Source organism: Pyrus communis, chromosome 9, assembly GCF_041283825.1.
Source record: "Pyrus communis isolate YQ-2024b chromosome 9, ASM4128382v1, whole genome shotgun sequence".
Lineage (NCBI taxonomy): Eukaryota > Viridiplantae > Streptophyta > Magnoliopsida > Rosales > Rosaceae > Pyrus > Pyrus communis.
Genome location: NC_142573.1, coordinates 21,538,697 through 21,610,785, shown reverse-complemented (window position 1 = coordinate 21,610,785; position 72,089 = coordinate 21,538,697). Strand labels below are relative to the sequence as shown.

The window sequence follows — 72,089 nt, the reverse complement described above, 5'->3', positions numbered from 1 at the left end:
CGAATAGTTATTTGCAAGCACATGCAAACTTCTATTCTCGTACTTAAGCAGTTTGATCTCTTGCTTAAGACTTTCCACCTCTGCCATCAATGATTCCACCTGACGGGAGCGAGCAAGCAGACGTTGACCCATGTTGGACACAGAGCTCGCACACTGAACACTAAGTGCGAGGGACTCTTGAACGGCCAACTCATCGGACCGTCCTGACAGCAGCCTACTATCTTTCGGAGTGTGGAGGTTCCTAGCTACTATTGTAGCTGTTGTGGCGTCCTGCATCACGGAGTCTTCACCTGTAAGAGGACCGTTAGAAGATAAGAAAGAAGGGCGCCATACGTTACGTTGACGCGGCGCGCCCGTATCACTGCTGAGACTCAATTCTAAGCTAAGGTTCGATGAGTTTGCCATTTTTCAAAAGTGTTCAAAGAGAAGGGGTGGATGGAGTTAAATTTCAAAGGATCGGAGTCGATTTTCAAGAATGGGAAATCTTCAGAGTGTGTATGTTGGGTGATCGATACCGCTATAAAAAGCCAAGGCGACACGACCACCAATTCAAAAATCCGGATTTTCCTGCGTGAAGTTCGGCGACGCGTTCGCGGCTTTTCAGAAAACGCGTTCAACTTTGTCAAAAGATATCTGACAAAGTCGAAAACACGTGGAGGCCATCATCGCAACTACACATCTTTAGCCGACAAGCGTAAAGTTCGGCGACGCTTTCTCTGCTTTTCAGAAAACGCGTGGTAACAGAGCCGCACTCGTGACTACTTTTGCCATTCAGAAATCGAAGAGGCGTCGTTCAGATATCGAATAGACGTTTGTGGACAAGGGTAAAAGAATAGTACCACCACTTGCTATTGAGGAATCCCTATATATGTCGACCTTCATCTCTTATGGCAAGGCAGACACGAAGAAAATGCCCAACTCTTCCTCACCTCTGAGGGCGCACTCCCAGCGAAGCCTCTTGAAATACTCAATTTTTTCTCCCCCAAAGAAGATACCAGAAACCTGGAGTACAGATGAGGCAGATGGAAACGGTGATCGAAGCATGTAGAGACAGCCACAACAAATACATGTGCTGATTCATTCGCCGTTTCTTCAAAAGCAAAGGTATCTCATATCATCAAGTTCAAAAGCAAGAGTATCTCATATCATGCTCTTTCCCTGTCTTTTCCTTTGTCCTTGTTATTACTCGCATGGCAAAGTGAAAGAGAGCAATCAGAGGCACTTGAAGTCAGCCTTCCGATCTGCAACCGACTACCTGGAATCTATTCCTGGTTGCTTACCTAGTATTGCTCTCGAGTAGTCATCTTCAACGATTGATACACTGCCAGAGAAGGGACTGCTAAGACAGGTGACAATGAAACATCAATCTTTCCAACCCTCTTCAATACGAATTGGAAAGATTGAACAAAGACCTTCGGGGGAGATCAAAAGAATCCTGCTGCCCAGTTCAAGAGTAGCACAAAGGAAAATCAACGATGGAAGGAACCCAGTTCAAGAGTAAGCCTATGGAATCACCAACATCAAGCCTCAATGCAATCAACAAGGAGAAGATAGAATTTACACTCCATAACCAGATTTGCGTCCCTAAACTCTTCTCTTTGTTAGTTACATTATGCCATGTTTAGTATGTATAAATGCTGTTTGTGTGTTTACTTATGTTTTGTGTGAATCTATGCTTAAAACATTGAGGACAATGTTTGATTTAAGTGTGGGGGGGGTAACTAAGTATATTTAATGCAAATTCGTGGGATTTTATCACCCATTACTTCAAATGTTGTTCCTTGCTGTTTTAAGATGTTTTTAAGTTGTTTTAGAGTGTTTTAGTATGTTTTGATTTAATAACTCCGAAAATCACATAAAAATTTTGAAAAAAACATGTTTTGAAAAGCCTAAAAAGAGTGTTTTGAGTCGTTTTTGTGTGTTTGTGTCTTAGGATACCTTCCAACACAATAATAAGGATTTGGTTTGTAATTGCATGACTGTTAAAAAGAGTTATAAACATAGATGAAAGTTTGATTTACTCTTGGTATATGCTTGGTTATGGTTATAATGTATGACTTCACATGCAATCATAAAAGAAAAATTCGTTTTTGTAACATGCTTGAAGGAAGGAACTCAAACAAACGCTACGACCCTGTGAGACTCGAGCCATTACCTTCTTTGGAGAGTTATTTTCTGTGATTCTTTGTTTTCTAAAGTTGTTGCATGATCTCATTATTCCTTGCTTGGTTGCTACTTAGAATGCAATTGTATCATGATAGAACTAAATGCTAGAACTTATATCCGTTTCATTCAAAGCATGATATTGATTGCATAACATACAATAAGATGAAGTTGTTAGTCAAGCCAAAGCCAAAAAGCCTATCCCTTTTCACATGTATTGTAGGATTACCCCTTTTGAGCCTTTTCAAGCTTATTTTCTTTGTTAACCCCTTGTTCTTAAAGGATAGTGAAGCATGACTTAGAATGAACTCCTTTTGATCAATATACTGCAGAAAATAAGTGTGGGGGAAGATAATAGGGCACGGCCAAAGAATGAAATAAAAAAAAAAAAAAAAAAAAAAAAAAAAAGTTGAATATGGCCCTAAGTTTTGTGTGACTTCCCCTTGGGTGTTCAAAGTTGATTTTTGCATTCTAAAGGAAATTCTAAGTGCCTAATTCAATACTTTGCTCACTATTGCTTTAAGAACCTTTGTTTTACTTTACCTTTCTTTGTTAAACCACTACCCTTATCCCCGTTACAACCCTCAACTTCTATCTTGATGTTATGTATTCAATATGTGGAGTTTGAATTTGGTATGAGCTTATGGAATCACTGGTTCTCGTTCTAAGTAGTAGCTTTCCATTCATGAGATCATATTCATGTCATTATCGTAAATCCAGAAAATGCTTTCTTTGTTATAACATATGTGAGATACTAGTCTTTCATGTTTACATCAATCTCTCACATATAACTAGTGTAGGGTGTGTAGTCAGAAAATCTGTGTGAAAATAGAGTGCATTCTAGTAAGGAATTGAGTAAATTCTCTAAAGCATGTTACTACATTTGAAATGTGTTTTAATTGCTTAATTGTGAACTAGTATGTGGTGACTATGATTAAGAATGTACTTAAGTGTAAAGATGGCTAAAATCTGTGAGAATAATGATTTTTAACTTGTCATGTGCATTGGAAATCCCTAAGACGGTTGTTGGAAGGTTTAGGTTGTGTTTTACTTGTTTAGTGTCGTTTTGTTTATTTGTTATTATTTTGTTTTGCTCGAGGACTAGCAAAAGCTAAGTGTGGGGGAATTTGATAGGAGCATATTTAGGCGACTTACTTAGCTTGTTTTCGTGCATCTATGTTGTTAATTCATAGTTGTTTTAGTAGTTTAAGCCATTTTCGTGTGTTTTTAGGTTCATATGGCTAAGGAAGCAAAAAGATGCATTTTGGAGCAAAATTGGGCTTGGAATGGATAGCATATGCTTGGAGCCAAAGTGTTGGACGAATTTGAAAGCCTTGTATGCACTTTGGACATAAAACAAAGGGCCTAGCCCAATCAAACAATCCTTTGAGCCATGCAAAACCTCTAGCCCAATCAACAACCCTTAGCCACATGCATTCACATGCATCACAACCCCAAAACCATCAAGAAACACCCATTGCCGTGCCTTGCACTCCCCCTTGCATTTTCAGCCATTCCACTTCATCATTACACCACCTTCTCCATCTTTATTCCACATGCATTCATCATAATTCACCCTAGCTACCACCATTCACACACACATGCACTTACTCTTTCATCATTGCACCACCAATTCAACACATGCATTCACACACCAACAACAACACCTTGCCGTGTATTCCCTTGCCTTTCCACCAACAACCTAGCTGTTTTTCCATCATTATTTCATCCACATGCACTCTCAATCATAACAGCCACATTCATTCTTAAACAATCATCCACATATTCTCCCATTCCCCCTATAAAAACCCATGCATTCATACACAAAAATGATTCATTCCATTCACAACACAACACACAACACAAAATCCTCCATTCTTGCCGTGCATATCCCTTCATTTTCTGCATATTTTCTCTTCATTCCAACCATTCCAACCATTCCTCATCCCCCCCAAAACTCACCTTAGACCTTGTGCTACAACAACGAGGAAGAGAAGAGTGCCTAAACGTTCATACAATTCAAGTTTGAGTTGTTGGAATGTTTAGGTGTTTCTTTGATTTCAATGTTTAAATTCAATTCTCTTTGGTTTGTAATGGAAGAGAAGAGTGCCTAAACGTTCATACAATTCAAGTTTGAGTTGTTGGAATGTTTAGGTGTTTCTTTGATTTCAAAGTTATGAGGAACTAAACCCCCCTTTAGCTAGGGGGTGATTCGAAACTATGTTTATACTTGCAATATGAATTGATTACTTTCGTTGGAATTTCATAAGTTGTGGATTCAATTCGTTTAACCGTTTGATTGATAACTTATTTATGTATGTTTATTGAGAGTGTACGCTTAATTTTCATGCATGAATATGACGCTAGAATATAAGTGAGTTTCACCTACTAGTTACGAACTTATATTCACAAGTAGTGGAGGTTGCTTATAAACAATCGCGTTAAACGAATTTTTGGCATAAGTTTCATGCGTATTCCATAGTAACGAATGCCTCGTCAACACTTATAATTTTCATTGAACTTAATGATCTTGGTTGAATGTCTCTATCATGCGTATTCCATAGTTAGGGACTTTGATTAAGAATAATTTGGTTGTAATGCGTATTCCATTCAATCCAATGAATCTAGGGAAATCTGAAAGTTAATTTAAGCGGACCTAATTAACTTGGAGCATTGAGTTTCATAATTTATCAAAAGACCAACTGAGAATCAATCTTGTATGCAAGTGTAACATGTGTGGAGAAGAACCCCTTGGCTATTCCATCATCCATATTTTCATCACTTTCATATTTACGTTTATTCGTTTTACAATTTGCTTAGTTTATTAACTTGTTTTGTTATTTCAATTTTCGTCAAATCAAACTCCCCCCTCCTTATTTTGTTAAGTCTTAATCATTTGATTGTCTTATTTTATGTTTTTAAGTATTTGGAGTCTTTTGAACTTGTTTTGAGTCTTTTAGTTTGTCTTAGTGTTTTAAAAGTTAGTTTTATTTATTTGAGTCAAGTGTTTAGCATCCCTAGTTAATCCCCGGTTAGAACGATCCCTACTTACATCATTACTACAATTGTCACAAATAGGGTTTAGTTTCTGTGCGTATAATTATCGCATCAGGACACTTCAACATGCATGAAGATAAGCTCATCATCCTTGGCAAAGCAAGCAGATCCTAGCTCCGAATTGACATGCTTAAGGTCTTTGACCATCAAAGAAACACGACTGACTTCCTTCTCTGCAGCTTCCAACATCACCTAAGCCGCACTAAGCCTAGCATTCAAATGGGTGACCTTTTGATGAGTGGTCTCCAGCTGCAAAGAAGTGGGGAAAGAGACATCAGACCCTTTCAAAACAGCAAGTTCAGATTTGAGCTTCTCGATTTTGTCAACAACTGAGCGAAGCTGAGCCACCAATGCCATTTTGGCCTACTTAGCACACTTGAGAGCATCCTGATCAATGCACATAGACTCAGTTGCCATTATCAAAGTCTTATGCATTGTAGAAATCAGGGAAGACCCCATCGAGTAGGTAGGACATTTCGCAAAGGAGTTTAAGCGGATGACAACTTTCCCAACACTATCAACAAACTTGGCACATGCATCGACATCTTCAAGCAGGTCAGCCTTCAGCAGCGCATAAACCTTGGGAAACTCACCAGCCTCAGATTTGATGGATCTCTCACAACTGCTTATGCGAGCAAAATTCCCCTTCTCAGCAGACGAGTCAGTCACGACAGAATGAGGAACAGGCCTAGGCGCTACCTTAGCAGCATAATCCATTTTCCTGCTCTTCATAGCGGCGAGCTTATTAGAAGCGAAACCAGACTTAGCTCCTGACGGACGCTTCGATACAAACCCAGACACTAGAGGCATCACTGAGCCCTTCTGCTGCGCAAGTCTCTCATCAATGGATGCGGTCACCTTCGGAGCAGTAGGTTTCACAGGCTTAGACTCAATGGCCTTCTTACCCCCTTGGGGGAAGTTAGATCAATAACAAGTTTTTCGATCATCCATGTTTACAACTCTCTTTAATAGTCATGCAATTACAAACCGAATCCTCATCATTGTGTTGGAAGGTACCCTAAGACACAAAAACAACTCTTTTTGGGTTTTTTGAAAAAAAATTTCAAATTTTTATGGGATTTTTGATTTTTTTAAGTCAAAACACACTAATACAGTTTAAAAACACTTAAAAACAGCAAGAAACAACATTAGAAGTTATGGTGGATAAAACCCTACGAATTTGCATCAAAACACTTTAGTTACCCCCCCACACATAAATCAAACATTGTCATCAATGTTTCAAGCATAGACTCACACAATTAACAAACAAACAAACAAAACAACAACTAAACAACCTAACATGGCAGAAACGAAATAGCAACAAAGAGAAGAGTTTAGGAACGCAAATATGGAATTGGAGTGCTTTCTAGGTCTTCCTTTGTTGAATGCATGGGTTGCCTCCCAAGTAGCGCTTGCTTTAACGTCGTACAGCCGGACGAAGAACCCAATCACTCCAGATTGGAGCCCACGGCATCCAAGGGGGTGTCATCCACGGTGTGCTCCATAAAGTTCTCATAATAGGGCTTCAAACGATGCCCATTCACCTTAAATTCATGTCCCATTTTCAAGCTTTGGATTTGGACTGCACCATGAACAAAAACATTAGTAATAACAAACGGTCCAATCCACTTGGAACGTAACTTACCGGGAAACAAACGTAAACGAGAATTGAACAATAGCACTTTCTGCCCAATGGAGAAGGATTTCCCACGGATCATGTTGTCATGGAAAGCTTTGGTCTTTTGCTTGTAAATGCTTGCATTCTCGTACGCCTCGTGCCGTATTTCATCAAGCTCATTCAATTGGAATTTCCTATGACTGCCCGCTTCATCTAAGTGCATGTTGAACTTCTTGACGGCCCAAAGAGCTTTATGCTCCAACTCCACGGGAAGATGGCACACCTTGTGATAGGAGCATATTCATGCGACTTAAATGGCTTGTTCTCGTACATTTACGTTATGTTTCTTTAGTTATTTTAGTTCTTTATGCTTCTTTTGTGTGTTTTCAGGTTCTAAGGGCTTAGGGAGCAAGAAAGTGCATTTTGAGGCTATTTAGAGCATTTTTGGGCATGGATTGGATAGCTTATCCATGGAGCCAAAAGGATGGACGAAATTGAAGGCCATTTATGCAATTTAGGACATACAACAAAGGGCCTAGCCCATTCTCTCTTATTCTCTCCCTTATAGCCATGCAAAGAACCATCCATTCCATAAAAAACAACCCTATTTTAAGCCCATTCTAAAACCTTGCCATGCATCACATGCATTCCCCTCATAACCTAGTTGTCATTCCACTTCATCAACACATGCATTCCTTTCATAAATCAGCCACATATTCACCCACATGCACTTTAATCATTCAAACATGCACTCCCATTAATTAAACCATTCAAACCAACACAAAAACACCAACATTCCCTCTTTGCCGTGCAAACACATGCATTTCCCTTGCCATTTTCAGCCATCACACTTCATCATTACACTACCATTCATTCTTTAATCCACATCCATTCATCATCATTCACCCTAACTTCAATTCACATACAAACAACACCCATTTCTGCACCAAAGAAGTCTATGCCGTGACCTTCCTAGCCATTTCCAGCTTTTCCCTTTACATTTCACATGCATTCCATACTTCTCCTAGCTGTTTTCCATCATTATTTCAGCCACCATTCACTCTTTAATCCACATGCATTCACACACACTTCACACAAACAACATTCACATGCAAACACAAGCTTTAACCAACAAACAAAACAGCCAACACATGCACCAAAACACCCATGCCGTGCACTTCACATTGAAATTCCAGCATCTTCACATGCAATTCCAGCTTTCACATGTTGTCCTAGCTGTTTTTCCATCATTCCTCCACACAAACACCTTAAACAAACAGCCATATACACCTCCACTTCTCCTATAAATACCCTTGCATTCCCATTACCTAAACACATCTCATTTTCATACACAAGATACCACAAACACATCCCCTTTGCCGCAAATCCCCTTCCATTTCTACACAACTTCTTCTCGGCTTCATTCCATCCACTCTCCCATTCGCAGAAACCATTCAACCTTAGCCGCTCCACCTTCCTTTACAACACACTTGGAGCACCACACCGAAGGCAACTCTTAAGGGATTTCGACATCAGTTTTGCTTCAAGGGTTCTTTCTCCTTAATTCTATGTTCATTCATGTTGTATATTTTTATATCAAACATTCTGTAAACATGAAGTGTAACTAATCTCTGTCTAGGGATTCGATGTAGCCTTGCAAGATTGCCATGTAGTTATTTCAGAATGCTCAGTTGATCCATCTATTTCTTGTTTCATTCTCTGATTTAATTGTGACTTTGTGTGTTGATTTTATTGTTTGATCACCATTTGATTTAACCACAGGTTGTTTAGTCAAGAGTAAAGCACACATCATGCATACTCTTGGTGGATATGTGAATGAATGAAGGGAATGCTTTGCAAACAACCTGCCGAGTGTTTCCTTTGGTTTTATGAAAGTTTCTTGTGCGTGTCATGTTCTTGATTAGGGACCAAAGTTGCACATCACACTTAGGTTCATGATTAGGAACATTTGATCAAATCCACACATCATATGGTTGACCATATCTAAGTGAAACAAACCCAAGAAATAGGTAGATGGATGAGTATAATCTGACTTAACAAGCATGGACTTGGCTTAGCAATGGTGAAACCGAATCCCTAGCTTCATCTCCATTTGTGCTATCTCATTTTATTAATTGTTGATTCATTTATTTGTGTCTACTTCATTTTCTTGTGCTTTCAAGTTACAACAACAAATCTGCCTAAGTTGATTAGTTTTATTTCTCTTATAGAGTTCTTGCAAAACAAGTAGTTGTAAAGGTCCAATTAGTCCCTGTGGATTCGACACCCTTACTTGTGCCATTATACTAAACATATTCTAGCACGAAGAAGGAAAACATCAATCAAAATGGCGCCGTTGCCGGGGACTGATTTCAGTCCCTTATAATTGCTTGTTTTGATATTAAACCTTGTTCTTTTCATTTTAAGTAGATTTCTGATTTTTATTCAAACTTGTTTTATCTTGTTTCAGGTAGTATATGTCAATTAGACTTACTGAATTAGGCCAAAGAATTGAACGGTTAAAGGGCAACACTTTGGAAAGCTTTGTGCCAACAAGTTCCTCCATTGTCCGCGAAGAAGAGGAAGGGAAACCGTCTAGTCCAACAAGTGAAGGATCTGAGCACTTTAATTGGGAAAGAGAAGAAGAGATGGCGGGCAACCAAGATGATCTTCGAGCTTTGGAGGATTTTGCTCAACCAATCATACCAAATTCACCTTCATGCATCTTGCTGCCCACAGAAGCTAGAAACTATGATCTTAAATCTTCACATTTCCATATGTTTCCTTCTTTTTATGGCTTACCTAATGAAGATCCTTTAGCTCATATTAAAGAATTTTACAATGTTGTGAGTGGTTTACCTTTACAGGGAGTAAGTGAAGCAAATCTGAGGATGAGAGTGTTCCCTTACACCTTGAAAGATAGGGCCAAGGGTTGGTTGATGACTCTAGTACCTGGTTCACTCACCACATGGGATGCCGTGGCTAAGAAGTTTTTGGAAAAGTTCTTTTCCACTCAAAAGACAGCCACATTAAGGGGACAAATCTTCAACTTCAAACAAGATGATGGAGAACCTTTCAATGAGTGTTGGGAGCACTTTAAAGGCCTTTTGTTGCAATGTCCACACCATAGGTTACCTCTTCATTTACAAATGCAAATTTTCTATGATGGACTAACCCAAACATGTCAATCAACTGTTGATAATGCAGCAGGTGGAGCGTTGAAGAAAAAGAATGCTCAAGAGTCATATAACATTTATGAGATGTTGGGATCTAATGCTCAACACAAAGATGTAAGGGGTAAGAGAGTTGGAGTATATGAAACAAGCTCTAATCATGATCTTTCTTTGCAGGTAGCTAACCTAGAAAAGAAGCTTGAATCCGTGCTCAACAGGGTGCCAAAAGCAAGTGAAGTGTGTGCCATTTGCAATATACCAAGCCACCTTACTCATCAATGTCCATCTAGGGAGGCTTACCCCGAGTATGTCCAAGAGCAAGTGAACCTCATGAATTCTTACAATCAAAGGCCAAGGAATGATGTGTATTCCAATACATATAACCCAAGTTGGAGAGATCATCCCAATCTTTCGTGGAATAACAACAATCAATTCCAAAACTTCCAACCAAAACCTACACTTAAGGATACGGTTAAATTGTTAGCCCAAAATACCTTGCAATTCCAACAAACCACCAATAGCACTCTCCAACAACATTCGGCGGCTCTAACCAAAATGGAGACACAATTGGGGCAGATTGCAGATGCCTTGAGCCAAAGAGAGGTTGGAAAGTTTCCAAGCCAACCCGTGATACTCCAAAGGAACCAAGAGCAAGCCAAAGCAATCACTACACTTAAAAGTGGTAAGGTTATCAATAATAGAGTTGGCAATGAAGTTACTAATGAATCTGATCATGTGAATGCAGGGGTTACTCAAGGAGAAAATGAGAAACCAAATGAGGAACCAAGCCATGCTACTCCTTCGTTTGAAGCACCAAATCTTCACAAGGCCGAGAAACCTTACACTCCACCAATACCATTCCCTGGAAGACTTGCCAAGAGCAAGCAGGATAAGTCATTTAAGGAGATTTTTGATATTCTAAGTAAGGTGAATGTTAACTTACCTTTGCTTGATGTCATTAGGAACATGTCAGCTTATGGGAAGTTCTTCAAAGAGTTAAACAACTACAAAAGGAAGTATGGACCACATGAGAAAGTAGTGGTGTCCGAGAATGTAAGTGCCGTGTTACAAAGAAAACTTCCACCAAAACTCAAGGATCCAGGAAGTTTTTCTATCATCATCACCATCGGGGACAAGAAGGTAGAGAAGGCGATGCTTGACTTGGGTGCTAGCATCAACTTAATGCCTTATTCCGTGTACCTTCAACTAGGTTTGGGGGAATTGAAGGCCACCACCATCTCATTACAACTTGCGGACAGATCCGTGAAATATCCAAGAGGTATAGTAGAGGATATTCTAGTTCAAATTGATAAACTAATCTTGCCTGCGGATTTTGTAGTGTTGGACATGGAGGAAGCACCTATACATGACCGAGAGTTGCCTATTTTGCTTGGGAGACCGTTTATGGCCACGGCCAAGACCATCATTGATGTGCAAAATGGACTCCTCACTATGACAGTGCTAGGAGAGACCGTTCAATTCAAAGTGTTTGAGTCTCTTTCACATCCTTCTTCATCTCTTGATTGTTATGCCATTGATGTGCTTGATTCGCTTGTTTTCTCTAAGTTCTTGCAGGCACAATCTAATGAACCATTACAAACTGTTTTGAGTCAATCTCAAGATGAGTTTGATGAAGAAGATGCACTTATGGAAGAGGTAGCTGCCTTGGAAGCATTGGCACCGTATCCTTTGAATATTTTACCTCTTTTAGAGCCTTTAGAACCATCGAGGTCACATTTAACCCCTTCCACTGTTAAGGCACCAAAACTTGAACTTAAACCACTTCCACCACATCTAAAGTATGCATATCTAGCTGAATTTGAAACACTTCCAGTTATCATAACTTCTGACCTCACCCCAAATGAAGAAGATAAACTAATTAGGGTGTTAAAAGAGTTCAAATCAGTTATTGGTTGGTCTATTGCAGATATCAAGGGAATAAGCCCTACCATGTGCATGCATAGGATTCTTTTGGAAGAAGGAGCAAAGTCAACCCGTGAACCACAAAGGAGGCTCAATCCACACATGAAGGAAGTTGTGAGGAATGAAGTGTTGAAGTTGTTAGATGTAGGGATCATATATCCCATTTCTGATAGCAAATGGGTGAGTGCTATTCAGGTGGTACCTAAGAAGGTGGGAATCACGGTGATGAAGAATGAAAACAAAGAGCTTGTGCCCACAAAGCCCACGGCTAGTTGGCGTGTTTGCACCGATTACAGGAAGTTGAATTCTAGCACTAGAAAAGATTACTTTCCTATGCCTTTCATAGATCAAATGCTTGAGAGATTGGCAGGTTACTCACACTATTGTTTTCTTGATGGTTACTCAGGTTACAATCAAATTGCAATTGCTCCGGAGGATCAAGAGAAAACTACCTTTACTTGCCTGTTTGGCACATTTGCATATAGAAGAATGCCTTTTGGACTTTGCAATGCTCCAACAACATTCCAAAGATGCATGTTGGCAATCTTTTCTGACATGGTAGAAAGATTCATTGAGGTATTTATGGATGACTTTTCAGTGTTTGGTTCCTCTTTTGATGAATGTCTTAACCATCTCTCTTTAGTACTTCAAAGATGTCAGGAAACAAATTTGGTTCTCAATTGGGAAAAGTGCCAATTTATGGTGAAACAAGGAATTGTGTTGGGGCATGTAATCTCTAGCCAAGGAATGGAGGTGGACAAAGCCAAAATTGACATCATCACCAATATGGCAGCTCCCACAACCGTGAAGGGAGTAAGAAGTTTTTTGGGACATGCGGGTTTTTATCGTCGTTTCATTAAGAACTTTTCAATGATCACTCATCCATTATGCAATCTGTTAGCTAAAGATGTTGTATTTCATTTTGATAAAGCTTGTATGGATGCATTCAATACTTTGAAACATGAATTAACCTCGGCCCCTATTATTATGGCACCAGATTGGTCTTTACCTTTTGAATTAATGTGTGATGCTTCTGACTATGCTATTGGTGCAGTTTTAGGGCAAAGGGTGAACAAGCTCCCACACGTGATCTACTATGCAAGCCGGACTCTAAATGATGCTCAACTTAACTATTCCACAACTGAAAAGGAGTTGCTTGCTATTGTTTTTGCCTTAGAGAAGTTTCGGTCATATCTTGTTGGATCTAAAGTTATTGTGTTTTCTGATCATGCAGCCCTTAGGTACTTGATGACAAAAAAGGATGCTAAGCCACGCTTAATTAGATGGATACTCTTACTACAAGAGTTTGACTTGGAAATTCGAGATAAGAAGGGAAGTGATAATGTTGTGGCTGACCATTTGTCACGGCTCAATGAAAACCATGGAGTTGGACAACCTTTGCCTCTAAATGAATCATTTCCAGATGAACGACTCCTTGTTATTCAAGAAAAAGAACCATGGTATGCTGATTTTGTTAATTATCTTGTTTGTGGTATAATTAGAAATGACCTTTCTTTTCAGGAAAGAAAGAAGTTCCTTGCCATGGTAAAGCACTACGTTTGGGACGAACCATATTTGTTTAAATATTGCCCTGACCAAATCATTAGGAGGTGTGTCCCAGAGAGTGAGCAACAAAGCATTCTAACGTTCAGCCATACATTGGCATGTGGAGGACATTTTGGTGCCAAAAAGACATCTCTAAAGGTTTTACAATCTGGTTTCTTTTGGCCTACTTTATTCAAAGATGCTTTTGATTTTTGTTCTAAGTGTGATAGGTGCCAGAAAATGGGGAACATTAGCCGAAGAAATGAGATGCCATTGAACAACATTTTGGTGGTGGAGCTCTTTGATGTTTGGGGAATCGATTTCATGGGACCATTTCCATCCTCTTTTGGTTACTTATACATATTAGTGGCAGTAGATTATGTATCCAAATGGGTTGAAGCCATTGCTACAATAACTAATGATCATAAGGTTGTTTTGAATTTTCTTAAAGATGTGATTTTTTGTAGGTTTGGAACCCCAAGAGCTATTATTAGTGATGGTGGCAGCCATTTCTGCAACAAACCCTTTGAATCCTTGATGAAGAAGTACAACATCAACCACAAAGTGGCAACCCCGTACCATCCTCAAACCTCAGGACAAGTGGAGATTAGCAATAGGGAGATCAGGAACATTTTGATGAAAACCGTAAGCCCTACAAGGAAGGATTGGTCACTGAGGTTGAATGATGCACTATGGGCATATAGAACAGCATATAAGACCCCCATTGGCATGAGTCCTTATCGCCTTATGTTTGGGAAAGCTTGTCATTTGCCAATGGAGCTTGAACACCGTGCATATTGGGCCATCAAGAAGTTCAACTTTGATTACAAGGATGCTGGAATTGCAAGGAAGCTCCAACTTAATGAGTTGGAAAAACTCAGAAATGAAGCATATGAGAATGCCAAAATCTACAAGGAACGGACTAAGCTCTATCATGACAAGGCCATCCTACGGAAGGAGTTTCACCAAGGTATGAAAGTACTGTTGTATGACTCACGTTTGAGACTTTTTCCAGGTAAATTGAAGTCTAGGTGGGTGGGACCATTTAAGGTGCTGCAAACATTTCCCCACGGAGCTGTGGAGATAGAGAACATGAAGAATGGCACCTCTTTTAAAGTCAATGGGCAGCGATTGAAACCATATGTGGAGAAAGTGGAGGAAGAGCAAGTTTATCAAGTTGTAGATTTTCTTGAGTTTACAACACCGTGAACAAGCCACCATGTCTTGCCTAGACATTAAATAAAGCGCTTACTAGGAGGCAACCTAGTGTGGTTTGTGTTCTTTCCTCATTTTGTGTTTATGTTGTCACCATTCCATATGCTTTGCCTACTTGCATTACATACAATTTTAAGCATCGAGGACAATGCGTTGGTTAGGTTTGGGTGTGGGATGGAAGGTTTGTGTTTTTGCTTACTAATACGAATGTATATGAGGGCTATGTTTGTAGACAAACTATTGGGTTGCTATAAAAAAGGGTTTTATGACACGGGACATGTCATAACTTTCGAAGGGGTGTTTATTTTTAAGTTCATGTCGGAGCACAAAGGTAAGCCGCCTCCCCGAATTTCAATTTTCTTTTATACTAATATGTTGTTAATGATTCAGGCATCCATTCTAGAATTTAAACCATTACCGGATCATTTCAAGTATCACCCTCCATTCAAAGATCAATTCCATACCGTTTGATTTGATTAAAAAAAAAAAAAAAAAAAAAAAAAAAAAACATGGCAGAAAGATGGAGCCTTCACAAAGGATGTTTACGTGAAGCCCCACTACGAGGTGTCGGAGCGGAAGGCGTCGGAGCGGAAGGCATCGAAGCAGGAGGCATCGGAGCTAGAGCATTCCAGGCCTCAATACTTGGCCAAACGCTGGATGACCCAGGAAAAAGGTGCCTCTGGAGATAAGCCGCAAGCCTTTGACGGTCACTGTGAATTCGACCCTCAGATTCTTGCAGCTCATCAAGCTTCCTCTTCATGCCCGACGAATAGTTATTTGCAAGCACATGCAAACTTCTATTCTCGTACTTAAGCTGTTTGATCTCCTGCTTAAGACTTTCCACCTCTGCCATCAACGATTCCACTTGGCGGGACCGAGCAAGCAGGCGTTGGCCCATGTTGGACACAGAGCCTGCACATTGAACGCTGAGAGCGAGGGACTCTTGAACGGCCAACTCATCGGACCGTCCTGAAAGGAGCCTACTGTCCTTAGGAGTAAGGAGGTTCCTAGCTACTATCGTAGTTGTTGTTGCATCTGTCATCATGGAGTCTTCACCTGAAAGAGGACCATTAGAAGATAAAAAAGAAGGGCGCCATACATTACCTTGACGGGGCGCAACCGGATCGCTGCTGAGACTCAAATCTAAGCTAAGGTTCGATGAGTTAGTCATTTTTCAAAGGTGTTCAATGAGAAGGGGTGGATGGAGTTAAATCTCAAAGGGCCGGAGTCGATTTTCAAGAATGGGAACTCTTCAGAGTGTGTATGTTGGGGTGATTGATACCTCTATAAAAAGCCAAGGCGACGCGTCCATCGATTCAAAAAGCCGAAATCTCCGGCGTAAGTTAGGCGACGCTTTCTCGGCTTTTCTGAAGACGCGTTCAACTTTGTCAAAAGATTTCTTCTTTTCAGAAAACACGTGGAGGCCATCATCGCAACTACACATCTTTAGCCGACAAGCGCAAAGTTCGGCGACGCTTTCTCTGCTTTTCAGAAAACGCGTGCAGCTTTGTCAAAAGGAGCCGCATCCGCACTACTACGTGTCGTTCAGAAAGCGAAGGGGCGTCGTTCAGAAAGCGAAGGGGCGCCTGCTCGGAAATCGAAGAGGCGTATTCAGAAATCAAAGAGGCGCTCACTATCTCAAAAAGCCGGATTTGCGAGATCAAAACGTTTGTCGACAAGGGTAAAAGAACAGTACCACCACTTGATATTATCTCTATATATGTCGACCTTCGTCTTTTATGGCAAGGCAAACCTGAAGAAAATGCCCAACTCTCCCTCACCTCTGAGGGCGCACTCCCAGCAAAGCCTTTCGAAATACTCAATTCTTTCTTCTTCCCCAAAGATGATACGAGATGCCTAGAGTACAGATGACCCAGGAGGAAACGGCGGATTGAAATATGCTGATTCATTCACCGCTTCTTCAAAAGCAAAGGTATCTCATATCATCAAGGTCAAAAGCAAAAGTATCTCATATCATGCTTTTTCCCTGTCTTTTTCTTTGTCTTTGTTCTTACTCGCATGGCAAAGTAAGAGAAGCAATCAGCCGGCACTTGGAGTCAGTCTTCCGATCTGGAGCCAACTGCCTGGAATCTATTCCTGATTGCTTACCTAGCGTTGCTCTCGAGTAGTCATCTTCAACGGTTGATACACTTCCAGAGAAGGGACCACTCCTGCAAAGATTGAACAAAGAAACAGATAAAAGGGATAAGCTCAGACCTTCGGGGGAGAACAAAAGAATCCTGCTGCGCAGTTCAAGAGTAGCACAAAGGAAAATCAACGATGGGCGGAAACCAGTTCAAGAGTAAGTCTGTGGAATCACCAAGATCAAGCCTCAATACAATCACCAAAGAGAAGAGGGAATTTACACTCCATAACCAGATTTGCGTCCCTAAACTCTTCTCTTTGTTAGTTACATTCTGCCATGTTTAGTATGTTTAGTTGCTTTTTGTGTGTTTACTTATGTTTTGTGTGAATCTATGCTTAAAACATTGAGGACAATGTTTGATTTAAGTGTGGGGGGGGGGGGGGGTAACTAATGTTGTTAATGCAAATTCGTGGGATTTTATCACCCATAACTTCAAATGTTGTTCCTTGCTGTTTTTAAGGTGTTTTTAAATTGTTTTAGAGTGTTTTAGTGTGTTTTGTTTTATAACTCCGAAAATCACATAAAAATTTGAAAAAAATGTTTTGAAAAGCCTAAAAAAAGTGTTTTGAGTCGTTTTTGTGTGTTTGTGTCTTAGGGTACCTTCCAACATAATGATAAGGATTTGGTTTGTAATTGCATGACGGTTAAAAAGAGTTATAAACATGGATGAAAGTTTGATTTACTCTTGGTATATGCTTGGTTATGGTTATAATGTATGACTTCACATGCAATCATAAAAGAAAAATTCGTTTTTGTAACATGCTTGAAGGAAGGAACTCAAACAAACGCTACAACCTTGTGAGACTTGAGCCTAAACATTCTTTGGAGAGTTATTTTATGTGATTCTTTGCTTTCTAAAGTTGTTGCATGATCTCATTATTCCTTGCTTGGTTGCTACTTAGAATGCAATTGTATCATGCTAGAACTAAATGCTAGAACTTATATCCATTTCATTCAAAGCATTGAATTGCATAACATATATCAAGATAAAGTTGTGTAGTTGCCACCATAGCCAAATAGCCTTACTTCCCATATTTCGTATTTGTTGTAAGTTTTAACCCCTTTGAGCCTTGTTTAGCCTATGTTCTTTGTTTATCCTTACCTAGCCTAGAATAGGACCATCCATGCCTTTGTTCTTAAAGCATAGTAAGCATGACGGAAAATGAATTCCTTTTGATTAATATGTTGCAGAAAATAAGTGTGGGGGAAGGATTATTGATGAGAGTTGTTGTGCCATAGGCACGGCTAAAAAAAAAAAAAAAAAAAAAAATTTGAAAAATATGAAAAAGAAAAGAAAAATAAGAGTTGTTTGAATCTCCCCTATTAGTCTAAAAGTTGTTTTCCGCGCTCTAAGGGAATTCTAAGTGCCTAATTCAATACTTTGCTCACTATTGCTTTAAGAATGTTTGTTTATCCTTCACCTTTCATTGTTAGCCAATACCCTAGCCCGTTACACCCCTTTGACTTCTATCTTGATCATTATTTGTTCAATAATGTGGAGTTTGGATTTGATATGAGCTTATGGAATCACTGGTTCTCATTCTAAGTAGTAGCATTCCATTCATGAGATCATATTCATGTCATTATCGTAAATCCAGAAAATGCTTTCTTTGTTATAACATATGTGAGATACTAGTCTTTCATGTTTACATCAATCTCTCACATATAACTAGTGTAGGGTGTGTAGTCAGAAAATCTGTGTGAAAATAGAGTGCATTCTAGTAAGGAATTGAGTAAATTCTCTAAAGCATGTTACTACATTCAAATCATGGTTTTAAATGCTTAATTGTGAACTAGTATGTGGTGACTATGATTAAGAATGTACTTAAGTGTAAAGATGGCCAAAATCTGTGGGAATAATGATTTTTAACTTGTCATGTGCATTGGAAATCCGTGAGACGATTGTTGGAAGGTGTAGGTGGTGTTTTGTTCGTTTTGTCTAGTTTCGTGTTCTTTTGTTGTTTTGTTTTGTTTTTCTGTTTTGCTCGAGGACTAGCAAAAGCTAAGTGTGGGGGTATTTGATAGGAGCATATTCATGCGACTTAAATGGCTTGTTCTCGTACATTTACGTTATGTTTCTTTAGTTATTTTAGTTCTTTATGCTTCTTTTGTGTGTTTTCAGGTTCTAAGGGCTTAGGGAGCAAGAAAGTGCATTTTGAGGCTATTTGGAGCATTTTTGGGCATGGATTGGATAGCTTATCCATGGAGCCAAAAGGATGGACGAAATTGAAGGCCATTTATGCAATTTAGGACATACAACAAAGGGCCTAGCCCATTCTCTCTTATTCTCTCCCTTATAGCCATGCAAAGAACCATCCATTCCATAAAAAACAACCCTATTTTAAGCCCATTCTAAAACCTTGCCATGCATCACATGCATTCCCCTCATAACCTAGTTGTCATTCCACTTCATCAACACATGCATTCCTTTCATAAATCAGCCACATATTCACCCACATGCACTTTAATCATTCAAACATGCACTCCCATTAATTAAACCATTCAAACCAACACAAAAACACCAACATTCCCTCTTTGCCGTGCAAACACATGCATTTCCCTTGCCATTTTCAGCCATCACACTTCATCATTACACCACCATTCATTCTTTAATCCACATCCATTCATCATCATTCACCCTAACTTCAATTCACATGCAAACAACACCCATTTCTGCACCAAAGAAGTCTATGTCGTGACCTTCCTAGCCATTTCCAGCTTTTCCCTTTACATTTCACATGCATTCCATACTTCTCCTAGCTGTTTTCCATCATTATTTCAGCCACCATTCACTCTTTAATCCACATGCATTCACACACACTTCACACAAACAACATTCACATGCAAACACAAGCTTTAACCAACAAACAAAACAGCCAACACATGCACCAAAACACCCATGCCGTGCACTTCACATTGAAATTCCAGCATCTTCACATGCAATTCCAGCTTTCACATGTTGTCCTAGCTGTTTTTCCATCATTCCTCCACACAAACACCTTAAACAAACAGCCATATACACCTCCACTTCTCCTATAAATACCCTTGCATTCCCATTACCTAAACACATCTCATTTTCATACACAAGATACCACAAACACATCCCCTTTGCCGCAAATCCCCTTCCATTTCTACACAACTTCTTCTCGGCTTCATTCCATCCACTCTCCCATTCGCAGAAACCATTCAACCTTAGCCGCTCCACCTTCCTTTACAACACACTTGGAGCACCACACCGAAGGCAACTCTTAAGGGATTTCGACATCAGTTTTGCTTCAAGGGTTCTTTCTCCTTAATTCTATGTTCATTCATGTTGTATATTTTTATATCAAACATTCTGTAAACATGAAGTGTAACTAATCTCTGTCTAGGGATTCGATGTAGCCTTGCAAGATTGCCATGTAGTTATTTCAGAATGCTCAGTTGATCCATCTATTTCTTGTTTCATTCTCTGATTTAATTGTGACTTTGTGTGTTGATTTTAATTTTGATCACCATTTGATTTAACCACAGGTTGTTTAGTCAAGAGTAAAGCACACATCATGCATACTCTTGGTGGATATGTGAATGAATGAAGGGAATGCTTTGCAAACAACCTGCCGAGTGTTTCCTTTGGTTTTATGAAAGTTTCTTGTGCGTGTCATGTTCTTGATTAGGGACCAAAGTTGCACATCACACTTAGGTTCATGATTAGGAACATTTGATCAAATCCACACATCATATGGTTGATCATATCTAAGTGAAACAAACCCAAGAAATAGGTAGATGGATGAGTATAATCTGACTTAACAAGCATGGACTTGGCTTAGCAATGGTGAAACCGAATCCCTAGCTTCATCTCCATTTGTGCTATCTCATTTTATTAATTGTTGATTCATTTATTTGTGTCTACTTCATTTTCTTGTGCTTTCAAGTTACAACAACAAATCTGCCTAAGTTGATTAGTTTTATTTCTCTTATAGAGTTCTTGCAAAACAAGTAGTTGTAAAGGTCCAATTAGTCCCTGTGGATTCGACACCCTTACTTGTGCCATTATACTAAACATATTCTAGCACGAAGAAGGAAAACATCAATCACCTTGCCATAGACAAGTCGAAAAGGGGACATCCCAATGGGGGTTTTGTATGCCGTACGATACGCCCAAAGTGCATCATCTAACCGTAAACTCCAATCCTTTCTTGTTGGCCCAACGGTCTTTTCTAGGATTTGCTTGATCTCTCGGTTGGAAACCTCGGCTTGGCCATTTGTTTGAGGATGGTAAGGTGTAGAAACCTTATGGTTGACACTGTATTTCCTCAATAATGCCTCAATGGTCCGGTTGCAAAAATGGGACCCTCCATCACTAATGATCACTCGTGGCATGCCAAACCTTGCAAAAATGTTAGTTCTAATAAAATCTGCAACCACTTTAGAATCATTAGTCCGGGTGGCTTTTGCTTCCACCCACTTCGACACATAATCAACCGCAAGCAAAATATACATAAAACCATATGATGACGGAAAGGGACCCATAAAGTCAATACCCCAAACATCAAAAATTTCAACATTTAGGATAGAAACCTGCGACATTTGGTCCTTTGCACTAATACCACCCATTCTTTGGCATTTATCACATGTTAAGCAAAACGTTCTAGCATCCTTAAAAATACTAGGCCAATAAAATCCACATTGTAACACTTTGAGGGCCGTGCGTTGTGTGCCAAAGTGCCCTCCACATGCATATGTATGACAAAAACTCAAAATTGAATGACATTCAGAATCATGCACACAACGACGTATAATCTGATCGGGACAAAATTTCCATAAGTATGGATCATCCCACACATAAAACCGTGCATCATGCCTAAGTTTGTCACGTTGGTGCCTATTGAACTCACTTGGAATACGTTTTGACACCAAAAAATTAACTATATCGGCATACCAAGGTGTACTAACCTTTATGGACAGTAATTGTTCATCGGGGAATGTCTCTGCAATGGGTAGGGACTCCTCATTATGCACCATTCGGCTTAGGTGGTCAGCCACCACGTTTTCACTTCCCTTCTTGTCACGAATCTCGATGTCGAACTCTTGAAGTAACAACATCCACCGAATTAGCCGGGGCTTGGCCTCCTTTTTGGTGAGCAAGTACTTTAGAGCTGCATGATCAGTGAAAACAATTACTTTAGTACCAATTAGATATGATCGAAATTTATCTAAAGCAAAGACAACGGCAAGAAGTTCTTTTTCCGTAGTGGAGTAGTTCAACTGGGCGTCGTTCAACGTCCGTGAGGCATAGTAGATGACATGCGGCCTCTTGTCATTTCTTTGTCCCAAAACAGCCCCTAAAGCATAATCAGACGCATCACACATAAGCTCGAACGGGAGGCTCCAATCCGGGGGAACAATAATGGGTGCCGTGGTCAACAACTCCTTGAGTTGGTTGAATGATGCCGTGCACTCCTTAGTGAATTCAAACGCCACGTCTTTTTGTAGGAGGCGGCAAAGAGGTTGTGCAACTTTTGAGAAATCTTTGATAAACCTACGATAGAAACCTGCATGGCCAAGAAACGAACGAACCTCTCTAATCGAAGTCGGAGAGGGTAAGTGACGTACAAGATCTATCTTTGACTTATCAACTTCAATGCGATTTTCAGAGATGATATGACCTAAAACTATGCCTTGTTTAACCATGAAATGACATTTTTCCCAATTAAGAACAAGGTTAGTTTCAACACAACGTTTTAGAATCAAACTTAGATTATGCAAGCAACCATCAAAGGAATCTCCAAAGACACTGAAATCATCCATAAAAACTTCAATTATTTTCTCAACATAATCGGAAAATATGCTCATCATGCATCTTTGAAATGTGGCAGGTGCATTACATAAACCAAAAGGCATGCGATGATATGCAAATGTACCAAAAGGGCATGTGAAAGTGGTTTTTGTTCGACCCGGGCGGGACCACTTCCCGGGCCCGACTCCACTGTAGCACGATATTGTCCGCTTTGGGCCCCAACCACGCCCTCACTGTTTTGTTTCTGGGAACTCACACGAGAACTTCCCAATGGGTCACCCATCATGGGAGTGCTCTCGCACGCTACTCGCTTAACTTCAGAGTTCCAACGAAACCCGAAGCAGTGAGCTCCCAAAAGGCCTCATGCTAGGTAGAGATGAGAATATACATATAAGGATCACTCCCCTGGGCAATGTGGGATGTCACAATTTTTAGAAGTAGAACAAAATTACTCACACTAATTCTGGTTTTGAACAAAATTATACACTATTTATAACACTGAAGAAAACACACATTATTTCTCATGGTTCTAAAAGACGTTAGGCGCTAATCAGGTGGTGGACTGGGTGAATGGAAGTAAATTTATTTATCTTTAGTACTTTGATGAATTTGATAGAATGAGATGAAAGTTTAAATAATTACAACTTCGTATTACAAAGTGGCAACCGTTTTAGAATAATATTGTCATAATTTCAGTATTTAAAAGAATTATTGAATAATCGTTACATGAGCAAAAACTTTTGAATGCATTTAACTTTTTGTAGAGATGACTTTAAATGACAACCTAATAGTAAACAATTCCTCGTGCAACATTGCAGAATGAGAAAGAAAATAATAAAGTTTTCAAATTGATTTGTATAAAAAATAACAAGGCGACTTGTAAAAAACATAGCATGGCGACTTGTAAAGCTACAATTCAAAACAATTGATTTGCTGATATAAAAATAATTTAATGGGATATTGCTACCGTGTAATTTTAATTTCATATGCATTTTATTTTTTTTTTGTTGATTAATTTTGATTTTATTCATGTTGCCAGATTATTAAGATGCATTCCTATTGGATACATGAGTAATAGGTAACATTGAAGAAAATAGATTATTTTTGTATTTATTTAAAAGTCAAATCAATTAATGCTACAATCAGGGTAGACCTGATTAGGAGGATTGATGGAAACTTTTAAAATTTTCATTTTTAAATGACATTCAGGCTTTAACGAGGTAGTGGCATACTTGTAAATAAATAAAATTTTGTTTCTAATGGAATTGGGTTGACATAATGAAGTTTTATGTCAAGGGCATGGCTTGAAAGAAAAATTATTGCGTGTTGGGCTTTTTATTCAGCCCATCTCTCTTAATGTTTGTAGGGCCTGATATAAGCTAATTTTGCCCTTATGATTAAATATAAAATCTTTTTAGTTGAATAATAGTTTAGGATGGTTTTTTGGTTAAGTTAAACTTAGCCCAAACCCTTTTCATTAAAGTTCCTAACCATATTAATCAATGTTTAAGTAATAAGGAATTTAATAAAAAAAGTCAATAAAAACTTTACTAATGAATCATATAGGAACTTCAAGATCAATGAAATCAATGAATTTGATTAGGTGCTAATCAATGAAATATTTGCTAATTTAGGCTAATTTGGGAGTTTAATTTTCTGATATTATTCATCCTCAAATGTCCAAAATATATAGGAACTTCCGGAGTCAGGGGTGGCACTAGAGGTGGAAACCAATTCGAAGGGGCTGATTCAAATGCTCAATAAAGAGATTCAAGCAGACGTGTCAATGGAGGTTTATTTGATTGATATTTGGGCTATGTTGCCTTCTTTCCAGTCGGTGAAGTTTATCTTCACTCCTCGTCAATGTAATCGTGCATCCCATATGGTGGCGGCGTACGTTCATAAGCATGGCGGGAGTTTTGGTTGAGATGAGTTAGGACAGAATTTCTGTTTAACATCTTAGCAGAAGATGCAAATGTTTCTATTCGTATTTGATTGATCAATATAATTCTATATTTCAAAAAAAAAAAAAAATACATGAATTAAATACAAATACACCTCATTTACTCTTTATACACTAAATAAAAAGTAGAAAAGTTAATAAACCTATGTATAAGTTCAATGAACCTAATTAACACACCCCAAGTCGCTTTAACAATTTTTTTTGTGAAAGATGGCTCAAGCAACATTTCAACCTTTTGTAAAAGATGGCTCAAGCCATTTTTGTAGGAGAATATTCAACTCACGCCAACAATATTTTTGTTAATTAGGCATAAGTCAATGAGGAATGTCACATGGATTTCAAGCCCATTCAAATAATTTTAAAATACTTTTTTGCCCCATTAAATCATAAAAAGGTTCATGATATTCTCTCCAAAATAACCTATCTCTTCTTTACCAAAAAAACCTCTATTTTATGCACATGAAGTTGGTTCTTTGTGCTAGTTTCCTCTGTAATTCAACCAACATTGCTCATTTGGTTCTTTGAATTTGTTGAAAAATGTTGGTGTTACAGCATGCGCTGCGTTGATGCGCCACAGATTTGAACTCTTTTACGGAGACGACCTCTATAGCTTTGGTAACTTGGTTTGTTGCACGTTTTGCAAGTTATATCTTTGAAGATTGGGGCAACTGTAGGTATGAGGGCTGATTTGGGGAAGAGTTTGAAGGGTTAAATTTTTCGAGGTTGGGCAGCTTGATCTATTATTGTTGCTTGCTTGTAACTTAGAATGTGTGCCCACCAATTATTTGTGTTTATGCATGTGAGAAAGAGTGTTTTGGGATTGAAATAAATATTTTTTTTTTCGATTTCCAAAGTTCCATAACAAACAATTTTTTGGATTGGAAGGGTTGTACTTAAGAAATCATGAACTTAAAAACAATCACAAATTTTGAGTTAAAATTTTGGAATAGAATACCAAACGGGCCCGGAATTTCTTGCTTACGATTTGCATAGTTTTAGCAACGTAAGTACTTCAATTGCCAACCACAGGAGAAAAGTGGGGGAAGGAGAAAGAATGGAAGAAAATGTTAAAAAAAAAAAAAAAAAAAAAAAAAAAAAAAAAAAAAAAAAAAAAAACAGAAGCAGGAAATGGACATTGCATTGCAGTGTGTGAATTAAATGTAAAAGACAGAACAAGGAAACAGGCATTGCATCACAATGTCTAAATCCAAATGTAAAATAAGAGCCGTGCAATGTAGGAGGCATGTGAGTGATGAAAAAACGGAACTAAGAAATGGACATTGCAATATAACATATGAATCTAAGTGTAAAAAACAAAATCAGGAAACAGATGTTGCAACCCAATGTTTGACTCCAAACTAGACCTAGCATTCGTGTCGTTTTCGTGTCATACCAAATAGCTTAACGGGTTGTGTCAGATAATACCCATTAAAGTAAAAGGGTAATATGACCCGACTCGAAATCAACCCGTTAATATGACCTGACCTGTTACCCATTAAAAATATATATATTTTAGATCAATAAAAATGAAAAACATAATTTAACCCAAAAAAAATGTAAAACATAATACTAAATTAGTATATACATACTAAATTTCGGAGTTGACTCCTTCATGAAAGTTGTAAAGCTTTTCATTACGAGTGATTACATTTTTCACACTTCTAAAATAATTATTATTAATTTTGCACTCAAATAAAGAACATTGTTCATGAGATTTGGAGGGTTTTAAAAATCTAAACGATCATATAACCATCGTCTAAGCGTTGAGGATGCAATTATAAACGTTTATTCTGCTTTCACATCTTTCAGACTTATACATTAACGATTATGAATTTTGTTTATTTTGAACTCCCTTAAATATACTATTCATGAGAGTTTGTGTGGTTTTAAAAATTCAAATGATCATATACCCATTCTCAAAGCGTAGAGGATGTGACTACGAGTGTTTGCATATTTTTTTCATATTTTTCGCACATGTAAATTAATTATTATAATTTTTTTAATGTGTTTGGTATTTTTAAATTACTTGATATTTTTATTTTTAATGCGTTTTATAAATTTTTAATCTCAATCTTTGCCTATAATATACTGTAAAATTAAATAAATAAATAAAAGTTAAATTTTAAAATTTATATGGAATAATAATTAATAACAATATATACATATTCATTATATCTACTATATTTTATAGTAAGTTTTTTTAGTAGTTTAAAAAATTAAAATCATCAAAATAACTTTTTTCTTATCGTGTCAAAACAGCTTACCCACGTGTCACTCTCGTGTAAACCTGTTAAGGACCCGTTATTAACGGGTTATTATCGTGTGACCTGATAATGACCCAATTAGTTATTATATTGACCCGAAATCTATTATTTTCGTGTCGTTTACTTGTTATGTTAACGGGTCGTGTAAGAAATTGTCAGGTCTACTCCAAACGTAAAATTCAAGAGTCGCAAATGTAGAAGGCATGTGAGTGATAAAAAAAATAGATCAGGAAACAGACACTGCAATGCAGTGTCTGAATCCAAGTGTAAAAACAAAATCATGAAACAAACACTGCGTTGCAGTAACATAATGTCTGAACCAGTATTCACTTATTCAAAATATAAAAACTAAGAAAAGGTGTCTCAGTTGAAGTGAGTGCCAGCTATGACACACCCCGACCGAAATTAAGGCGTGACGGCCAGCACGCCTTGATTTTAGTCCCAGAAACAAAACCGTGAAGGCGTGGTTAAGGCCTAAAGCGGACAATATCGTGCTATGGTGGTGGAGTGGGCCGGGGCCGGGATGTGACCAGCTGTAGTGGTAGATTTGTAATGTTAATATTGTAGCTTTTTATTGATTTAATACAAAATCATCGTAAGTAAGAATTGAATCGTCAACAAACACGTCGTATGGTTTAAATCATAATCTCCCTAGCATTACCTAAAGGAAAAAAGAAATTGGCCAATTTCAAAAGTATTTAGTCAAAATAGAAATATAGATGCCGCCCAAAATTTTAACGTACTCTTGATAGGTAGAAATGTCTAAATTACTCCTTGGCGAATAGCACATAAAGTCGCAATATTGTATTTAGATAAAAATGCTATGATATAGTTCATGTTGAAATGGTGTGAATGTTGTATTGAGATGATGTAGTTGTAGTTATTATTTATTGAAAAAACGATATTACTTATACTAAGGAGGAGGGGGTGAGCTTAGCCTCACAATGGGCTAGCAATAATGCAGCTCAAATTCTTCTTTGGTGAGAACTGGACCTAAGATATCTCACTTATAAGTAAAGAGGAATACCACTAAACCGTAGTACTAAGTGGCTCCATATCATAATATTTACACTAAGGGGGAGGAGGTGAGCTTAGCATCACAATAAGTTAGCAATAATGCGGTTCAAATTCACCTTTGATGAGAATCGAACCTAAGACATCTCACTTACATGTACAAAGAAATACCACTAGACTGCAGTACTAAGAGGCTATACGTTGTTAATATTGTTAGTATTGGTGATATTGATCATTCCCCGCCTTCCATGATGTCTTACAAACGGTAAAGTTGGTGGCTTGTCGAATGACATGCTTGGACTCGGACAATTCTAGCTTCCATGTTATGTTCAGGAGATCCATTTTTCCTATGATGGGCTCGCTGATTGATGAGATGTGCGATGTGGAGAACAAACCCAACAACAAATATATCCATTAAGACACCACTATACTTCGTTTTGTGAGGGAGAGAGAGCAATTTTTCTTCAATAGTTCAGACTACTCAGTAGTACAAGAAATGAACGATCAAGATTAAATTTAGAAGATACTATTTTTTTTTCTTACTTTGCCAATCTAATGTATAAAAGTTGTACTACTCAATAGTCTGGACCGTTGGAAACAAACCCTTAACCTTCAAAACAAATGAGATCACGAACATGAGCATGAAATGCTGAAAATGGCTCAGAGGAAAAAGTCCGTTAAGAATGTTATTAAATAGACCAATTGAATTTGGACTTTGTACTAACTTTTGCATTTGAATCTTTTCACTCTTCACATGACACAAGTCATCTTTTAACAAAAAAAAAAAAAAAAAAAATCCTTTAATGTCTTTGATACTGTTCTATTTCAATAAGTCGCACAAAACCTTCATTCCTACTTGATGTGACACCTTTAGGGCAATGCTCACCGACAGTTGCCTCCTCAGACCTTCCTTAAGGTGTTGAAGATTTTGCAAACATAGATACGGACCATCCTGCTACCATCCAAGTCATTCTCACCTGTTAGAATCGTCCTACCATATGGACCACAACTTGCTGACTTGAAGATTAAGTAAATAGTGCATAACTGTCATCCCTAACTATTGTATCACCATTATGACTGCTCGCTCGACTCTTCTCCAGCCTTACACTTTATAAGGCTAAATCACAAACCAATCGAGGGACGTAAATGTGAAATAAAGGAAAGATGATCAACAATCAACACAATTAGGCCAAAACAAGGTGTAGAACTTGAGAAGCAGAACATGATTATTAATAAGTACAGACTCAACGCTTCACCACCTTAATATGTTTCCTCTAATATTTGGGATAACCATATCAGAAGGCCCTCATGCCCGCACAGGTTAAGGGCAGGCCATCAAACTTCATGCGCACTAGACCTAATTATCATCTACATGTACACAGATCATTCGAAGCACTTAGAGCCATATGGGCCACTTTTTATACTTAGAGTCACAAGGTCATCACTCTTAATAACTTGGCATCATTCTTCGAGGTCTGTGATCACCTTAGCACACTAATCACTGCGCATGTGCGCCCTACAGACAACATGTTGGCACTCTGCCTAGACATGCCATGACAGTGGACTTTCCCACTTTGCCAGTCTAAAAGACGAAGGTAGGCCCATGACCAAAAATGCTCATTAAGCATGTGTCCATCCTACTGTGCAGAATGATCAACCTAATAATTAGATGCTTTAAGCCTAAAGAGTTTTAAAGGGCTGCAATTAGGGGTGGGCAAACGGGCCCTGGGCCCACGAGTAGGGTCGTGTACTAGAGGTTTGGGGCGGGTCCATATTATGTTATATACAAAACGAGGCAGGGCGAGGCAGATCCAATTTTCTAAAGACACGGGCCCTCGCCCTGGACCGTATCCAATGAATTGAATCTCCTCTCAATTCATTTTCTCGAAGACTCTCAAACTCAGACTGAATCTCTTTTCTCTGTCATCCCTCTCGTATCTCGATCTCCTCCATCTCGATTTCTCTCTTCCAAAGTCCAGAATAACTCTCATCCCTCTCAATTCTTGGTCTCTCTCTATCGAACTCAAAGGGACAAATGACAAACTTAGTCTCTCTCTCTCTCTGTTGAACTCGAGGGGATGAACGACGAAAGACGGCGGACTCAATTAGATTAGAGAAGACGAACATTGTGAGGCTTCAAATCGGAGAAGATGGTGGGCTCAAGTAGATCTAAGAAGACGAAGGTGAACAACTGGGCCAATTCTGTGGCGCTCAAACAAATTGGAGAAGACGAACGTGAATAGATCGGAGCTGACCACTTAATATGGTTCAACTTGCCAGATTTTGTGGCGCTATTAACTCGATCGATTTTGTCGAGCTTTCTTTCTCTGCCGTTGATAGCTTACCTGAATCTATTGAGTCCACCTTTAAGCTACCAATTAACAAAGCCCCTACCTCAAAATAGCCTACGACTTGCTCAAGCATGTAGTTATGCATTTCGTCTAACACTCGTGCGTCAACTGGGTCGTCCATGACTTGTTCTCAACCATCGATTCCTTTATGTGTTCAGGAAGACGACCTCAATGAGGTCGTCCCTCACCTTCTATGTTGACCAAAAAAGAAAACATTAATTGGCTGCAGTTGTTGATCACAAGATGGACGCTTGCAAGATTTTCTCACAATGGCTAAGGAAAGAGCTTGATTCGACCCTTTTTCTTGTCCTAATTTGATTTCAAACTCGAATTCAACTGGGAATCTAGGTTCTGGAATACTGGAAATTAAAAGGGAAAAAAAATAGCGTACCCGTTAGACCAGTAGGAACCACCCCATTTTATATGGGCCATATTAGGTCCGACTCTTAGTTTTAAAATAGTAAAATCCGCCCCGCCCAGCTTATTGTATTTTCAAGCGGGTCCGGTCCGGTCCCTTCAATTTTGAGCCAGGCCCAGCCCCTGCCCAGCCCCTAGATGAGATAGTCCTCTACTAACTTCATGTGAAATCAAGCAAGAAGTGTCTCCTGTTTATACTATATCATTCTGAGGAAATAAAAGGAAATATTTTCCTTTTATGACTTGAAAACCTATCTTGTCTTGGAAAAAAAGTCATATTCAATTAGATAGTACATCTCCTTTTATTTCCTATATAAACATAAGCAGACGTGGTGGCATTTGTAGAGACATAAATTAACCACATCCATTATGAGAAGAACACGTGGACAATATGTTCAATATGACGGTTTAACCCTTGACGTCATGAGTAGACCACAAATTACCTTAAAGGAATAAGACGTAGTCTGCCTTTTGGTAATGGGCGTTTTAGCCACTAATGGATCATAGACTTTCTAGGCTGACCATGGTATGGGTTATGGGATCTCCGGCGCGTCCATGACATAAATTGGGGGCTCTACAACTAGGCCATACCCATCCCAATAGCCATTGGTGTTCGGCACGATGTCGCTTTTACCAGCTAGCAAGACTGTAGAGATTGGCATAGACATTAAGGAGTGCCTAGTACTATGCAGAGCCTCATCTTCTAGCCATCTAGGATTTAGTCTCTATAAATAATTAGGTCAAGCAGAGGAAACAGTAATTGCACTTACTAGTTACTACTCAGAACTCTCTAACGAATTTGTAGAAGATCCAAAGCTTAAGAAAGTTTTGAAAGAGCTAGGTGGTTGTGTTAAAGGAAACCAGAGACTAAAACTAGCCATGCAAGCTCCAAGGTTTAATCAAAAGCAAGGCATTGCAAAGAGATGGAATAATCCATGGCAATTAAGAACGAAAAAGACATTAGTTGAATAGTCTAATCTGAAATTTGACTGGATGTGGAAAATCTTGAAAAGATATGGGTGGTGGTTATTAGCTATGAGTTGTAGTTATTACCCAAGTCATTGGGGATCCTTCTTCTGCAAACATCGACTCGTGGAAACTATACAACTATACTATCTGGTTTTTATCCGTGGAAGATGCTCAACAAAAATTGATTTGTTATTTAGAAATGAGCTCAGCTTCTCACCCTTTTGAACAATGAAATTTTTTATAAAGGAGCATTTACTTCACAATTTTATGGTATCTTGGAATCCATGCTATTGTTTCCATATGTTGCTAGTATGTATTTTACTTAATCCCCATTGTCCATAATGTATTTTTGGCATATGGCTCCAATGTTGGTCAATTAGTTTATGGAGTTGACTGTAGTTTATCGTGGGTTCGATGGCTTGGCAGTAGTACTATTTTTCTCTTTTCATTGTTCCTTTTGTTTGCTCATACTGAACGAAGACTTTTTATAATAATTATTCTTAATGTGATATTTGATGGGTGACGGGTGAGATTGGAGATTGACGACGTCTGCTTATGACTTGAAATGTTGAAGAAAATTAGGGGAAGACATAAGAGATTCACGATGTGCTGCTGGTCCATGTGAGGGACATCATTGCTCTATGTGGCTTCATGCCTTTGTGAAGTGAGAATGTGCAGACGAGTTTGAGCTTTATAAAAATCTTGTTGAAAACAACGTCATTTTGGGTTTGGATATGAAAGTATTTCTAAAAGTAAATGTTTTTTTTTTTTTTTTTTTTTTTTTTTTTGAAAAAACAGTTGTAAACGACCCTTAAATAATGCAGGACTGAGTACTCGAAGAAAGATATTGAGATGGTGGCCTGTGTACCACCACCTACCCAGAGTCAAGGAATGAACGTGAAGTTGGGCTTTTTACTTGGACACATGAGATGAGAGCATGCCTGCATTTATCCACTCATGCCATTTTTTAAAGGATTTTTATCACACATAGTCCCTGAAATTGACCATCACCATCAAGATGGTCCCTGATATTGAAAAACAATCAATGTAGTTCTTGAAAATAGGTGTCGCAAATCAATGTGATGCTTCCGACGCAATTCTGTTAAAATTATGTTAAGTGTTGATGTAGCACATAAATGGGTTCCATAAGTCAAATGATCCTTGAAATTGACTCACGACATCAAAATGGTCCCTAAAATTGACTCGCGACATCTAAATGGTCCTTGGAATTGATAATTAATCAATATAGACCCGCAAGTAAGTGTCTCAAATTAATGTAGTCCTTCTGTCACAATTCTGTCAAAAATTATGTTATGTGCTAATTTAACACACAAATGAGTCACACAAGTCTAATTAAATTAAAAAAAAATATTACAAATAGGCTTAATAATTTAATAGTTAATAAAAAAAATTGTCAAGACCCAAAAACACAGTCCTACAATAACCTCTGATCCCAGTCCACATTTCTCTACATCCTTCGCTCTCTATTCTCTAAAAAAAATCTCAACAAAAAAAAAAAAAAAAAAAAAAAAAAAAAAAAAAAAAAAAAACACTCATCTTTACACACTTTGACACCCTTCACAGAAGTGAACCTGGATTGAGATCAACTTTGGTGATGAATTGGCCCATTGGCAACGACTACACAGACATCACTGTTAACATTTAGGGGATCAACATCCTCAAAACCTTAATCTTGGAGAGCTTGTTCGGCGCTTCCCTGGTGGTCTGGTGATGCAAAGAATGGCGAGGTTTGCCATGAGATAATGAGGTTATAACCGAGGTGCCTCTATTGTTAGATGAAAACGATTTCTACACCCCATCTTAGGCCTTGGTTAAGCCTTGTGCCTTTGAGAATTTATGGAAGATATCTCTTTTCGAAGTAGGCCCTACTATAAGAAAAAAAAAATTCATTGTGCAAAAAGGTGTTTAGACATTTTTTAAATTAATTATTAAACTCACATTAGCGCATAACAAATTTTTTTACAAAACTATGGTGAAGGATCATATTGATTTGCGACATCTATTTTCATGGACTACATTGATTGATTTTCAATTTCAGAGACCATATTGATGGTATGAGTCAATTTCAAGGACCATCTTGCTAGTGTGGGTCATTTTTAGGGACCATTTGTGATAAAAACCCGTAAATCTTGTGGGGCCCATTTATGTGCCACATTAGCACTTAACGAAATTTTTAACAGAATTGTGACGGAAGGATCACATTGATTTGCGACACCTATTTTCAAGGACTACATTGATTAATTTTTTATTTCAGGGACCATCGTAATGGTGTGGGTCAATTTCAGGGACTATTTGTGATAAAAAAAAAAACTTTTTTTTAAATGTTTACTACTACCAATTACCAACCACTACTTCCTCACTTGTGATTTCTTTATGCAAATAATGCAGACATTATAATAATACTAGATAATTTTAAAATTTGATGTGATGTTATTTCTTAGAGAAAGTTTAGTCCAAGAAAATAGGCTGGCCTAAAGTCCAAAAATTGAGTAGACACCCCTGAAAAACACTCCAACCGAGCCTAATAGCTGGCACCCAACCTAAGCCAGTCTTTAGGCCGGCCCAGAATGTGTTGAGCCAAGGTGTGACCTACATGACGTCAACCACCTGATATCCTTTTTTTTTGCGCCAGGCTCGTGGAAGACACACGCGCATGGTCGCGAGTGGCCGAGATGGGCCCACTGTGCAGGCACAATATGGGTTCTTCTGTGTGGATACGTGGCACAATGTGGACCATTGGATTTCCAATGGCTATTTTTATAGGCTATTGGATTTCAACGGTAAAAAAAAAATTTGAAATTTAAAATTAATGGCTACTGACATGGCACAATGAGGACCTTTCGATTTTCAGATCAACAGTCTAGATTTTTTGGCCAAAAAACTTTAAAAAAATAAATATTCAGAAATTAATAATATTTTTCTATAAAGTCAGAAATTAAAAATCAAATTATTATTTTATAATAAAAATTAATAATATTTTCATAAAATTGACTAGGCTATTTAGTTTTAGGGGTGGAGATGCATTTGGCCAATTCAATTGTTCATGGGGTCTATCACTGTTCACTAAGTGGATTAAATGGGCTGGGTGCCAGTGCATTTTTTAGGGGTGGACTTGCTCTTATGCTTGAGTTTTCACTCTTCATAAGAACAATTATTTAACAGCTACAAAGTAGGCCAAAAGTGGAGGGAAACTTGAATTCTGAATTTGAGTCGAGCGTAGGAAGATATTCTAACTCTTACTATTCATATGAAAAGTTAGAAACCACAAGTCTCCTCCTCCTCTTGAGAATGAGTTACCAAATTTCCTATAGTATTCATTGTTGAGAATAAGTTCTGCAATGATGGGAAGAATGATCTTGCATGGATTTATAAGAGATTGAACTACTCCTCATATTGCCAATTAGTTTCATGATGGAACCTCAACTTTCTTCGTTCATTTACAGAAATATAAACACGAACATTTAATTCAAATATATACCCTTCCAATACACACTATATAGTGGACCACTCTGTCAACATTTGTTGGATTGGACTGGATTGGATTCCATATAATATTATTGTTGTGTTGTGGTGCCCACACACACAACCCAGATAATTCTACTTTTAAACTCTCTTCTCTAGTAAAATAATAGAGTGAGTAGTGAGGAGGTGATAGCTACAACTTTTCTTCTACTTTCCCATTAACCCAGGGAGAGAGAAGGAGACAGACAGAAAGACAGATAGAGAGAAAGGTGAAGGAAGTTGTCCACCAAGTCCTCATCCTCCAACTCAATCGACCTAATATTGTTTCTGGTTTTCATCATCTTCGGGCTTGCAGTGCTCACTCCAATCGTGGCGACTGACCACATTGTTGGCGCCAACCATGGTTGGAATCCTAGCCAAAACTACACCCTCTCAGCCAACAACCACACTTTTTATGTTGGGGACCTTATCTGTAACAAAACTCTATCTCTCTTTTCTTCTTTCTCTCCCTTTCTATGTTTGGTGTTGTATGTTTTAATCATTAGATTTGACTTTCACAACTGTCTAAATCAAAATTGGATTCATTTTCAAGTATCCAGTTTGAATTCTCAAACCCACTTTCTAGTTTCTTTTTTTTTCTTTTTTTTTTGTTCATGTAAAAAAATTTAAGGTAAATTACACTTTATCACCTCAGGTTTGTGGTCTATTGCAATTTCATACAACATCTTTAAAACATTTCACTTTCATACCTCAAGTACTATTTTATTTCAATATAATACATCCGTTACATTTTCCATCAATTGATTCGTTAAGAGCTGACATGGCTACCACATTTCTGCCACGTGGTTGCCAAATTTGTGCCACATGGCAAAAAAATAATTTTTTATTCATTAAAAATATTATAATAATTTACTCAATTAAAAAAAAAAAAAACTGAAAACCCAAAAACCCTTCCCCCGATCCACCTCCCTCTCCTCCATTCTCTTCTGGCGCGCTGTCTAACAACATCTCCCCCTACGGCATCCGGTACGGACATGATAGCCAGGACTGCGTTCCGCTGCACGAACGGGTGGCAGTGTTTCAAATTTGCGAGAATCGAGGGGATCGGCGGCTCGATGATCTAGAACTCGTTCAAGCAGCAGAGAAATTAGAGGTTGTTGCAAAGGTTCTAGCAAATGAGGATCGTCTTTGGCAGGACTTTCCCCTTGGAGTTAGTCTTGTCGATGATCTTGAGGTAGAGATGAAGGAGCTTCTGGATGGTATGGTCCTCGAATGGGAGGACATAGCGGATGATGGTGATAAAGAGGTGAGGGATAGTGTCGCCGTTGAGGAGAAGCATGATGGCCAATGAGGAAGAGGTGGGGGATGATCTTGGTGGATTCGAAACAGGGAAAGTCAGATCTGAATTGGAGAAATATGGGGGACGATGAAATCTGGGCGTTTGTTTGGATGGCATGGGGTGTGTTTTTGGATGGGAGGGGAGGTGAAGAGAGTGGAGGAGAGGGAGGTGGGGTGGGGTGGGGTAGGGTGGGGGTAAGGTGGGATGAGGTGTTTGGGTTGCAGGGAAGCGGGAGTGCTCGGGGGGAAAAAGGGTTTCTGGGTTTTCAATTTTTTTTTTTTTTTTTTTTTTTTATTTGGAAAAATTATTATAATATTTTTGGTGAATTGGTCCATCATGTTTTGCTTTGCGCCCCCTCAGGACTTAGAATCGAGGCGTACAATCCCGACGTCAAGACACTCCCGCATCGGCATCTTCAAGTCCTCTCGGTGTAAGACTCATCTCCTTGTTCATTCAATTTTATATTATTCCTTTTCAATGTCTCGAATTAGTTGTATGTTCTGAACATATTCCACAATTGCATATTTATTATAATTAAATTTACAAGTTTGATTTATGTCGGTTAATTGTTTTAGTTCTCATGCATCCTAATATGGCTTCGTCACCTTCGGATGTCGACCAACATGCGCCTACCCTAGTGTTTGGAGAAGATCAAGGTCGGGCATGTCACCAACGATGTTTTATGGCACAAAATATCGGGCTGTCAAAAAGCAACATGTGCAAAAAATGAGTGTAACGGATATGAGTATGATTTATGTGTGGGCAAACGAGAAAGAATATAATTAAGAACGAGGATATCTGAGGTAAAGTAGGGGTGACCACAGTTGAGGTTAAGATGGGAGAAAATCGATTAAGATGATTTGGACACATGAACGGAAGACCTACAGATACTTCAATTAGAAGATGAAATTATGATACGGAGACTCAGGGCAAAAGAAGTAGAAGATAAGTTAGAAAGACTCTGAAAGAGACTATAAAAAAAGATAGGGTAAAGTACAAAAAACTACCTCAACTATTATGATCACGATAGTTACATACCTCATTTTTTAAAATTGACAATGTCATACCCCATCTTACGAATTTGTGACAATGTCATACCTCCGTCAATTTTTCTGTTAAGTGCTGACGTGGCTTGATTCGGGACCTACTTTCTATTAAAAAATTATTAAAAACTAAAAAACAATTATTTAATATTTTTTAAATATTAAAATAATAATAAAAAGTAGAAAAATAAAAAAAAACCATCATTTCGTCCATCCCCTCCCCCTCCCCCCTCCCCTCTCTTCCCTCCTCCCTCCTCCCTCCTCCCTCCTCTCCCCCATCTTCATCTTCTTCTCCCACTTGCAAATCCCAACAAAAAAAAAAAAAAAAAAAAAAAAAAAAATTCCGATTTGTCTTCCCCCACACCCACACTTAGTTTCCCCCACACCCACACTCTTCTCCCTCCTGCAACCCAGAAAAAAAAAAAAAAAAAAAAAAAAAAAAAAACCCAGATCCCATCGACGGGATCTTGGGTGCGCAGAGAAGATGGAGGATGGGTGCGGAAGAGGATGTGGAGAATGGATGAGAGTGGTGGATTTGAGGTTTGATGGGTTTTCAAAATTTTTTTTTTTTTTTTTTTTTTCCTCTTCTTCTTCTTCTTCCGCAGGGGAGTTGATGGTTTTCAAATATTTTTTTTTTTTTTAATCCTTCCTCCTTTTTTTCCTCTTCTTCTTCTTCCTCCTTCTCCTTCTCCTTCTCCTTCTTCTTCTTCTTCCACAGGGGGGTGTTGATGGGTTTTCAATTTTTTTTTTTTTTTTTTTCTTCCTCTTCTTCTTCCTCCTCCTCCTTTTCTTCCTCTTCTTCTTCTTCCTCCTTCTCCTTCTCCCTTCTTCTTCTTTTGCGCCGACCCAGGGGGGAATTTTTTTTTTCCCTTCCTCCTTTTTTTCCTCTTCCTCTTCTTCTTCCTCCTCTTCCTCCTCCTCCTCTGCAGGGGGTGTTGATGGGTTTTCAAATATATATTTTTTTTTCTTCCTCTTCTTCTTCTTCCTCCTCCTTTTCTTCCTCCTCTTCTTCTTCCTCCTTCTCCTTCTCCCTTCTTCTTCTTCCGTGCCGACCCAGGGGGGAATTTTTTTTTTCCTCTTCTTCTTCTTCCTCCTCCTCCTCCTCCTCCTTCTCCTTCTCCTTCTTGTTCTTCTGCAGGGGGGTTGTTGGGTTTTCAAAATTTTTTTTTTTTGGGTTTGCAGGTGGGGGTAAGAAAATAAAGATGGGGAGGAGAGAGATGAGGGGGGGGGGAGGGACGAACTGATGGTGTTTTTTTTTTTTTTTTGACTTTTTATTATTATTTTAATATTTAAATAATTTTAAATAATTTTTTTTTTAGTTTTTAATAATATTTTAATGATTTTTTAATAGAAAGTGGACCCCGAATCAAGCCACGTCAGCACTTAACAGAAAAACTAGCAGAAAAATTGACGGAGGTATGACATTGTCACAAATTCGTAAGATGGGGTATGACATTGTCAATTTTAAAAGATGAGGTATGAAACTGTCGTGACCCCAATAGTTAAGGTAGTTTTTTGTAACATTGTCACAAAAACCGAGCTCAATAATGCTCTAAATCCATATAACCGACTGTACTTATTAGAATAACCATGTTGTTTTTTGAGTGAGAAATGACCACCAAAAAATCACCAGATTCTCTTCTATCTCTCATGGGCCTAATGGCTACAAGAAGTGAAATTTTTATGAAGAGTGTTATGAGCTCAAATTAAGTCAAATAAAAAAGCCTAAAAAGCAAGAACGTGAGCGGTGAGCTTGTATGTGATGCTCTGCAGATTTTCGCCTTGAAGAAACCGCTCGCTCACTCCTTTTCCCTGCAAACGAAACGTTGTAATCCAGAAAATGGCGGATTTCATGAACCTGGTTTGCCCTAATTCTCCATCCGTACGCGCTCTCTCTTCATTTTCCTCCTTTTTCTTTTCTTTCTTTCGTATTTGTTTTCCCTATCACCTAGGAATTTAGTAAAGTTGCATATATATTTTTTTCTTTTCTTTCCGTTTCGCAGTCCTCTATTTGGAAGGTAAGAAAATACTGTGGAATATAAATGAACACAATAATGGTCTCTGTTTCTGTTGCTGCTGATGTTTCTAATTACCTGTTCATTCTGTCTTCTCTGTTTGGCGCCAAGAACTAATGGCGCATTGGGTTTTCGAAATCCTGGAAATTTTTGTGGACAAGTTCAATTCAGTTCTCACAGTGGTGAAATTAACTGAATTTTGATTGTAAATTGCTGCTATGTTCTGCAGGTATGGGATGTCAATGGAGTTTCCAAGTGTTTCAGAAACACATATCCTTTTGGGTTTTTGTGTGTAATGTGAATTTCTTTCCATATGAAGAGAAAGAAACTGTTAATTCAACTATTAACTGTTTGTCCTTGACAGTCTCTACTGTTTTAGGTTTTGGTGCAAATGCAGTGACTGTTTGTATGATAGTTGGGCTCGGAATAACACAACGGACTGGCAGAAGAAGTTGGAGGGTGGGTTTTATATTACATATGCCGTTCTTGGTTATTGAGAATACAAAGGAATGATGGTGTTACGTGCATTGCTATAGAACACTGCCTTAAAGTTTCAATTCTTTTTCTATTCACAAGAAAATGTAGAGAAAGGAAAGAAATTAAGGAAAGGCAATTACCATAAGAGTCTCCAATTTATAGCATGGCACTGCCTGATTTTAAGGTTATTATGTGGAGGTTTTCCTTGAATTCTATAACATTCAGACACACACGCACAAAGCTACTCTCAACAAGGATAATTAAAAGTGCACTTATTGCATTTTTTTCATAGTCAGTTCTGAACCTAATGTTTATTGGTGTTATGGTGTTATCAATGCTTTTATGTTGCTTTTGAGTAGCATCCCCACATATACTGATGGCTTTACAAACTTTACTCAGATGAACTTCATGGAAAAGCTTTTCTGGCTCTTTCTTCCTGCCATTGGAGCATGCATATCATTTTTAGACAGTGCATTACTGTTGAAGAAAGCGCTTCATGGCATCTTTGTCGCACATCATGAATGGTTTTTCAGATGTTCTCAATTTGCATCATGGGTAAGGTTTTATTTATTTATTTGGTTTCTTGTTGAATTCTTTTTTATTGTAGTAACATGTAAAAATGCGTTATCATTTGTCATCTTTTCACTAAGTTATTGATTGTTAAAAAATACGCAGACACTTATCATACTGTTCTCAAAGTATTTCAATGGTTGTCAAATTTTCTGCAACCGGATCTTGTGTTTCTGGTGGATTATAAAACTTCTTCTGGGAATACTTCATTTGCTCACAGCATATCCTCCATTCAAGGTACATTTGTTCTCTAGGAGTTTATTATTACCATTTTGTGTTGGCCAATGTGGTTTTTCTGTTACTATAATTACAGTCCATGGTGGGATATAAAAAGGTAGTTAATTCCTTAAAGAAGAGATTATATAAAGGAATTGGTCTTGAAAATTTTCCAGTATTTTTTTCAATTGGTAATTTGAATATATCATCTACCCAACTCACCAAGGTTTTACCACTTAAGATTAAGTTGATAAGAAATGTTGGTTAATCAACTTGACATTTTTATTCTAATTATGCTATCAGACTAGTTCTCATAAAGTTCCATAGAAAGTGAGTAGTGGTTATGATTGTTCTTCTATATGGGGTTGATTTTATACTTGGGTTCTAGAAATGGTGTCGGATTAGTATTCTTTAGGAAATGGAATTAATAATTTATAAGTTTTTTTTTTTCTGACAGGTCTTATTATGTGTTACTGTTACATTGGACACGATCTTTGGTGTATCGATTAACATTATCAGAATAAAGCGGGCATCTTACAAGAGAAGGTGTCAGCCACTTAACTCTTTTTTTTTTAATCCCTTTCTTTCTGATAACAGTTGCATGGAAAATGTTGTGTGCAATTCATAGTATACTGGCTGAATTACATATGTGATGCTAACCTTGGAGAAGACCATGCGTATATAGCCCAATGCTCCATTGTTCAACCTAGTGGAGTTGAAATTATAGGGTTTAGGCCTTGTAAAAAGTAACTCATCAATGCAACCCAGGGTATGACTTAGTGCGTATTGGAAAGTAAAACTTGCAAGTTTCCTTTCATTGAGGTGTCTCCAACTCTCTCTCTCTCTCTTGCTCTCTCGCTCTCTCTCGCTCTCTCGCTCTCTCTCTACACATTTCGATTACCCTACTTTATTGTTTTTAAAAAAGAAAATACTTTTATTAACCATAATTGCATAAAATCAAACCGTTCAAGTAATGGACAACAATTCCATGTCTATAGTAAATATCAAACTAAAGAAAACTGAAATAGATCTCCTCAAAACTAGAAAGAACGAAAGAAAAAAAAAAAGTAACTGATAGCTGCCTTTGAGTTTAATAAGATGACAGACACATTAGTGCTCATTAAGACATTAGAAACAGAAGCTCAAAGAGATGATCCAAAAAATACTGTACCTCACAACTCTTCCACGTCTGCCACTTTGCAATCTTCGAATATACTACCATCTAGAGAACCCATATAATGTCTGAAAAGTTATAATTACAAATATGTCATATTCGAAATTCAATCTAGATTGCAATGGGCATGTTATTTCACAAATCACTAGGATGTTTACTGATAATGTGTCCATCTAGATTTAAGTTTCCATCCCTGTCAAATTTCCTTGAACTATCCAAACCCAAACCCTTTAATTGTCCTGCCTGCTTGCATATATTGCAGTACACTTGAAGATTCACTACTTTCAGCTGACACAGATGTTGAAGAAGGCAGCCTTAATGATTCTGTAAGTTACATGCTGTCATGCTACCTTTCCTGTGCAATTACATATAATTGTGTGATAGTGCCATCCTTTTATTGTTGGGTAAATTTACTCTACAACTAACAAGTGGTGTGTAAGAGATACTAGTAAGACTAGTGTTACCGAAAAAAAGATACTAGTAACACTACATCTTTTCTGGAAACTATTATATGCTTCATTGTATTTTTCTAAACATGAAATATTGTCTTTATCTCTCGTGGGTTTTTCGTCATCCTACTTCTGGATTTCTTCCATCTTTATTAACAAGTTCTGTGTTTTTTATTGAAAAATCATCTTGGAAATTCATGAGAATTGGGAATTTGTATGTCTGTTATAATATGATTTTCTTTTTATATTCCATAACTTTCTTGACTTAGTCTGCAAATGTAAGGATCTGATTTTACCCTTTGGCTTCCTACGGTGCTGTCATGTTCCACTTTACATTATAGTTAAGTACAAATGTAGATGCTGACATGCTCCAAGCACTAATTCCTTAAGTATATGTATTCTTGAATCTTGATTAATGCTTACTTCTATGAGTTGATAGCTGAGTAAAGGGATACCTCCTCTTCTATGCTGTTTGTTATTAGTCTTCTTTTCCAATAAAGTTGGTTAGCTCATACTTACAATCTTGTACTGATTGTCAAAGGGAAACACTCAGGGCTATTTCGATCTTTTGACATTTAGATCTATCACTTCTGTGATGAATCATGGTGTCACAAAGCAGCTTGATTTTGAGGATTTGCTTCACCTTCCTTCTGATATGAATCCCTGTTCCTGTCATGACACATTGTTTGGCTGTTGGCAATCCCAACAGAGCAGTTCCCCTGATCCATCACTGTTTAGGGCAATATGTTGTGCATATGGATGGCCATACATTCGTTTGGGCTTGTTGAAGGTACTTATGTTCTGCTAATGGTTTTCGTACTATGTACTTCAAAGTTCAAAGTATTATTAAATGTAGAAACAAATGAATTTTAGAAATAATTCTGTTAAAGAATATGCTGCTTCTTTAAGTTCATCTTAATTTTTCTTTAGCATTATATAGAGAGAATGCAGCATAATAAAACAAATGGGATAGAACAATAGTAAAAAGCTATTTCACAAAAAATGCTTTACTTAGAAATTATTTTCTTTGTAAACGTGCCTCACAGCTTGTCACTTGTACATTCATTTTCTTACTTATTTCTCCTTCATACTTTTGTTTAACAGTTTAAGTGATGGTGAAAATTAAAGGTCTGCATCCGAAACCACATAATGTCTGCATTTAAATTACAGGGTTTCTGGAAATTGGTTCTTATGGTATGAATAAGGAAGTGAAACAGAAGACTTGCATTGTAAAAGCATATTGGGGAGCCATTTGAACAGTATAATCATTTTCTCAGTGTACGACTTATATGCTTCACAAAGTTCGCATGGCATTAGTCTTATGGGAATTTTGAGTTCTATTGGAAACAGTGTTTTAAAAAACTCACCTCGGGGTGCGCCTAGGCGCCCTTGGAGGCGGGCCTTCACCATTTTCGCCTTTGTTTTGTGGGAGTGGGCGAAATACTCGCCTAGGCTTGTTGGGGCGCACCTAGGCGCCCGAGGCATCAACTTGGCGTCCCTTTTTCTTTTTTAGGTTGCAGAAATCTGGATTTCTTTTAGTTGCAGACCAAGAAACTAGCGAAGGAGATGGAGATGAAGACAGCGGCTAGGGTTTTTTAGGCTGAGTTTGTTTTTTTAATTTTTGTCTTTAAATACCCTATAAATACTCCACTCAACTCTTTATTTTCACCATTTATTTCATTTTAAATACCTTATAAATACTCCACCCCATTTATTTCATTTTAAATACCCTATAAATACTTCACTCAACCCTTTATTTTCCTTAAATTCCCATAATTATTGCTTTATATCATTTTAAATACCCTATAACTACTTTACTCAGCCTTTATTTCCTTTTAAATTACTTATAATTGCAACATTAAGCCTTTATTTTGCTTGAAATTTTCCTATAATTGTGACCATTCATCCTTATTTTCCTTGAAGTTCTCTATAATTGCTTACAATAAAATAAATAATTATAACATTTTGAGACTATATGACATAGTTTCCAAGTACAACTAGACTTAGTAATAAAGAAGATGATATTATCTTTGATTTAGTTATGGTTATATTTGTTTATATTGCTATAAATATACGTACGTATAATATATATTTAAATTTTAGGTTCCATGAGGCTTCGCCTCACGCCTCACGCCTCATGCCTAGGCTGGGCTTCCCCTCGGACGCCTCACCCACGCCTCACGCTTTTAATACATTGATTGGAAATGAGAATTTATCAAAGTATTAACTCCTCCAGTTCTATGTAGTATGTGCTATATACTCAGTTTTCACGAACATTAGAACTCCAATTCGTTTTTTCTTGATAAATTTGTTTTTACCAGGGGATAGAAGTATGTCAGTGGAACTTCTTAAATTTGACAATTCTCTTTGGAATATGGTTTGCAGGAATGTCTGAATTCGGGTATAGGTTGATACATCAATTTTTGATAGGATCAGTTCTTCTGCATGTAGCTTTCTGGTCACTAAATTGATTATTAATAAATTACGGTTTCCTATCTAAGAGTTTATGGCTTTTCACATATAAGCCCTTGATATCATTATGCCTGAGAGGAAAACACTTCAAACACTAGACTTTATAAACAAAAAACCCTACTCACTTGTAATGAGAGAAGAACATCAAAGGAGTTTCAAATTTAAAGAATTAATCAGAGAATGATGAGTGGTTAAATGAGGTTTTGTTTTCCCTTTAATTGAGCCCTTGAAGTGTCTTCATATAAAACTTATAATTGTGAAGTTTTTTTTTCTAATTCGCCAACGACTTTAATTTATTGTTTGTTTTGGCTGAGCTTAAGAAAAATTTCTTTATTTAGTCCATATAGCAAAGATAATTTAATAACTTAACTATAAATTGGGAGACAAAAATATGACAATTTAACTTTTTCAGGTACTTAATGACTGTGTTGGTTTTGCGGGACCACTCCTTCTCAATAAACTGATTCGCTTCCTTCAACAAGGTTTAGTAGAAACTGATGGTTTCCTTAACATTGTCATTGATGCCATCACTTCGTTGGTTTTTTTTTTCTTTCTGGAAAATACTTTGTAGGTGTAGTGGATTTTCACAGTACTACAAAAAACTAGTCTTGCTTATTTAAATGTGGTAGATCAACCTATCACTTATCCAAATCACAGTATTTTAGGTTGGGGTGCTACAATGGATTTTATGAGTATTCCTTGTTTGTCTTTAGTGCTAGTTCTATTGTGTAGGACTAGGAGCTACTCCCTAGTAGGGTCCAGAGCATCTGTAGAGCGCTTACATCTGTTTCTATAATCATACTAATTATAATCTTCTGCAAAAATACTAGTTCTCAAAATCAGCAAAAGCGGTAGTAACAATTTATCTGTTATCCAACATAGTAATAAAAGGCCTCAATTTGTTAAAAAGGGCAAAAGAAGACCTCTAAGAGTGCCACCATCTAATTTTTCATTTGATGACCTTTCTGTCACCGCACATCTTATCAAATGCAGTTCTTGATTTTTACATTCAATTGTATTTCTTAGTTCATGGAATTATCATTTAAGCTAGCATGTGATGACCTTATTGTTTCCTTGATTGTTACTAATGTCTTCATTGTGAAATTACTAATGGCCTACTCACGAAATTTGTTACTGTTCTGTTTCTTTTGCCAGGTTCGAAGAATATTGATGGCTATGTTCTTGCAATATGCTTGGGCCTTGTATCTATTTTGAAGTAACTATTCTGATTGTTGAACTTTAATGGCAATATTAGTATTTTTATCAGATGGTCTTCTCTCATCCTCTCTACCCCATCTCCACCCCCTTCTCATTTTTAAGCATTGTTACAGTTACTTTTTACATTTAAATATCTATCTGTTGTGTGCCCTCTGAATCTAAAGAAACACATTCATTACGATTCTTTTATTTAGGTTTGTCAAGTAAGTCTATCTCAGTTAATGCATTTCACAACCATTGGCCACACTAAGTGTGGTACATCCAGTTTCTGTTTTAAACATGGGTAACTAGAAGGGTCATTTTAACATATGGGATACCGTTATTTGTCCATCTATGGACGAGGCTGGTTTTATTTATTTTTTCATTATTGTTGTGGGTCCAAGAGAGTGTTGGTGTATTTCTTTAAAGCTTAGGTTATGCACAGTCAACTATTATTGAATGCCTATTTTGTCCTTTGGGGTTATATGCCAATAAAGCGATAAACATCATGCTGTTTCCTGTTAAATTGTTTTTTTTCTTTTTTTTTTCCTCCAAGTTTTATATTCTGAAATTTGTGATTGAACGTCAACAAAGGAGCCTTTTATTTCTGGTCCTTTCCGATTTTATTTTTTATAATATCAAATCTGTACTTAATTTTCCGTAAACGTAAAAAACAATGCTTAATTTAACAGAACTTTATTGAAGAAATTTGCCAATTTTGCAGATCAGTTTTGGATACGCAATATACCTTTCATCTTTCAAGACTGAAGTTAAAGTTACGATCTAGTATCATTACTATTATCTATCAGAAGGTATTTCTTTTCCATATCCATTTTATCGTAACATACGATTTAAAATAACTTATTGTCTATTACATAATCTTTTTGTGAGGACATTGTTATGTAGGATTTGTTTGGGATTTCTACGAAATGTTACATTTCTGAAAATTCCAAACTTTTTTCATGGTTATGTCATATATGCCTTCATGTTGCACTTTTGAGTAATTTAAAATACAGTTTTTGGTTTCATTTATTTATTTGTTATATTATTCTGGTCTTGGTGATGAAGGATTTTGCAACTAGTATTATTGGAACTCTGGGATTATTGCAACTTCGAAGTAAATAGTTATCTTGCAAAGTTGATGTGCATGCATCTGTGGGTTTTTCTTTTTTCCTCTGCTTTTACTGATTAGGCATTTGATCGTCTGTAAAAAACTCCTGTTGCTTTGTCTTAAGTTTGTTCTTTGTCGCCAGTGCTTAAGTATCAATCTAGCAGAACGATCAAAATTTACTGAGGGAGAAATCCAGACATTCATGGCTGTAGATTCTGATCGTACTGTCAACTTGTGTAACAGTTTCCATGATATGTGGAGGTAATGGTTTTGCTTTGCATCAAAGAACATGTTTATTTGATACTTTCCGTAGTTTCTAATGTTGAATTTAGTGTAAAGCTATACTGTGATTTAAGAGAACTCACCTTGTCAACCACATTTTACAAACTTCTACTCATGCCCTTGTTTACATTAAATAAAAAGAAAAAGAAACTAATATAATAAGGGTATAATAGTATCTAGAAAAATTTAAAGACAATAAGAGAAAACTCTCCATATGTTTCTCACCTCTCTCTCTATCCTCGTGCATTAACTGTCATCTCACATTAAGTGCATCAGTGTTGCGATCTTCACCATATGGTTTTCTTATCCATTCTCATGAATGTTTCAGCTTGCCATTACAAATTGGGGTGGCTTTGTTCCTTCTGTATACACAAGTCAAGTTTGCATTTGTTTCTGGTGTTGCAATTACCATCGCATTGATACCAGGTACCTCTCAGCATCCTATTTTTTACATGGAGTTTAAGAAAAGCAGATCATACTTGTTCTAGTTTTTATTTTATTTAATTCAATTTATTATAAGATGTGAATATGTTGCAAACATTTATGACATTTTCTGAAAATTCAATTTCATTTTTCCATAAAAAAGTAATAAAGTGCAATACAAATAGTTACTTATAAATTTGTATGGATCACTTTGGCCATTGTTTGCAATCATATTCAAATAGGATATTTGAGCTTAGGCTTGTTATGTCTTTGATACTGTGGTTTAATTAATCATTCTCACCCATAAATAGAGGGTGGGTGTACTGTGACTTGTGAGATTGAGTGTGTGAAGTTGAGAACTTGGGAATATATATATACACACACATATATATTGTGCTGATTGAAACTCTATCTTTTCTTGTAGTGAATAAATGGATATCTACATTGATTGCAAGTGCTACAATGAAAATGATGCAGCAGAAGGATGAGAGGTATATGTACTTTTTTACCTTACTTTTTACACTTGGTCTGAACATAGTGATTGCATCCATAGAAAGCATATTAGTATTACAGTTGATCTTGAAAGCTTAAGTTGACAACAATGTATTTCAATCCTGACAAAAGGAAAAGGAATACTAATGCTCCCTGTCATGTGTAGCGCTGGAACTGATTGTGTCGTGAGACACAAAAATGATGTGGAACTGTATATACTTCAACTATAAGCATCTGAAAATAACCTAATTCTGACGCCAAATTTGGTTACTATTTATCTCCAAGGTTAAGCCAATAAGAAGAACAATGCATATCAGCTAACAGAACTCAATAAGAGCATTGCATTTAATCTTGTTCGGTTCTGAATTAGGTTACATTCACTAAATAATGCATGATGGTGCCTTAACCCTCTAAACATCAGTGCATTAAGTTGAACAACTTATTCACCAACTTTTTCATCTGGGAATTCGTGAAATTTGAGAGAGTTCTGTATCTGTTTGAAATAGCTCCATTTAGTGCTAAGGAATTAAGAGTTTGAATTTTAAACCTGGTTTCAGTTTACAAAGCATCAACCGATATTTATATTCTGGCTAAGAATTCCTCTGTTTGGTACAGATTTTCCATGATCTGGACATTGTACATTTGTTATGATACTAATCAGTCACATTCCTTAAGATAATAATTTGGACAGCTAAGATTGAAATGATAAAGGAGGATAAGTATACCAGTCACATTCCTTAAGATAATAATTTGGACAGCTAAGATTGAAATGATAAAGGAGGATAAGTATACCTATGTGGACAGCTAAGATTTAAATGATAAAATTTTCTGCTTCCACACTCGGGCTTTGTATAATATTGGAAACACAACCCAAAATAACCGAGCTAAAACCATGTAATTGCTTAAAACATATTCCTGTAGAGGGTATTCTACTCTGGGAATTTAGGAGATTCCAAAAATGATGATGGTCTCGATTAAGTTTATTTAGATCCAAAAGCTATTTTCCATCATGAGGTGACATAGCTCTCTATTCAAAGTTATTACTCTGCTCATTTAAATTGCTTTTGTCCTGCAGTTATTTATTTATTTTTTATTTCATGTCTATATACTGGTGATAATTATCCGCCCTAAAGATTTAATTTTTTTCTTTCAGGAATAGTTTTTTATTTTTTTTTTATTTTTTTTATAGTATTAGTAAGTACAGAATCAACAAAACAAGATGTACAGTGATGTCATGTTTTCTCAATAATCAATATTTTCATTCAGTAACATGGTCTATGCAGGATAAGGAGGACAGGAGAACTTTTGAAGTATATCCGCACTTTGAAGATGTATGGGTGGGAGCTTCTGTTTTCTAGCTGGTTGATGGAGACGAGATCATTAGAAGTTATGCACTTAACTGTAAGGCTCTACTTCTGTTATTAGCATACCCAAGAACAAGCAATTGATACAGATATCTTATCTTCCAGTGCTTGAGTTAACAGTTAACAGGATAGAATAATGCTTCATTTATTCACATTTTCTAGACACGGAAGTACTTGGATGCCTGGTGTGTATTTTTTTGGGCTACAACACCAACTCTTTTTTCTCTGTTCACATTTGGGCTTTTCACATTGATGGGACATCAACTTGATGCTGCAACGGTACTAACTGTTTCCTGTGATTTTAGTTTACATAGGCACTTCCTAAGAGCATTGCTGTAATTTTCAAGAAAAGTTGACCTCTCTATGAATCTCAAATGCAGGTCTTCACCTGTCTTGCGTTGTTTAATAATTTGATATCCCCTCTAAATTCATTTCCATGGGTCATTAATGGATTAATTGATGTAAGTTTTCCTTGTTCCGTGGGTCTTGGTGTAAAGCATTTCTTGTACTTTTGTAATTATTGGTTGAAATGCATCATTCTCTTACTCTATCCCAGGCCATCATATCTATCAAGCGGTTGACCAGATTTCTGTCTTGCTCTGAGCACAAATCCAAACTAGAGAAGACAGCTGGTTCTGCTTCATCATATATTTCAAATGACCAATCTTCCAACCTAGAGAAGACAGCTGGTTCTGCTTCATCATATATTTCAAATGACCAATCTGAGTTTACTCATGAAGATAAGGCTGTTGTGTTCCATGATTCCTGCTGTTCTTGGTCAAGCAGCGATGAAGAGCAATTGAATTTGGTTCTGAATCATGTTACTCTTGCTATTCCGAAGGGTTCCTTTGTTGCAGTAATTGGAGAGGTCAGATATGTGGGAAAAGATTTAAATTTGCTCATTATCACTTCATATCCAGTACGGTTTGTCTGTAATATTGATTGTACAACAGAAGATGCTCAGCTTATTTGTTAAATTGTTTAATGTTTATGAATGGGAATTAATTTAGCCAGTATATTCCTCTGGAAGTTGGTGCACTTTCATTGATTTGATGTTATATAAACGAGACACTTTAAACAGTTACTTATACTTCTGGTAACAGTAGATATCTACAAAGGCCGTGTAAAACCTCAAACCTCGTAGCTATATAAAAGATGTCCTGATAAATCAATATAAATGAAATCTTGATAATTTATGTTAAATAGGGTCTGAAATACAAGTTAGTGTTTAGGAGGGTGAAGTATTGTTATCCTGTATCTGTCAGTTGTCATATTTTTACCCTACTGTTACTTTTGTACCTAGATATATGAATTTTGATTTACTACTAGACTATTGGATATGAATATTTTTTGTGAAGAATTAATTTGACATCTGCTGCTTTAGTATTCAGTCTGTTCATTGAATTCTCAGGTCGGTTCTGGTAAATCATCTTTGTTGAGTTCAATTTTGGGGGAGATGCAACTTGTTCATGGATCAGTGTATTCCTGTGGTTCTATAGCATATGTACCACAGGTTTGTTTATTAGTTATAGAGTGGTTGCTGTACTTAACACTCTTGTAAAATATATTATCTCAAGCTTGCTTTTTGGAATGGTAGGTCCCCTGGATTCTATCTGGAACAATACGTGATAACATACTGTTTGGAAAGCATTATGATCCCAGAAGGTGCGGTTCATTTTCCAAAGCTAAAATTGCATAATATTAATATCTTCCTTCCCCTGCCCCTTCCTCTATGTTACACTGTTCAAATCTAATTTTTCATTTAAAATTTATTTCGTGTCTTGAATATGCAAATTCTATTTGAAAAACAACTAATATCCTGCTCCTGTGTATGAAACTATGAGGCTAGTTACAAAGAGATCATAGATGCATGTCAGGCCTGCCTGAGCCACTCCCAATTCGAGGGGCTCATTTCTAAATCATTATTGAATTAAGAAAAGGGCTGACCCTGTATATTTTGGGGCCTAGGATGCCAACAAAAATTGGGTTTCTTTTGTAGCATATTAGGCTTATGACGTAAGTCATGTCAAATAAGTCCGCGATACATTTTGAAAATTTCAAGCCTCCCAAAGGCTAGTAATTCCAAAATTTTGAGTTTTGTTGTGTATGATGTCTCAATTAGCTTCTTCTTTTCAAGAAATAAAATATCATTTGAATAGATTTATTTATTTATTTTGGGATCTCTTTTACAGAATTAATGTTTTTGGCCTCTCAAAGAAAAAGGGCCCTTCTACATGTACAAAATATTTTTTTTTCTTATTGTGATTTTTTTTGTTTGTAGATACTCTGACACTTTAGAGGCAAGTGCGCTAAACCTCGATATTTCATTAATGGTTGGAGGTGACATGGCTTACATTGGAGAAAAAGGAATCAATTTGTCAGGTGGACAGAGAGCTAGAATTGCTTTGGCAAGGTTACATCTCTCTCTCTCTCTCTCTCTCTCTCTCTCTCACCAACACTATTCTTCTATTTTCTGTTTCCTTGAGTCTGATTAAATTTGTAACTTGGTGTGATTGCAGGGCTATTTATAATGGCTCTGATATGTTTATTCTTGATGACGTCCTTAGTGCAGTTGATGCACAAGTTGCTCAGTGTATTTTATATAAAGCCATTTTGGGTCCACTTATGAACCAGCAAACTCGTGTACTTTGTACCCATAATGTTCAGGTTATCTCTGTTTCTCCAGAGCTTTTTAGTTATACTGAGCTGAGCAGATCATCAAGACACTAGTTGTTATAATTTTTATTTTTTTTTATTTTTTATGTATGAACCTCCTTGCATTGACTTTGATTTTGATATGATTTGTTTGTTCTCGTCTTGCCTGCATCAGTAAGTTCATGACTTTTGATACATGATTGCTTGTCTTACACTTCTAGTTATTATGAAGATATATTTTGTTTCAGTAGGTGAACTTGTTATTGTCACATTATTCTTCTGCTTTTTAAGACACTATAAAGCAACTTCAGGGCATAGAAAACCGTTCAGGCGTTCATCGTATAATTTTGCTGAGGAGTTCCTTGGATAATGATTCAATTTATTTTCAATTACTGCACAGGCAATATCTTCTGCTGATAGAATAGTTGTCATGGACAAGGGACATGTCAAATGGGTTGGAAGCTCAGCTGATTTTCCAGTTTCTTCGTATTCAGCATTCTCTCCACTGAATGAATTTGATACTTGTTTACAAAATGAAAGACAAGAATCCAATGTCGAAGATACTCTTATGGAAAGCCAACAAACTCTCATCCTAGAAAAAGAAACTGTGCCTGCTTCAGACGGAACACAAGAGATTATTGAAGTTGAGGCGCGAAAAGAGGGCAGAGTAGAGCTTACCATCTACAAGTGAGTAAAAAAATAGTTTACAATTTCACACTACATTTAATTGAAAATCATTATTTATTCTCTTGATTTTTCTAATGATTTCTTAGTTATTATATTTGAAGATTTAGTATTTCACTTCATGTAAGAGATTACAAAAATCTTGTAGTGGATGTGGATATAGTTGGGGTTTCCAATATCAATCTTTTAGGGTTAACATTAACTAATATTAATCATTATTGCAGGAAATATGCCACATTTTCTGGTTGGTTGATTTCAGTTTTAATATGCCTCTCAGCAGTCTTAATGCAAGCTTCTCGTAATGGGAATGATCTGTGGCTGTCAAATTGGGTTGATGCAACAGGAAGAGGTCAGAAAGAATATTCCACATCCTTTTATCTGGTAAACAACTTCCCCAGTTTTCCATACTATGCCATGATTTTCCATTTTTTCTCTAACTTGGCAAATTGAAAGGATTGGCTGGATTCTGGTTCTCTTATTCAAATGATAGAAGCTTCCAGGAAAACAACATTAGAAGGTTTTTGCCAAAGGTTTACTGTATGGCAGCTCCCAATTCTGTATTTAGAATTGGATCATCAGATGGTCAAGATATCAAGTTTTTTCATGTTAATATAGATAGATAGGTCGTTATATGATTTATACTGTACTGCAATCCATAAAGCATATAACTCTTTTAATATTTTTTTCCTGAAATTGTGAAATTAGCTTATAGACAGCGTAATGTTGTAAGGTCAACTTTTATTATTATTATTATTATTATTATGAACATTTTTGCAAACAATGGCAAAAGAAAATGCCTACAATTTCTTATTAAGATGTTTATTGTTTTTGTTGGACTAGTGCAGATTATACTTTGCATCTTTTGCATTGTAAATTCAATTCTCACACTAGTGAGGGCCTTCTCATTCGCATTTGGTGGCTTACGAGCTGCTGTTAAGGTGCACGATACACTGCTGAAAAGGATTATCAATGCACCTGTGCAATTTTTCGATCAGACACCAGGTGGAAGAATACTAAACAGGTTTTATAAGAATTCTTCCCTATATTTTTATAGTTTCATCAACTATAATCTATTATATGACAAATCTATTTTTTATTTTATTTTATTTTATTTTTTCTGTAGGTTTTCTTCAGATCTATATACAATTGATGATTCTCTTCCCTTCATTCTTAACATTCTCCTAGCCAATTTTGTTGGCCTGCTGGGCATTGCAGTAGTTTTGTCATATGTTCAGGTATCCGAAGCTACTTTTGTGAGACATTCTTCTGGAATTCCATACTTTGGCCATCCTCATCATTGAAATGCTGTTTTAAAGGTTTATGTATGTCTTTAGGTCTTCTTCTTGCTTTTGCTATTCCCGTTCTGCTACATCTACAATCAACTTCAGGTATTCTTCATACCCTTTAATTCATTTAATCATCTGAGCCAGGATTCAGGTGTAACCTTTTCAATCCACTGAGAACCTCAGGAACATTTAATTAATGTATGAAACTTCATTGCCTACAAAATTATTTAGGTGGGGGAAATTGAATTCATGTGAAGTGTAATGTTCTATGTGACGGGGCATCTGTAGGATAGGGACATAAATTTAATTTTACATTAATTTACCATGGATGGTGGAACAATTGTTTCCCCCTTTTTAAGGGTATGGAAATTAACTCTTGTAAGAAATTTTTCTTTTTCTCCCTTCATGTCAACCAAATGAAGTACAATATTTTCATTTTTTTAATTAAATAAAATATTTCCATCCAAATAGAATGTAATTTGATCTATAAGAATAGAGCATATTACATTTCATATGGTATTAACGTTGGTTGGAATTTTTTATTTTATTAAAGAAAAAGAATAATCTCATTGGTGAAATATTATACAGTGCTTCTACAGATCAACTTCACGGGAATTGCGAAGGCTAGACAGTGTTTCTCGATCTCCCATCTATACATCCTTCTCGGAGACACTTGATGGATCATCAACCATACGGGCATTCAATTCTGAGGTAGATATTTGTACAAAATAAAAAATTGACTGCCAAGAGAAAATACCAGTATTTATCTTATGACATCATGCAGTAGAATGTATAATCTCTCGAAGGAAAGGAAAATGCATTCCTTCAACAAGCATAGACGGACATGCCTTAACAAAGATGCACCAAAACCACTGTAAATCTGATTAATTTTAAAGTGCAAGAATATTAGGTGCTGAAATTAGGGTTGTTGAAACTAGGTGAACATTTTGTATGCTAAATAAGTTGTATGTGCCTTAAATTTAGCATGCAGTTCAAAATTCCCAAAATGTTGAAAAATATATGTTTCATCCTTTTTCTGCAGGTAAAAGTTGTACCTTGGCCCTCAAACGGTGAACTAAGTTTGGAAATTACTGCTAGTTTAAGTGTCCTATTCCCCCTTTGAAATGGGTGTATATTGGGAATACTTATCATCTGTAGTAGCGTCATTTTCTCCTAGTTGCACTGGTCTCATTGACAATGTGTGAAAAATATCAGTAGAGTATAGCTGTCATTATCCAGTTCTGTAAAAAACAAAACAAGTAATTTTGTTTGTCCTGTTGTAGGTTGAAGAAGAGCATGGATCGTGATCATAAATTTTGAACATACTTAATAGGCAATGTTGAGACAGATCATGATGATAAGTTTTGAACATAATTTAACCGACCTCACTTAGTGGGATAAGGCTTTGTTGTTGTTGTTAGTGGACAAAGCGTACCACTTCTTGTAAGTAGTTCCTCAGTGGTAAAACCTAAAAATTGTTGGACTGCCTAGGAAAAATAAAATGTTGAGACGGCTCATAAGGGGTATAGTTAGAAGAACGGAATAAGGTGCACAAGAATTAGGCCATTTTAGTATTATTGTGTTCTTACTTCTTGGATTCATAGCTTAGTATCATTTATTTAAGAATTTTATTTGGTAGAACAAAAGATGTACGAGAAGTCCATTATGATCACTACAACCAAACAAAAAACGAAGCCCAACTAAACTGAACAGAAAGTACTTTTTTGTATCATTAAAACTATGGTTACCATCAGAGTGATGAAACTTAGAAGCTTGAATGAATCAACCTTTCTGTTGTTTGTTCTTTCATTTTGATTCATACTATTGTAACTACCAACTTTGCTTTTTTGTTATTTTATTCTTGTTGGTCATGGTGATAATTTGTGCTTATAGTAAAATTCATAGAGATAGTGCACTCAATCAGTTCCGGTAATGGACAGGACCTCTTTTTCGGCAGATTCACTGACCAGGTCAAATTGTATCAACAAACTTCATACACAGAGTTAACAGCAAGTTTGTGGCTTTCCCTTCGTCTTCAGGTACATCTCAGTAATTTGAAACAACCATTTTACGTAACTTTGGTTATTACTATACATATGCAGTCTGGAGCTTTATTCATCATTAGAACAACAAAATCTGAAGTATATGGGATACAATTTAAGCTGTGAAGTGAACTTTCGAAACAGAAGTTTTCTTACCTGTAAGATTATATTATCAGGTCTTAAGGCTTAACATTGTCTGGTTAGAATGAGAGTTTCATGCAAAAGTTTTACAGTTTAGGAGAAAAGGTTGTACAGTTTAGGCCCACATCCTAACAGCTTAATCTTTTGGAAATTGCGGCAATGTCAACAAGTTTTATCCTAGTATTACAATGGTGATTATAAGGTTTTAATCCTGTAATTGAAACCTTCCAATTTAACTTTTATTCCTTAGAGCCGACTTCCTAACAGTTCAAGTTCTGGGGAACTATGGGAAACCAGAAAAAGTTAGCCGCTTTAACATTCTGGATTTGCATTTCTTGCAGTTGTTAGCTGCATTTATCATCTCGTTTATTGCTATCATGGCTGTTATTGGATCTCGTGGAAGTTTACCAATCAATTTCAGTACTCCAGGGTTGGTAAGCTCTCTAGACCTTCATCTATCTATAACTTCTACCTTTTACAATTGAATTTTTATTTTTGAGAGTTGAGTTAAAATTGAAGTCTTTTATCTAATTTGCATGTATTGTCAAAGTAAATAGTGTTAAAGAATGTGCTTTCTTTTATAGGTAGGATTGGCTCTGTCTTATGCAGCTCCAGTTGTCTCTTTACTGGGAAGCTTTTTGACAAGTTTCACTGAAACAGAGAAGGAAATGGTTTCTGTTGAAAGAGCTCTTGAGGTACAAAGAAGGATATATGTCTTAAATTGATTCTGACAAATTACTTATACCTGATTTTACACTTCACAGTATATGGACGTTCCGCAAGAAGAAATGGATGGATTCCAACCCTTACATCCCAGTTGGCCTTATCAAGGACAGGTTGAATTCCACAATGTCACCTTGAGATATAAGCCGTCTTTACCAGCTGCACTTCGTGATGTTAGTTTTACTATTGAAGGAGGGATGCAGGTTGGTCATATGCTCAGTCTCATGCTAAAGGTTTTTTTGGCTGGATTGCTCATTTAAATTTCTTCTTGATTGTTAATCAGGTCGGTATCATTGGAAGGACAGGAGCTGGAAAATCTAGTGTATTGAATGCCCTTTTCCGCCTCACACCAATATGTACAGGATGCATTCTTGTGGATGCCATAAACATAGTTAATGCTCCTATCAGGGATCTTCGTGCACATTTCTCTGTTGTTCCTCAGACTCCATTTTTATTTGAAGGATCATTGAGGTACTCAATTGATACGTCATTATGGTTGTGTATTTTGGTTTATGATATAGTCACGTGACGTTAACTTTTTGATCACATCAATTACTCTCTACAATTAGTCAGTTTGCACGCCCTTTGTTCAAAATTTGTAGGGACAACCTTGATCCGTTCCGGCTGTGTGATGATATAAATATTTGGAAGGCTTTGGAGAGATGCCATGTTAAGGAGGAAGTAGAAACAGCAGGGGGGCTAGATATTCACCTAAAGGAATCTAGGATGTCGTTTTCTGTTGGGCAACGGCAACTTCTTTGCCTTGCACGTGCACTTCTCAAGTCTTCAAAGGTAAGACTTGTAAGATGACCCTTTTTTATTAATTTGGCTGGTGGACAGTGCGAAACACTTCAGGAACAGCACAATGAAATACACATAAGGTAAATTGCAGTGACAGTGTAAAAGCCACTTCTATAAGTTTCTTGATGCAAAGTGAAAGGAAGGGTCATGATTCATTAGTTACAATTTTAATTGATTAATGATGTATTTTTACCTTAGATTTGAAATAATCAAGTGTACATCACATATAAAGGCTAATATGTTAAATTTTCAGGTCCTGTGTTTGGATGAATGCACCGCTAATGTGGACACTCAAACAGCATCCATATTACAAAAAACCATATCCAGTGAATGCAGAGGAATGACAGTTATTACAATTGCTCACCGTATTTCCACTGTCCTGAATATGGACAACGTCCTGGTCCTTAACCATGGTATGCTGGTATGTCACATTCTTATCTTTGTGTATATGTGCGTATGTGTTTGCCCGCAGTCATATTTTAATGGTTACTAATTGACGTCTATTATTTCAGTCACGAAATAAAGTTGTTTATAGTGAATGCATCCCTTATTGTGTCTTCCATCTTGCTATTTTCATGACTTACACAGAGTCTTGTTCGACAAGTGTTTAGTCATACTCTGAACACTCATGATCCTTAAACCAATTTACACAACAGTAACATGAACCCACAATTCAATGCACAACACCGGTTCCTTCGTTTAATGTTGGGCGAGAATCCACAATTCAATGCGCAATACCAGTTCATTTAATATTGGAATAGAATCCACAATTCAGTTGTGAACTTTCTGGACACATGACTTAATACCCTTTTCACCATTTGATTATTCCTTGCTAGATGTAGGCCACATCACCAATTTTAAAATTAGTTTTAACAAAATGCTAATTGAATGTCAATCTCATCATATTTCGAGGCGTCATCTACCGTTGCAGTAGTGGGCTGGCTGAAGCTCTATTTACCTTCATTGCCTACTTGAGTCTAGAAACATTTTTACTTTGTTCTGTGCTCCTGTGTAGGTTGAACAAGGGAATCCGCAGGCTCTCCTAGAAAATGAGTTCTCCAGATTTTCAAGTTTTGCTAAAGCTTCGACAATGTGAGTACCAAACAAGTTTTGCTGTGCTCATTGCCAGACGCCTTGCAATCTGCAAGTTTGATATGAAGTGGAAGTCATAGTTTATTGTAAGTTTGTAACTTGTCTATGCTTATCGGTGTTATCGGCAATGAAGTAACGTCACTGTTAAATACAGGCATATAGCCAAGGACGGTTTAACGTCGAGTATAAACATCAACTGATGAATGAATCTGTAATTGACCTTCTAGGTAGTGATATCTGAATACGTCTCTGCTGCTTGGGAAATCGAAAACCGGAAATCAGATGTAACCCGTTAGTATTTATGTTTGTTTCTATTAAAAATTTCCATTACATAGCAATAGAAAAGGTATAAAGTTGTAGTAATAACATTTGCTGTGGCATAGAAGAAATTACAGAGTAAATGTTTATGCTTGAATTCTTATGGCACAGTTTTACATAATATGGGATGCATTGTTCAATTCGACTTGTTTTTGGTCCCTCTCTGTGCTTGCAGGTGAAGCCATTATATTATCAAAAGAACGAAGGGTTTAGAAAAGGTAAACTGCCAATTTTCTCCCTGAACTTTCACTTAGCTTTCGATTTTCCTCCTAAACTTTTTAATTGGAAAATCAAGGACTTGAACTATTTTTTTGGATGGAATGAATGAAAAACTAAGAGCAGGGGGTGAAATCAGCCCAAAAAAAAAAAAAAAAAAATTAGTTTTGAGTCCTTAATTTTCCAACTGAAGGGGAGAATCGACAGTTGACTCATATAAAAATGCATTGGTAATATTTTGGCAACATCGAGTCATTGACCTAAGGAGAAATAGTCGGTAGATAAATTTGCATAACTTGTGAGCATACGATATTTTCTAAGCTAAAAAAAACTTAAGCAGCACCTCTGCTTTGGGTGAAGCATCAATAAACACTGCATGATGAAATATAGATGTCCATAGATTGCAACATGTGTTGATCAATCTATTGGAAAAAATAAAATTTGCATCTTTTCGTATCTAGTGCTTATTTTATGTTGTTACCACAAAGAAGGTGAATTGATTAAAGAGGCAACGAAGAGTTGGTCATCAATTTATGAGTAATATGAGATGATGAGCTTTAAATGGTCATATGAATATGCCGATGAGAAATTTATTTGTCTCATGACTAGGAATGAAATTGTGGGATGCATCTCAACAAATGGAAAACGTCTATTTCGAAATTCTTGGGTAGATAATGACTACTCATCCCACGAATTGTTTAAGAGACATTAGAGTAACCTTAAACCAGATTGCCTTGTTTGGAAAAAATGCATATGGACGATAATACAATACTAATGTAAAGAAGCAGTAAGAGGTTCCTTCTTGGCAACAATTTCAGGGTTTTTTTTATATCCAAGTCACTGACGCATTACACTTTAAAGAAAAACCCTTCGAACACAATTTAAAATCAATTAGGTATAACGAGTTTAATAGATGACAGTCTCTTCGAAATACTTTTGTATAAAACTAGTTTTTCGGTGTGTTTTTACTAAGATTTTTAATTCTAATTAAGGACCATATTTTGGGAAAAGAATCTTCACCGGATCCTTTTCCTAGGGATCCTAGAAATCCCGTGATTGTGACCGTTTATCGTACATCGTGCAATCATAAATCATTTCAAAATTTAAAATTAAATATAAATAGTACCTACCGAAAACTGACTGCACGATGTACGATGAACGGTCACGATTACAGGATCCTTAGGATCCCCAGGAAAAATATCTGACGAAGATCCTTTTCCCATATTTTGTATTTTGTAGAACTGCCAGCTACACCTCTAAAATTAGGTCCACTGACTTAAGTTAAGATTTTAATGATGCACCTTTAACCTTTTAACACCGATCATTAGCGTGCCATTATAGCATAATTCAATCTTTGGTTCCCTTTGGAAAGAGGGGATGAAAAAGTCTCCGACCCTTTAAAGGGACTTTTGATGAAATTAAATAAAATATAAAAAAATCGTTTTATTTTTATAAGTTTAACTAAAGTAGCAGAGAAAGTGAGAATATTTAGCTACTCAAGGACCAAAGTCGTTGTGGCGATTCACAAAATTTTATGTTTATGATCAGAATCAATCATATTATAAATTACTCTGTAAAGATCATCTATATAAAGAATCAATTTAAACTAAGATATTTTTAGACAATATGAAGCAAATAGATAAACAATTCGTTTAGTCAACCAGTTCTAGTATTTCAAATGTATTTACTATAGATGATTGACTAAATAACCTAAGTTTTTTTTTTCTTTTGTAGCAATTTATAATAGGCTTTTTAGCCAAAATAGTCTCTGAGATTTGCATAACTTATCACTTTGGTCCCTGAATTTTGAAATCATTAGAAGTTGTCCTTGAGTTTGTTCACCATCAATCATTTTGGTCGTGACAATCCGTCCCAAATTTTACTTTTTTATTAATTTTAGAAACGTGAATTTACGAAAATGTCCTAGAAGCAAGGACTTTGACTTCCGTTGATCATCGGTTACAGTGATATATGACTTATTCTTTTAGCATATCCTCGTAGTACTTGCCACTACGAACGCATAAGCAAAAGCCGTTTGCGAGTCCGAATTATAACGGTATAATTACGGACGTTTAAAGTTGGTTATTTAAAGGTAGTTAAATTATTTGAACCCCACCTTGTGGGAAGACTAACTAATCAGCCTTAAGTAAAGAGAAAAAGGGACCAACCAAATTAAAAGGGATGGAGGACCAATGAGAAATCAGAAAGAACGAAGAAGAAGAGAAAAAAAAAAAAAAAAAAGCTCCTAGCTTTCCCGTGGGTTTTTCCACTTGTGACCACCCATTTTCCAAGGCCGGTTCCGGCCAACTTCGGCGGAGTTTTTCGACGCCGCCACCACCATCTTGAAGCTCTCATTCCTTTCTACAAAACCCACCCAAGAACCACCTTGATTAACCATGGTATGTGGCGGCTTGAGGCCATGAAAGTTGACGGTTCTCACGGTGCTCCGGCCACCCTTTTTGATTTTCCGGCAAATCAACAAAGCGATGGCCAATGCCACCACTTGGGCTTTGTAGCCCATCCTCCCAGGAGCAAAACCCAACCAACCTTGACCCTGTTGGACCACTGTAGACGACGAATCGATACCGGGAAGCTTTAGGCACCCGACGGCTTCGTGAGAAAACTTGACCATCTTCTGTCCACTTTTGGACTTTGTGTCAAGTGATGATAGATCATGATGTCTCGATGTACGTGCAAGATAATCATAGCGAGGACTCCAGGTGAGTGGGTCTGTTTCTTTCATAGGCATATAATTGATAGTTTCACAAACACTTCTAAAGTGATCTATGCTTGTTACCTACAATTAATCATTGCAAACTACGAATGGCTTGATCCCTGTTTAGGGTACGTAGGCAGTCTAACAAGATGTTAGATGCAGCCATATAATAAATGAGATTAAATAATTGAGACAATAGCCTTGTTTAGTGAATTGAGCAATGTGAGGGACATTGGTGGGAAGTATGAGATTTAGCTTTATGATTTGGTGATTAAATGTTGATCATAAATCAATGCGTGAAGAATCAAGAAATTGAAGTAAGGAAAGGTAAGTAATGATAGTTAATTTTAACTCGTGTCTAATTGGGCTTATCACTGATGATTACTCTCAAAAGTAAATAGTTTGGGAGTAGGGTGTTATTGATTGTACATGTTACGCCGTATTATATATTTTGGGAATATCATGAAATGTTTGGGTTTAGATTGTATTATGGCATATTCATATGTATATTACCTGAATCTAATTATTGTGAATGCTTTGAAGTGCCAAATGATGTTGTAGACGCTCCGGTGGGATTCAAGTAAGTATACTTTGATGATAATGATAGTAGTGAGTATGATTGTGTTAAGATATATTAGAGCTCATAAACCTACACCCCGGTGTTAGTGCTTCCACCCGTGGCCAGGGCCTAGCCTTCTTGTGATCGTTCACCTCCTGCACCACACGCTTACCTTGAATCCAAGGTAGGTGCCAGCCTATCATACAGACCACATTAGGTCGTTTCGACTCGTAGGTGACTTGCGATACTTTGCATAGCCTTCACGTGATCGTAGCACTTGAGCGTATTTATTTACACCCAGCCTATCGTACAGACCACTATAGATGGTTCCGACTCGTGTGCAGGGATATGTGATGAGCTATGGGTTCAGCCGTACAGGCCACATAAGGTGGATTTGGCTGACATATTACTGAGATATGAATAAGTCATACAGGTCACTAGAGGTGACTTCGACTTATATGCTAGCCATGATTGATGAAATATGGATAAGTCGTACAGGTCACTAGAGGTGACTCCGACTTATATGCTAGCCATGATTGATGAGATATGGATAAGTCATACATATCACTATAGGTGACTTCGACTCATATGCTAGCTATGATTGATGAGCTATGGATAAGTCGTACAGGTCACTAGAGGTGACTCCGACTGATATATCATTTTGTATTCATTAAGTTCATTTGGCTTACTTATTAATGCATGGTGGAGTTAATGGACATGGCAAACCATGGTTTTGGCCATTTTTGAGTATGGTTTGGATATATGTATATATGTTGTATTGTCTTGTGGAAAACGATATGGGTTTTACATTGAGGGGCATTACTTTTAGAGAGGTAATAACTTTGGGAAGCTTGGTTTTATTGCTCACTCACACTCTCTGTTTGGTGCCTTCCAGGTTTTAGCTGCTGAGTTTGTATAGACAAGGATCTGTGGCGAATCTTAGTATTGATGGATACTTTTGAGGGTATGATTCTTAACCCCACTTCTGTACCTTACTTATGCTCTGACGTAGTGTGTGAAATGGGTTTGCTCCCGCTCACAACGCACTCTGGTATTTAAAATTTTTAGGTTCAAATTATTCACATTTTTTTCTACACTCTATCACATTTTATGGCTTCGTCACCTTTCAGGGTCCAAGTGGACTTTTGGGTCGGGGTGTGTCATTGGTCCTTTCATGAAAAATTATGTTAAATAAGAACCAAAATGACAAAACTACCCACAATTTTTGTCAAATCATTTGGTCCATTGTTCATTAAATTGAGGGTATTTTTGTCATTTTGATTCTTATTTAACATAATTTTTCATGGAATGACCAAAATGATTGATGGTGGACAAACTCATGGACCACTTCTATTGATTTCAAATCTCAGGGACCAAAGTGAGGAATTATACAAATCTCAAGAACCATTTTGACTAAAAAAAAACCTTTATAATGTCTGATTTTGATAATAAGTACAAAATTTTATGAATTAACCTAGAAAGAAGCAACTCCAGACTTCTTAATAAAGGAGGTGGATTGTCTAACCTCCAATTTCCATACTCTCCCCATGCCCTCCTGTTTGTGTGGTCATGGTTAAACCACATCAATATTTTATATTTCTATTACTTTTTGTTTTATTATTTCTATAAAAAATTAATATAAAATGTTGACATGGCTTAACCGTGACCACACATCATAGAAGGGCATGGGAAGAGTACCGAAATGGGAGGGCAGACAATCCACCTCCCTTAATAAACCACAATCAACCTCTTTTCATACTACCCTACCCTGAAGTCAAATCCCTGTTGCTTCCTTGAAAGACAAATGTCTTGAATCGCTAGATGATGATGGCAGACTCGAAAAGTTTTGAATAGAAAATTAATGCTCGAAAAGTGGTTACATGGGTGCTTTAGGCTCCAATGCTAGTGCCTTGCCCTCACAAGTGTCAAAGTAGCCAGCTTTAGTTCCACAAAGTTTCTGGGACCACATTTGTACTAGCATATGTGTAAGCAAGTTGGCATTTGGTATTTCAAATTATTCATTTCTGAGTATCTTATAGTGATGTGACTTGTAGAATGTTCCTGCTTTCCTTGATCTTTTATGAATAGTAGCATGCACCTATTTTTTTTTTCTTTCTAAGTTTCCCATACTGGAGATAATTATTGCAAGGAAAAAAAAAATTAGTATTTGGTCCTCTGTCACCTTATTAGTTTTTAAATTTTGATTGAAGTTTCTGACATTAATTTAATAATGAATATATATATATATTTTTACATCATTTTTTAATATAAAAGTTAACAATTAATTTACATAATTTTTTAAATAAAAATTATTAATTAATTTAGGGTTTTAATATTCACACTTTCATTAATCTACTAATTTATGTTCAATTTATACAAAATAAAATTTAAAATAAGTTTGTATTAATTAATTTTATATAGAAAGATTTCAATTTTTTAGTTTTAAATGTACCGATCCATATAATTTTTTAGTTTTTTTTAATCTTAAATGTACCCATTCTTGAATATACCTATTTGTTATATGAAAATGTACCCAAGGGTACATTTGTTTGAACCCTACGTGTGTGTGTGTGTGTGTATCTATGGGTACATTCGTTTGATATCAAAATTTTATATTGTCCCATCAAAATATTTTGAAATATTTTTCATTTTTTCAGTTGGCATTTTGTTAAGGTAACAAAAACTTATTAATTAAAGGTTGTTTCTTGTAATTTATATCCCACTAAATGTGGGATTTTAAATTTTGTAAAGTGTTAAACATAACTGCTTATATGAAAATATATTAATATTAATATGTTGAGGTGTATAAAATCACAGGACTTTGATCAAAAACTAAAAATTAATAAGGTTTCAATTAGGAAATATTGATGTCTATGCATCCAAAGTCTCCCTAATTGCAAAGTTCTATATTTTGATTATCACTGAATCCAGTTTGTCTTTCATTATTTCATTTCCATTGGACACTACTGTTGAATAATGTTCATTGTAGGTGTTAAATATACAACCGAGATTGGCTTGGATGCAGTTGGCATTAAAGATTACAGAAGAATACGTACGTACATCATTGGTTGCAACAAATTTCATGATTGCAGATCATTCATCATAACATTTTTCAATTTTGTGCTAGGATACATTAAACGGTACCGGTTTGCGTTGTCTCGACCCTCTATACACCTCTATATTGTTATAAACTAAAATGTGAACTCTAACTGCCATGAAAATTCTTGCATGCATGGGTAGTGTTTGGGTTAATATTTAGACTTTGGACTTAAAGGAAAGAAAGCCCAAAAGAACTAAAGAAAGGAAACTTGCCCGAGGTCCAACACCAAGCCCATCCATCCATCCATCCATCCATCTCAAAGACAATATGACGGCCCCTCATTAATGCAAAGGTTAGGTGCTTATAAGGGAAGTGACAACCGATGGAAATCAACCTACTCTCAGCCCAAAAACACTTTCTGAATGGCAGAACATGTAAAAAAGGTGATGACTCACTGAAATGCTTTTGGGCAAAGCTTGCAACAACCAAGATCATTGGCTATAAAAGGGAAAATAGGGCCCAGAGAAAAGGACACTCAACCAATAAAAAAATCAAACATACTAACTTTGCTCTCAAGCCAAATTTACATCTAAAAGTTGTAATCAGCACAGATCTCAATCCTTTTTAGGATCATTCCTTAAAGCCATCTTTTGTCTAGTTTAAAGCTCTGCTATCACACCTAGTGGCGCAGTATTGATTCTCTCATGTAAACTTGTTTACCATCCATCTATTCTAAACACACAACCCTTTGTAATCACAAAGAGAAAAGACTGCAAGACGTTCAACCTTACTCGACAAGGTGAAATCTTGCCCGACTCTCTTTGTTTCGTCTTTCCATTAGTAGATCTGGTTTTATGATGTATTCTACAGTATATATTCAAGTTCTTTCCAGTCTTTTGGTCATCAAAAGCTCCATTGGCCCTCAGATCTAGTTCACTTAGTGGTTTTACTATCATAAAAGATGAATGGGAATTAGACCAATGGCTTAAGCTAGATCTGGACTTTCACCCTTTAAAGCATACAAGATAATAAACTAAAAGTCCTTGGTCTCAAGGTATAGAAAAGAACTTAATGTAGACTTAACCCATCTACGACAATCCTTTAATATCAAGAAGTCAGAATAACTTGGGGCGTAAGTAATCAACTTAAACACACTTGTTCTACATCTGCCATACTGAGATGGTAGTGGCACGCCTAAGCACTTAGCTAGTTTTGATTGTGAGCCTCAAGGCCTACACCTAAGGGCCTACAAAGGCACCTTTCAGAACTAACTTTGTTCTGCTCTTGCAACCTTTCAGCAAGAAGGAGCTCGACAACCAACCAAAGTGCCAACTCCTCGGGAAGCTGTGTGCTCGAGCCAGGGACATTTCCCAGTGAAATTCTTGCCCGAACATAGTTTTGGCACGCGCGATGGGACTACATTGGTCTTGTATGCCAAGAAGAAGAAGGAAGGAAAAAACGTTCAGGTGAAACACGGAGTACAGGCTACCCCAAGCTCTACCAAAATCAAGCATGACATACCTCCTAGAGAATGTTCCCTCCTTACAAGGACTAGCTGTCTTGAGAAGCCCAACCTCATCTGAGAAGTCGGGAGGAATAGTAACCAATGAAGACTTGCAAGCCACCATGGTGCAAGTATTAAGAAGTATGAAGAAGAATTCTCTGGAAACCATGGGAGAAGTCAGCAGACTTTGTTCCTTAACAATGAGTTTGCAGAGAAAACTAGATTTGGAGTATTCTACTCCAAAAAATGGCTATGTGAAGGGAACGAGCCCTGAGGAAGAACTAATTATTACATTATTTCCTTTCCTTGAGGAGAAGAATGGTAAAAATAGAAACAAGGAAGAATTCGGAGCTAGTGTACCAGTGTTGGAGGAAATACTAGAAGCGAAGTTGCTCGACTGCTTACTATTTCCATTTAATGGTAGGGGGCAAAGTGGGCTAGAAAGAACGAAGTATGGGATGCCCCCGTTGATTGGGGAATCCAATGGGTAAGGCGGGCCTACCAAGGTAGACAAGCCTCTTCTTTATAGGCCCTCACCATTGGCCAGTAAGGGAGGGGATGCTAAGAAAAGAAATTTTCTCGGGCAATGATCGGTAGCCTGAAATGGGAACCTCCTCATACTCTTCCTGATAATACAGCTTACCAATAGCTCAGGGATGAGTTAGCCAAATTGAGGAGGATGGAGGCCCAGAATGCTCAGCCATAAGCTCGCCTGCTGTTTAGGGTCACTTATCAGAAACCTTATCCTGAGCATGTTGACGAGCATAACCCTTTTCCAGTCAGCTTCAAGATGCCCACGTTCCCAACATTCAGCAAAGATGGCAATGTGTCTTTCAAAGATCACATTTTCAAGTTCTCTAATCATTGTGTAGCATTTGAAGACAATCTCAACTACAAGTTAAGATTGTTTGGGAACTTCTTGGTAGGCTTAGCATCTCAATGGTATTCTTTGTTACCCCCTAATTCCATTGCCAAGTGGGGGAAAATGGAGATGGCCTTCCATTAGCAGTTGTACAGGGTCGAGCCCAAAATTTCTATTAATGACCTTGTAGAGGTGAAGCAGTGCGAGCATGAGTCTACGGAAGACTTCATGATAAGGTTCAAGAGAACGAGGATGAGGTACTAGTTCCTTATAAATCATGCACATCTCATATCCATAGCTCATAAGGCATTGAGATTGCCTTTGAGGAAGAAGTTTTATGACATGCAGTTCAATAAGTTGCAAGAGTTAGTAATTGCGGCCACTAAGTATGAGAAGATGTTACTAGAGGAACAACAAGCAAAGACTTATTTAAAGTGCCTCCCTTCTACAAAAGCAAAGCTGCCATTCACCAAGTGGGGTTTGAAGGAGAGCCAGAAGAAAATAATGGCCATGAAGAAGAGAGAATAGATGTGTACACAGCGGAGATGACTACCCCTTCAAACCATTGACTGTAAAAGGGTTTGTACAGCTAGTTAATGACCAGAAAATGGTCACGAAAGATGGATGATTTGTCCCCATGAAACCCTCCAAGTACCAGAGTTAATCCTTTAACTTAACCAATTCTGCGGAGATCTATAAGGAGTTGGTTTGGGCAAGAGTAATCGTGCCCGACAGTACTAAAAAGCTACCCAAGCCCGAAGAGCTAAAAGGAAAGAAACATTGCAACTTGCATTACACTTTCAATCACTTTATAACCAACTGCGTCCAGTTCAGGGACTGGATACAAGACCTTATAATAAAGGAAAAGTTGTTGCTGGAGAAACCGCAGGCCAACATGATGATTAACACTGACCCCTTCCCTGAAGTCCCAATAAACATGATCAACCTAACGTGGGCGGAGAAGGGGAAAGGAAAAGCTACATCGGAGATAAAGGCAGAAAGAAGGCAAGCTGATATGCCAACTAAAAAGCCTATCAAGTTGGTCGAGAAGCCTAAAGTAGCCATAATGGTGTTATGTAGTAAATGCCAATGTGAGTGTGAGTAGCAGAACCCGTTATTGATCAGGAGTTGATCAAAAGAAGAGAAAAAAAAAATGAAGCCCACAAAAATGTCATGCGGGCAGTGGAAAGAGAAACCTCAAGGAATGTTTTCCAACGGTTGGGAAGAGATTCTCAACCAAAGGGCTTGTCAGAAGTGTTTAGAAATTATGAAGCTTCTGAAGAAGTAGGGGACAGAGAAGCCAAGGCGCCAAGATGGATGGATGTGAAGCCACCCCAACCAAGGTATAATGGTGGAGATGTCAGAGTAAAGGGGAGAACTGTGAATCCAGTTGCAAAGGAGAATCCTGCCCGACTCAGGTGGAAATGGTATGTGGTCGGAAAAAATGGGAAGCTCATTAAGGAAATGGGAGCCTCCATGATTAGGAGAGTTTATAGGTAACATAAAGCCCACATGAACTCATTGAAAGTCCCCGCTGCCTCAAAGACCTCAGAGAATGTAAAGTTTGAGAGGGTACCCGATGGGGGAAGAAATCAACTCTATTGAAGGACTAAGAAGGAGGTGGAGAAGGCTAATAGCAAGACTGAAGGGGAAGGAGAACATGTGCCGTAAAACCCCAATCCTGGGAAATACATAATCTTAAAAAGAGCTAAAGAGGATATGATGACGATGCCAACCCCATGATGGAGCCCAGAACCAATATGCTTTGGAACTATCTCACCTGAGAGGGGGTTGCCCACATCATTGTTGGTGGATACTCTCTGCGAGGTTCCAGAACAAATGACAAACTTTGGCATAACCCAGGAAAAAAGGGTGCCCGAGCTGATGCTGCTAGAAGAAGCGCATGCCTAGTTGGATGAGTTCATGAACCATACTGGGGGCAAAAATGACTTATCTAGACTGAGCAACTTCCATGTAAACATGACATATGTTTTATTTGCCATGTTTTGTGCTGAGCATGATCAACCTGCCACAATGAAAGGTGACTACTTAGCAACAGGACCTATGATGGCATATGTTAGTGTTGAAGATGCCGGAAAAAAAAGAAGCAAGCAAATGGATTTGCCCGAATCTACAAAGAGAGAGCCTAAGAGGGTATACACAGACAAAATGGTCTTCAGTCACTTGAATTTGGCCATGGCCAACCATCTCAAACCCATATATGTGACTGCTCATCTAGAGGGAGTACCTTTCAAGAAGGTTTTGATTAATGGTGGAGCAGCGGTCAATGTGTTGCCATACAAGCAGATGAAGAGAGTGTGCAGAAGTGAGGAGGATCTCATCCCCACAAATCTTACAGTTTCTAGTTTCTCAGGAGCTATCACTAAGACCTATGGGATACTACCATTAGAAGTTGATTTTGGTTCTAAACAAATCATGTTGGCCTTCTTTATTGTAGACAATACTTCCACTTATGGAACTTTATTAGGTAGAGATTAGATTCATCAAAGCCTCTCTGTGCCATAGACCTTACACCAATAAATGGCTATCTATCATGAAGAGGGGGAAGCAAGACCTGGATTTTGGGAGATGGTAGAGGCCGAGTCACGATCATTCCTTCCCACTGCCAATGTGGTAGCAGCCTGATGTGTTATAAACTAACACTCAAATTAAACCATCTTATTAACAATTGTAGTAAAGATGTAAGTAGGGATCGTTCTAGGCCGGGGATAAGGAGGGATTGCTAATCTACTTAAAAATGACTCAAAAACACAAAACTAGGCTTGAAAACACTTAACTAGACTCAAAGAACTTGAAACAAACTAAAGAGACTCAAAACAGCATAAAATAATCAAATAGACTCAAACTAGACACTAAAGGGTGATTTGGACGAAAATTAATTTTAACTTGACTCAAAACACTTAAAAACACAAGTTTGGACAGATTCTAACTAATTTGACACAACAAAGTAAAGGGGATTGTGTTTTTGACGAATTTAAAGTAAAGACAAGTATATTAAAGACTTAAACAAGTTTGGCATGAAATTGGGGGAAATTATGGGTGATTGACTAGCTAGAGGGTCCTTCTCCACACATAACACACTTGCATACAAATCGATTTCCAGTTGCTTTTCCAATAAACCATGAACCTCAACACTCCAGATTAATCGTGAACAGCACTAATTAACCCTCAGATTTTCCTTAAGTCATTGAATTGGATGGATAACGCATCGACAACCAAATTATTCTTTAATAGTTCCCTGCATGAACAACATAATAGAGATACAATCAAAGATCATTAAGCTTGGTGAAAATCATAAGCATTGACAAGGTATTTGTAACTATGAACAATATGATACTCCTGCCAGGAATTTACTTAACATGATTGTGACTAGCAACCTCCATTATTTATGAATATAAGTTCATAACAATTACGTGAAACTCCCTTATATTCTATCATCAAATTCATGCATGCAAACTAAGTATGCATCCTTAATCAACAAACAAGAATAAGTTCTGAATCAAACAGTTAAGTAAATTGCATTCACGATTTATGAAATCACAACTGGAAGTAATCAATTCATATTGCAAATAGCTTCATGGCTTTGAATTCTCCTCTAACTAAAACGAGTTTAGCTCCTTATGTTCACAATTAAACAAGGAAAACTTAAATTAAAGGCAAGGCATTAATTAATTAATTTTTGGGAAAGATTTGTTCTCCAAATCCTCAAGGAAAAAGGGTAAATA

General features: G+C 37.2%; 1 protein-coding gene and 1 non-coding gene across 10 annotated transcripts; one reads left to right on the top strand and one right to left on the bottom strand.

The window, feature by feature from the left end:
• Positions 1–9,860: 9,860 nt before the first annotated feature.
• LOC148694398 (small nucleolar RNA R71) lies at positions 9,861–9,971 on the bottom strand. Its single transcript, XR_015967098.1, has one exon. It is a non-coding gene; the product is annotated as a small nucleolar RNA R71 (small nucleolar RNA).
• Positions 9,972–39,064: 29,093 nt separating this feature from the next.
• On the top strand, positions 39,065–59,749 carry ABCC13 (multidrug resistance-associated protein 11). 9 transcript variants are annotated; one of them, XM_088699754.1, is made up of 37 exons: positions 39,065–39,344; positions 39,707–39,747; positions 39,849–39,936; positions 40,354–40,509; positions 40,630–40,761; positions 41,198–41,286; positions 42,177–42,240; positions 42,917–43,153; positions 45,248–45,317; positions 45,991–46,051; positions 46,757–46,844; positions 47,286–47,404; positions 47,754–47,851; positions 48,273–48,339; positions 49,624–49,741; positions 49,867–49,983; positions 50,085–50,165; positions 50,261–50,336; positions 50,391–50,572; positions 51,116–51,217; positions 51,302–51,369; positions 51,986–52,117; positions 52,224–52,371; positions 52,760–53,046; positions 53,268–53,424; positions 53,889–54,064; positions 54,167–54,278; positions 54,378–54,431; positions 54,918–55,040; positions 56,270–56,368; positions 56,854–56,946; positions 57,097–57,207; positions 57,277–57,438; positions 57,519–57,706; positions 57,838–58,027; positions 58,290–58,457; positions 59,052–59,586. In XM_088699754.1, the coding sequence occupies exons 1-37, from the start codon at positions 39,303–39,305 to the stop codon at positions 59,130–59,132; spliced, it is 4,377 nt and encodes a 1,458-aa protein (XP_088555880.1). In that variant the 5' UTR covers positions 39,065–39,302; the 3' UTR covers positions 59,133–59,586. The 9 variants fall into 9 exon arrangements, 6 of the variants coding, with proteins under 6 accessions (XP_088555880.1, XP_088555878.1, XP_088555879.1 ...); XM_088699752.1 differs by having other exon boundaries at positions 42,905–43,153; XR_015966414.1 differs by adding an exon at positions 59,622–59,749 and having other exon boundaries at positions 39,076–39,344; positions 42,905–43,153; positions 50,261–50,572; positions 59,052–59,214.
• Positions 59,750–72,089: the final 12,340 nt, after the last annotated feature.

Bases quoted from the DNA above. Each gene is read 5' to 3' on its own strand.
- ABCC13 (XM_068478593.2), top strand. From the start codon at position 39,303: ATGGCGGATTTCATGAACCTGGTTTGCCCTAATTCTCCATCC. The intron at 53,047-53,267 runs GTGAGTAAAAAA...TCATTATTGCAG, and splicing joins GTAGAGCTTACCATCTACAA to GAAATATGCCACATTTTCTG. The intron at 57,707-57,837 runs GTACTCAATTGA...CAAAATTTGTAG, and splicing joins TTATTTGAAGGATCATTGAG to GGACAACCTTGATCCGTTCC.